At 55.3% G+C, this 68,620-nt stretch overlaps 4 protein-coding genes across 4 annotated transcripts in view; 2 read left to right on the top strand and 2 right to left on the bottom strand.

Moving 5' to 3' along the window:
- Window positions 1-1,669: 1,669 nt before the first annotated feature.
- On the top strand, window positions 1,670-26,368 carry RHBDF2 (rhomboid 5 homolog 2). Its single transcript, XM_052657565.1, has 19 exons — window positions 1,670-1,732; window positions 12,275-12,476; window positions 16,540-16,705; window positions 17,580-17,722; window positions 18,197-18,392; window positions 18,470-18,673; window positions 19,567-19,695; window positions 20,072-20,184; window positions 20,340-20,534; window positions 21,551-21,662; window positions 21,883-21,957; window positions 22,150-22,311; window positions 22,897-23,006; window positions 23,234-23,297; window positions 23,390-23,484; window positions 23,686-23,761; window positions 23,893-23,993; window positions 24,162-24,315; window positions 25,042-26,368. Exons 3-19 carry the CDS (start codon window positions 16,562-16,564, stop codon window positions 25,459-25,461), a joined length of 2,493 nt encoding a protein of 830 aa, XP_052513525.1. The 5' UTR covers window positions 1,670-1,732; window positions 12,275-12,476; window positions 16,540-16,561; the 3' UTR covers window positions 25,462-26,368.
- Window positions 26,369-27,268: 900 nt separating this feature from the next.
- On the bottom strand, window positions 27,269-28,519 carry LOC128065508 (serotonin N-acetyltransferase-like). The gene is made up of 3 exons (XM_052658684.1): window positions 28,357-28,519; window positions 27,912-28,066; window positions 27,269-27,574 (listed from the first exon to the last, which is right to left on the bottom strand). The coding sequence occupies exons 1-3, from the start codon at window positions 28,517-28,519 to the stop codon at window positions 27,269-27,271; spliced, it is 624 nt and encodes a 207-aa protein (XP_052514644.1).
- An 11,038-nt stretch (window positions 28,520-39,557) lies between these two features.
- On the bottom strand, window positions 39,558-40,810 carry LOC128065506 (serotonin N-acetyltransferase). The gene is made up of 3 exons (XM_052658682.1): window positions 40,648-40,810; window positions 40,201-40,355; window positions 39,558-39,863 (listed from the first exon to the last, which is right to left on the bottom strand). Exons 1-3 carry the CDS (start codon window positions 40,808-40,810, stop codon window positions 39,558-39,560), a joined length of 624 nt encoding a protein of 207 aa, XP_052514642.1.
- A 12,794-nt stretch (window positions 40,811-53,604) lies between these two features.
- UBE2O (ubiquitin conjugating enzyme E2 O) overlaps window positions 53,605-68,620 on the top strand; it is a 47,980-nt gene continuing 32,964 nt past the window's right edge. Inside the window, exon 1 of the mRNA XM_052657368.1 lies at window positions 53,605-54,009. Coding sequence (XP_052513328.1) covers window positions 53,605-54,009 — 405 coding nt within the window. The remainder of the gene's footprint in view (window positions 54,010-68,620) is intronic.

The raw sequence follows: 68,620 nt of genomic DNA on the forward strand, positions 1-68,620 counted from the left end.
GTCTGACGCTTTGTGACCCCATGGACTGCAGCACGCCAGGGTTCCCTGTCCATCACCAGCTCCCAGAGCTTGCTCAAATTCATGTCCATTGCATCGGTGATGCCATCCAACCATCTCATCCTCTGTCCTCCCCTTCTCCTGCCTTCAATCTTTCCCAGCATCAGGGTCTTTCCCAATGAGTCAGTTCTTTGCATCAGGTCCCCAAAGTATTGGAGCTTCAGCTTCAGCATTGGTCCTATTTTTTATCAGGCTTATTTTTACCTCCATTTTTATTTGTTTATTTATGCAGGATCTTAGTTCCCCGACCAGGGATCGAACTTAGGCTCCCAGCAGTGGAAGCGCAGAGTCCTAACCACTGGACTGCTGGGAAACTTCTTTTACTCCCATTTTTAAAATTTGTTTATTTTTAAAATGAATTATTTATTTAATTCAATTATTTGGTTGCACCAGGTCTTAGCTGTGGCGTGTGGGATCTAGTTCCCTGACCAGGGATTGAACCTGGGCCCCCTGCCTTGAGAACACAGAGTCTTCGCCCCTGGACCACCAGGGAAATCCCTTATCCCTGTTTTAAAGAGAAGGAAGCCGCAGGCTCAGGGAGGTTGAAGGAGCTGAGTGAGGTACAGTGGCAAGCCCAGGATCTGAGGCTTCTGTGGCGGTAGAGATGCCACCACCAGTGGTTTCACAGGTAAGAAGGTGGGACCAGGGTGGCTACTATGTTGAGAACAGGCTCGGACAGGATCCGCGGCCCGGAGGCTGACCCCGCAATCCAATCTCCAGACCTTGAGTGCTTTCCTCGGACCCAGGCACCCGTGAGAACCAAGGTCCTGCCCCATTAGGAAGGTTCCGTGTCATTGGGCCAGAGGCCACACGGGTTTGTGTTTGTTTTTTTTTTAACTGGGTCTCCCCTAAAGGAGATTCCTGGAACTTTACCAGAGACCCCGCCGCCACACAGGCACTCAGTGAGGGCTTCTCCCAGGAGCAAACCCTAGGTCCCCATCTGTCCTCGGCGCCAGGCCTGGACGCAGTGCCGGGGGCGAGTGGGCGGGGGAAGTTGAGTAAGACCCGGTCTCTGCCCGGCCGGGAGCCTTCGCTGCGGCAGGATGCGGGGGAGGGCGCGTTCGCGGTGGACGAGAGTCTAGAGCAGCGATGGAAATCAGAGGAGGCGTCCCGGAGGCGGCAACCGCAGCAGGACTTGCAGACGAGACTCTCCAAATGAGTTTGAAGGAACGCCTGAGGGCTAAAAGGCCCGAGGGAACAGGCTCGTTTGATCCAGGGATAAAGGCTCTGGGAGGGGGCTGTTATTGGAGAGGTTTTTCTTGGAAGTTGACGGGATGATGGCACTTCAGACCTAGATTATACGTTTTACTGGGGGAGGAGAGGACGGCGCCCGGAAGAGAGTAGCTCCGGAGGAAAATAGGGTTCTGCCCGGGCGGGGACATCACTGGAGCGACCGAGGAAGGGCAGTGCGACCCTAGAGCGGCAGAGGATGCTGGCCTAGGGGACCGAGCGAGGCCCCGCCCCCAGAGCGAGGCCCCGCCCCACCCAGAGCTCGGCCCCGCCTCCAGGACCCGGACCCGCCCAGGCGTCCGGCCCCGCTCCCGGCCCCGCCCCCGCCGACCGCGCGCAGGTAGGGAAGAGGCGGAGCGCTGGGGCCCCGCCCCCGGGAGCCACTACCCAGCGGCCGGCCGGCGCAGCTAGGAGCTGAGTCCCGGGGACTTGGGGCCGCAGGGAGGTGAGCGCGGGGCCCCGGGAGGGGTCGGTTCGCGGCGGCTGGGCACCGGGCGCCAGAGGGGCCGCGGGGTCGCGCCTGGGGCGGCGGTGAGTGACCGGCGAAGGGTCCGGCGCTGGCTCCACGTGGGCCGATACCCGAGGCCGGGGCTGGACTGGGACGGGGCCCTTGGACCAGGTCTGCTGGTCCCTAGGCTCAGCTCGGATAAGACACCTCCCGGGTCCCTGGGCCACGAGTCACCAGAGGCGGGGACAGGATGATTGGGCCGCAGTTTCAAGTCCCAGGAGGAAGAGCGGGGGGAAAGCCCCAGGGCAGGACCGCGCAGTCCCGCCTCGCCCCAGAAGCGCCCGGAATTCAGACCGTCCCCGCCCCTCCACTTTCTCCTGGGTGAGCTGCAGCGACCGGGGAGTTTGTTCGGCCTCGCCGGGGTGGAAACAGGTGCCGCAGCCAGGCCGGACCGGAGCTCAGAAGTTGGACCCAGGAGTCCTGACTTCTGGACAGAGGGGCTTGAGTACTGCGTTGGGTTAGAGAGGAGTATGTCTCTAGAGTATAAGCCCCTAACTCCAGGGCAGAGAGGAAGGAGCCCGGGGTGGAAGGTCGAGGGAGAAGGCCTGGAGTTGGAGCTGAGAAGGGAGAGTCTGAGGAGGGGAGGGCTTGCGGACTGACCCCCCACGTGGACTGGCTGCTCTTTCCCAATGGCTAGCCTTAGGACCCTGTGTGGGTGGTATTTGCTGAAATGTAATGGGCCCAGCGTCTGTGTCTTGTTATGGTCACTGTAGGTGAGGCAGAGCAGGGTGGAAAGTGAAGCTTCTTCAGAGCAGTGACCCTCAAACGGGCCTGGGGGAGTGGTTTGCCTGCCAGGGGGACATTCAGCGATGTCTGGAGAAGTTTTGGTTGTCACACCTGGCGGTGGGGTGGGGAGGGTAAGTGTTGTGGCTCCCAGCATCTAGCGTGTAGAGGTTGGGGATGATGCTAAACATCCTGAAGTGTGCAGGACAACCCCCTACCATGAAGAGTTATCCAGCGGGAAGTGTCAGAACTGCTGTGCTGAGCTTGGCGCGGTACCCGGTTCATCAGGTTACTTCTCACTGACTGCCCCTCCCTGCCTCAGTTTCACCAGGTTAGAGGAGGAAGAAACCCAAATGAGATAAGCAGTAAGAAGGCGTGAGGGCAGTCCTGTCCCAACAGCAGGCTGCCCTTGGTGCCACCAGCCTCTTTCCTACTTAAACCCCAGGCCCTGCATTAAGCAGTTCTGGGTGCCATGGGGAGGGGCTGGAAACAGAGGCTGTCTCACAGCTGGGTCCTGGAGTGCTTCACCCCCAGAGCACCTCCCACGCTGGGTGAGCCAGGGCAGCCCTGGGGGTCAGACATCCGCACAGTGTGGAGGGTGGGAAGGGGGCGAGCTCTGTGCTCAGAGACTGCCCAACCCTTGATTGCTGGGCGGGCCTGGATGCCTGACACCATGTGACCAGTTGTCATTTTCCCTTCTGAACCTACTCCTAACTCCTCAGTCACTTATACCAGGAAAATAACATCCGAGGAATAACAGGACACATTCCTTGCCGCTTCACAGTCTGCTTCCCTCCTGCAGTAAAAAGTTCCTCGGCGGCTGTGGGAACTCTGGGTGAGATGAGAGACCCAGGGTGGGCCCTGATGCTAGTGCAGCGAGGCGCCCCCTGCTCCTGGTGTTAGCAGAGCCCCAGTGAGAGATGGGGCTCACCGGAGCCACAGGCCAGGGGGTTTCCCGGTAGGGACAACTTTGAATTAATTATTTGCGTTGGGCCCCCCGCTGTGCAGGGAATTGCAGCGGGGGGGGGGGGGGCTGTCATAGAGAGGGCAGGATGGGATGAAGCAGCTGTCCACGCCCAGGAGCCCAGGCCCCCTCACTGCCCTCCCTGCCCACTTCTTGACAATCTCCATTCCTACGCCCACCCTCCATCCTGTTTACTTGCGGTTCCTGGCCTTCTCACCTGGGAACCCTGGTGGGGTCAGAGTGGCAGTTTCTGGTTTGACTTTTGCTTTGGGGGGCTTCTTTTAATCTTTTAACTTTAAAAGGCTGGAGTGAGGCTTTCACCTTTTCAGCTAAAACAAAAACAAAATCAACCTGTAATAGCGACCTCCCATCTTCTGTGTGCCTCTGAAGGCATAAAGCAGCTTTCAGACTTGCACAAAGCTGTTCAGGAAGTTATCAGCAGGGCCTCACGTTGAACCTGGGCCACCTCTTCCAAGTCCAGCCCTAAAACCCTGTGCCACCAGCTGGCGACAGAGTACCAGGTGACTTCTACCTCATTTACTCATTTCTGAGCTGCAGCAGCACCTGGTGTAACACACTTGGACACACACACACACACACAGGCAGATGCTCACTGCCCAAGGTGGGGACTCCTGGTCTTCTAAGAGGAGGAATGAATCATGCCATAAATGCACTGTGGGGGTCGCTGGGGTCCAAGCCCAGCTCCGGGTCAGTGGTGGTGGCCAGACTTCTCTGCAGGCTGTGTGACTTGCTGTGTAAACTCTTCCCTAGGCGAGGCCTCAGATGAGAGCAGGAAGTCAAGGGATGGTATGTTTGTGCCTGTGACTTGAATGAGCCATCTGGCACTTCCCTGTGGGTTGGGATGAGGGGTGGAAGGATTAGGGTGGCCCCGCCACCTGCCTTGTGCAACATCGAAGGGGATGTACACTCCAGACTGCAGGTTCCCTCGGGTCTCCGTGATGCCCACTTTGGAGCAGACCTTAGTGTTGCCCTGGCCACCCTTGGGGATTTCCAGAGTGAGCTCACGCGTCTGCTCCCAATTTCCCATCCAGCTGGGCCAGCCTGGGGAAGGAGTGGTGACCACAGTGGGGAGGCTGCGAAGCAAGGGCTGCTCTCAGGACCAGCATAAAGAGAGCATTTTCTTCTCCACATCAGAGCAGTACAGACAGCCACTGTGTCCACGTTCCCTCATTCAGTAAGTTTATCTAGGGACCCAGATGCAAGGCTTGCGGTTTCAGAGCCTTGGGAAGGCACATTCTGAACCTTCCAGGAAAGTTGTTCAGTCACTCAGTCATGTCCGACTCTTTGCGACCCCATGGACTGCAGCACGCCAGGCTTCCCTGTCCTTCACCATCTCCCAGAGCTTGCTCAAACTCATGTCCATAGAGTCGGTGATGCCATCCGACCATCCAGAAAAGTGGCTGGCACTAAGTGGGCAGCGCAGACAAGGGGGACCCATCAGGGATGCTGGCCGGCAGGGTGGGGGTGGCGGTGGGAGGGGGTGATTCTCAGCTGGGGGAGCCAAAAAGCAAGGCACAGGTTCTGGCAGGTGCCTGGGCTATGAGAGTGTGGTCAGTAGGATGGAGGGGAGGGTCCCTTAAATAGTCTGTGCCTCAGTTTCCGCAGCGGGGTCACAGTGGTCTGCCTGGGAGGATTCCAGTGGTGGTTCATGTGAAGCTTGGGCAGGTGTCTGGCTGCACGAGGAGCGTGGTGAGGGAGTAACAGAAACATCACAGTAACAGGGACATGTCCGTGTGCCCTTGGGATGGACTTGTGGTGAGGCCAGAGGTCTTACCATGGCCTGCTGGGGGGACAAGCTGAGAACAGGCTGTGGAATAGCATCGTGGCTGTGTCATCCTTTAGAAGTAGCCGGGTCTAGGGTGGGGGACCTCAGCATCACAGAGGCCACAGGAATGGAGGGTGGGTTTTGGAGGGAGAGAAGGGAGGACCAAGCTGTGAACCGCTGGCCCCCACCCTCCAGTGTGTGCGTCATGTTGCTGGGTGGGGTGGGGGGTTTTGTGGAGGCCATGACCCTCAGCCCTGCTCCCCGCTGGCCGGGCTGTCTGGAGCTGGGAGCCAGGCCAGCTTGGCTTTCTCTGCCTCCCAAGTGTGTCCCCAGAGCTTGTGCCACGAGGATCCTCTGGTGGTCGTCCCCTCTCCTGATGGCTCTCCCAAGGTTCTGCCCCCGGGTGCAGACCCCAGACGGCCTGGAAGAGAAGGGGGACCTGCGCAGGACTGGGTAGAAGCCGGCCTTGGAACTGCAGTTTTGCCCGAGCCCTGGCTCATTAGCTGATGGCTTTATCAGCCAATGACAATCGTGAGATAAGGACAAGGATGAGAGAATGTTTGTGAAAGCCCTAGATAAGCTGGGAAGTGCCACCAAGCGTTAGATGATGTCATTTCTACTTGGGGGGGCGGGGAAGGACTCATGAGTCAAAGGCCTGTGCACCCCAAACTCACTCCAGCTCCTGAGTCACCACCCCCTTCTTCTGCCACTTCGCCTCACCAGTACCCAGATGGCAGGAGGCCACAGCCCCACGGCCTAACTGTGTGACCTTGGACAGGTGCCTTTACCTCTCCGAGCCTCACTTTCCCCACCTGTCAGAGATCTGCTGCCTCTGGGCCGCTTGGCTCTGATGTAGAAACCAAGTCAGCCATGGTGGCGGAGGCCAGCCAGGAATAAAAGAAGCTACAAGTTACCCTCCACCAATGTTCCCTGGCATTGGGCATTCACCACGTCATGTCATCTCTGCTGCATCACCCCATTTCACAGCAGAGAACACTGAGGCTCAGAAGTCATAACTTGCTCAGTCTTCCAGTAGATAGGAGGCCAAGCTAGAGTGTGAGCCCTCTCAGCTCCCATTTCTCGATAAGAGGACCTCAGTGGCTCCAAAGCAAGGTGGAGAGATAGAGCTGGTAATGCATGCGGAGAGCCCCTCTGGTCTGAGGGGCCTGGCTGGCCCACGTCTACGCAGCAGGCGTCGGGACTGGGGCCAGCTTCTTCCAGGGATGGAGCAAGCCCCAGGGCAGGATTCTGGGAAGTCTAGTTTATTAGCTCCTTAATGACTGTTTACAAGCTGAAAAGTGTTTGCCTGGCATCTTCGCTCCACGCTAACGGCCGACCCCAGCCTCCAGGAGTGAGGGGCACCCGGCGCCCTGTCCTGAGCACGTTGAGGTGAGCGACCCCGGGCAGCCCAGGGCCCAACAGTGGCTGAGTGACAGCGGGCAAAGTGTTTAACCTTTCTGTGAATATCAGGCTTTGTCCCTCGGCTCCCCAGCCTCCCAGGGTGACCCCATAACACACTGAAGCTCAGAGACGCCAAGTGGCTTGCTTAATATCACACAGCGCTCAGGGCTGGGCCTCTGACCCCGTCTCCCCAAGTGGGACAGCGTTCTCATTGTCTGGAGCCAGGCCACAAGGCGTGGATGGGAACTGGGTGGCCTCCGCCCTCGCAAGCACAAGACAGAGGCCTGCTCTGTGTGCCGGGGCTGGTCGTGTCTGCAGACGCCTCAGGGTCTGGGAGACCCCAGCGGGAGGGACATGGGCTTCTCCTCCTCCCCTACCCATGTTGCACCCATCCCCCCCAACCACTGAGCATGTGCTAGGTCCTACTGGTTCCGAGGACCAGTGGAAACCCAGCTCCCAGTACCTGCAGATCCTGAGAGAGGCAAACTCCTCATGAGTGTTTGGAGCAAAGCCTGGTTCACGCCAGGTCTGGGTCAGTGTGGTGCCCAGCGATTCATGTGCCCCTTACCCCACCAGGCTCCCTCCTGTGCCCTGGTATCCAGTCTGGATGGACCAGAGCCTTCTGGCTGTGCTCCAGGAGCAGTAGAACCAGGAGGGAAAAGACCAGCTTCCCAGAGGAGGCCAGACTGCCGGGCAGAGCATCCCAGGACCCAGCCGCTCCATCCCTTCCCGCTGTTGTTCTTAAGCGGCCTTCGGCCCCCAGCCCCTGGAGGCTGCTACTTGTCTAAGGTCTGGAAGGTCTCTGCCCAGCTGCTGTCCCTGGTCTGCTTCCATCAGCAGCTCCTGGAGGCCAGAGATTCCCAGTGGGGCCTCCGGGAGGGCACCGTGGTGGACAGGGCACAGCGTTGTGGTTGGTTGGGGCCATCTGGTGGCCTTTCCCTCCCAATAATGCCTGTCCCCATAAGTTACCAGCAGCGCCCCACACCTTAGGATGGGGGGCCATGCAGCTTGGGCAGTTCCAGCTGGGTTTTGGAATTGGGGGTCCCTACAGGGGATGGGGCATTCACATCTCTGCCGGCCAGCCCCCCACTGGTGTGTGGTCCTGAGCAAACCTCCGGGTGGTATGGGGTGGGGGCTGGGAACATGGCAACCTGTCCTCCTCGCCCCTGCACGCTCTTGGCAGTGGCCTGGAGCCTGGCGCCCACGTCCCAGGTCTGTGGTTGGCCATGACTCTCAAGCCACCCCAGCCCAGTCGTGGGAAGCCCGAGCCTGGTTTCGGATGGGGAAGGTCACCAGGCCCTTGACCCTGCGCTCAGGTTCTGTATCTTCTCGAGTTTGAGCAGAAAGCAGGATCAATCCGGGCCTTCCTGGGCCAGGGCCCTCTGTGAGTGGGGCCTCTCCCTGTGGTTGGGGCGCCAACCCACAAGTGGTTTCATTTTTCCTCTCCGTTGGGGGGAACTGGGCTGAAGGGCGGCCTGTGAAATAAGTCTGCTGGCTGGCTCCCCTGGGGAAGCGGATGCTTGCCAGGAGGCAGGGGGTCCCGGGGAGGGCTCCCGCTGGCCTCTGGAGACAGATGGGCACCCCCTCCCCACTCTCCTTCCTCTAACTCTGATGGTGGGGTTTCCGGCCCCAACCTGGGGCACTTGCCTCCCTCCCTTTTCATCTGTCCATTTTTGGTCTTCCTGGTCCTGTCCGACCCTCAGCTGGCCTTCTTGGCTCTTTCCTGTCAGGCTCTCCTATCCACACTCACTCTTGCCAGGGCAGGGAGGCATTCAGGGTGAGTCACTGGCTGCTCGGGCCAGCGTGGGGCCACGGGTAGGGATCCTGGCCAGGTGGCACCTTTTACATAAGCTGCCCCTTGCCGGGCCTTGCCGCAGCCAGAGCAGCCCCCCGCTTCCCCCCGGCCCCCACCCCAGCTCAGCAGAACCAGGGCTTGCACTGGGGGATTGCACGCCGCCCGAGGGCCCGCTTCCTCCTTGCTGCTTTCTAAAACCGACCCGGTTCCTAGAACGGCTGTGGGGAGGAAAAAAGCGGGTTTCAGTTTCTGTGACAGGGAAGCAAGAGCGGGGAAAGGCCACTTCCTTGCCCCCCGCCCTCACCCCAACATCCTGTGATTCAGCAGGGGGGACAGGCAGGACCCAGCTGCCTGGCCGCCTCCCTTCCCTCCAGACTGCCCGCCTGCCACCAGCTGGGGGGAACCTCTGGGCCAGATGGTGGTTTCTTCTTCCTCTGTTCAGGGTGCCTGAGGCCCTCGCTTTGGGGGATCCCCTAACCTTCCTGACCTTATGGTTCAGAAAGCCCCTCTTGGGATGGGCTGCTCATCCCTCCTCCCAGGGCCCCCTCCCTCCCTTGTGTCCCCACATCTGGCCACACTCAGGCTGAGTCCTTGTGTCAAGTTGCCCTGCCTGCTTCTGGCTCGGGAGGTCCTCAAAGCCCCAAGGGGTGTGGAAAATCCATCCACCGTGAGCAAGACCCGGGGATGGCTTCAGAAACCTGCTGGTGTGTCGGTGCGGTGGGGGTGGGCAGATGGAGGGAGAAACAGGACACCAGAGTCAGATTCCCAGGGATGGAACCACACCTGGGGGCAGGTGGGGCGGGAACAGTGGGCCCGTGCAGCCTGGGGAGGGGACACCTGCCCTGGTAGGGCTCTGGCGGGGGACCCGCTGCGGGGAGGCCTGGCTTGCCCTGGCTGTGGCTGCCAGGACAGGGCTCAGCTGGCGGTGCCCGGCCCCGCCCTGTGGGGAAACCGGATTCCCTGGCGAAACCAGCGTGCAGTGTCTGAGTCTGCGTTTCTGCCCTGTGTGTCTGATCCTAGGCTATGCCTCTGGGCGTGGAGGCGGTGGGGTTTCAGACCCTGGGTGTACCTTGGGGTGACTTGAACTCTGTACTGCACTTGCTCTGGGTATGTACCCCCCTACTCCAGGCTGGACCCCCTTCCTCTCCCCAGGCCCCTTTGGGGTCTCCTGGGTGCCCTGGGACTGAAGGCCTTTTTCTGGGACAGGCCCCCACCAAGGCCAGAATTTTTATGGGCAGGTGGCAGTGGTCCAGCCAGGTGGGTCCGGCCCTCAAACCTCCCCACCCCCGACCCATGGGCTGGATGCTGTGGCAGGCCTGGCAGGGGGCTCTCAGAGAGCAGCGGATGTGACTGGGTCAGGAGGAAGCCTGGTCCCAGGATGTCACAATTTCCTCTGCAATGAGCAAGCACTTTTGGGGTGCAGGAGATAAGCGTTGGGCGGGGCAGGCGCTCCCAGTGCTCCAGCACTTTTTCTGCCATCTGGGCTCTTCCACGCCCTAGACTTGGGTTATGGCGGGTGCCCAGGGTCTGTCCACAACCCCTGAATCTACCCCAGGCACCTGCCACCCCCAGCTCCTCCCTCCCTGAGTCTGGAGGCAGGGGCTAGGCTTCGGGTGCCCCCACCCCCTGTGTCTGCATCAGCTGGGGGCATATCCCCTCTACAGGGGGAGAGTGACTGGGGCAAAGTGGTATTTTTATGCCCAATATGTGGGCTCAAGGATGTCACAGCGGGACATCATTTTGTCCAACCCCCCTTGCTCAACAGAGAAGGAAACTGAGGCCGTGGAGGTCACGCTGCTTACAGGCCAAGGCTCTGGGCACCACACTATGAGGATGGTTACATGGCTCCACGTGAAAGGCGCCCCTGCCCTGCCTCTGCTCTCCGGGACTGGCCACTTCTCTTTGGGACTGCTAGGATTTCCCTGGGGTGGGTCCAGTCCCCCCACCCCCAGCCTTGGATTGGGTCTGCCCTTCTTCTCATCAGGAGCTCCGAGTCAACCAGGGATCCAACTGTTTGGTGACCTTACTGAGCTCAGGGCTGGCAGCCCCAGACTCGCCCCCAGCCTCTCCCCGCTGCCTCCACTCGTCCTTGGTGTCAGTTTCCCAGTGCGGTGCCCGCCTGGTGCCCTCTCACTGCGCCCTGGTCCCAGGGGCAGCCCAGCGGGAGAAGTTTCCGTGCTGGGGCCCCAGGAGAGGCTGTTGTCTTGGAGCGGTCCCCTGAGTGGTGCCAAGTGGCGTCTGAGGCGCCTGCCAACAGCCCGTCTGCCCTGGGGTGCAGGTCAGCACTCCCCACACGTGGGAAAGAAGAAAGAATGCCCAAGTCTTGGTCAAGCCTTAAGCAGGAAGCATCCCGGGCCCCCAGCTGGGCCTCAGATAGCTCTCTGGCACCCACTCTGTGCCCAGAGCTCTCATCTGCAGTTGTAGGACTGGAGGTGAGAGGCCCTGCTCAAAGCCAGAGGACTGCTGCCGTGAGGAATCGGGGGGTCCCGGGCCCTCCCCCAGCCTCCAGCTTACCCCATGGTGGCCCCTTGGGCACCTCTGGTGACCCCAGGCCACTGAGGAGCACGGCTTGCAAAGTGCTGAGATGTTCGATCAAGTTTCTTTCCAGGCTGGACTCTGCCCTGTCTTCCTGATAGCAGGCTCTCTGGCTGCAAGTGTACTCCTGATTTAGGGAGAAGGGGCGCCTGTGGCCAAAGAGGCTTCGGGCCCTGTAGCCAGAGCAGCCTGAGTCCCAGCTGCTCCCCATCCTGGCTGTGTGAGCTTGGGCAAGTTACTCAACCCCTTTGAGCCTCCATTCTTATTCACAAAAAGGTAGTTGATAGTATCTACCTCAAAGCAAGTTTTGAGGACAGAGTAGGATAATGCAGGTAAAGGGCAGGCAAGGCCTGGCCCGCCTGGGGCCTTGACCCCGTCCTGCCCGCAGCGGCCCTCAGGGGCTCCATCAAGGGGCCCCTACTCTAACTATACCAGCATGCCCCCTGTGAGGACTTCTCAGAAACAAAGGCATGCCCTCAAGTTGTTCACTTTTTTTTTTCCTTTGGCCGCAGCACACAGCATGTGGGATCTTAGTTCCCCAGCTGGGGACCAAATTGTCACCCCCTGCAGCAGAAGCACAGTCTTAACCCCTGGACCACGAGGGAAGTCCCACGAGTTGTTCACTTTTTAATCCTTTTATGGTGTGTATGTGTGAGTCACTCAGTTGTGTCTCTTTGTGACCCCACAGACTGTAGCCCACCAGGCTCCTCTGTCCATGGAATTCTCCAGACAAAAATACTGGAATGGGTAGCCATTCCCTTCTCCACGAGATCTTCCCAACCTAGGGACTGAACCCGCGTCTCCTGCATTGCAGGCATAAGTGAAGAAGATTTCACCTAAACTAATTGTTAAAGAGCCAAAACATGTCTGAATCCTTTAAACACTGCCTTGAATATCTGCCTTTGTTTAACTGAAAAGAAATCTTGATCAGAAGATAGCCAATAATGCCTGCGTTTTTAAAAGTTCAGTGTTTCTAATGAAGCTCTTTAGAAACAAGAAAAGAAAGTAGGGAGCGTATTGATTATGGTTCCCAGCCCAGAGGCCGGGTCTTTATGTGGTTTTGTTAGGTACATGCCCAGAGGCCCCTGGCGTCCGGGCGCTCTAAAGAACCTAGCTCATCATCACAAGGGGAGAAGAGGGGTTATTTCTTAATCTCCCACCTTTGAAGCTGGTAGAATTATCCCCATTTTATAGATGAGGAGACTGAGGTCAAGAAGATGGAAAGATACACTGGTCCTGACATACCCCCTTGAGCCTGCCTTCACTTCCTTATAGGCTGTGAGCACCAAGGAAACGGCCCTGCATGACCCGGAGTCATCTGTCTGTCTTTCCATCTGTCTCTGCATCCAGCCACCTCTCCACAGAGCTGAGACTTGACCCCAGAGCATCTCTGCAGAGTGAGGAAAGGGCTAGAACATGCTCTAAAGTCCTCAGCAACAAGACCCAGGGAACCACAAGCTCAGCCCACAGCCTGAAGGTAGGTAACTGGGTGGCCGAGTAGCATGGACCCCAGGTACCAGCTGCTTTCCTTGCTTGCTTATCTGACTTTCAACAAATATGTACTGATGCTACCCGTGGGCCAGCACTCTGCTGACAGTAGGGATTCAGCTGTGAATAAGGCAGAAAGAGGGAGACGAGCAGGGTGAAGCGATGGAGAGACACATGGGGTGGGAGGGGTGCTGCCTCAGGCAGTCAGGGGGTGCTCCTTGGAGGAGGTGGCACTCAAGCTGGGACCAGAATGATGAGAAGGAGCCACCTGCTGTGCACAAGCGCTAATCTGATCTGGAGAGAGCCAGCAGGGTCCCAAGCAAAGGCCCAACATTTATGGAGCACGTAACTTTTTTTTTTAACCGTCTTTATTGAGATATAGTTCACACTCAATTTATACAGTTCATGTAAAACTCATTTACTTTAGGACATTTTCATCATCTCAGAAGGAATCCCCTGTCCTTTAGCTGTCACCCTCAGCCCTAAGCCGTGACTCATTCTTCAGTGTATAGATTTGCCTCTTCTGAACTTGCATTTGGACCCCTGGAGTATGTGTTCTGTCTGTGTCTGGCTTCTTTCATTTAGCATAACGTGCTCCAGGTTCATCTGTGTTCAGCCTGTCTCAGCGAGTCATTCCACTTTGTGGCTGAGTAATAGTGCCTTGTGTGGATTTAACATATTTTGTTTACCCATTTGTAAGTTTTTTCTTTTTTCCCCCATAGATTATAGTGCCCTTTTTTAAACTTTTATTTTGTATTGGGCTATAGTTGACGTATCATGTTGTGTTAGTTTCAAGGGTATGGCAAAGTGATTCACTTATACATGTACGTATATCTATCCTTTTTCAGACTCTTTTCCCATACTGCAGAATTTTTTTCTTTTTTTTTTAATTGCACTGGGTCTTCATTGCTGTTCACGGGCTTTCTTTGGTTGTGGCGAGAAGAGGCTCCTCTGGGTTGTGGTGTGCGGGCGTATCTTTGCGGTGGCTCTTCTCATTGTGGAGCACAGGCTCAGGCGCACGGGATTCAGTAGCTGCAGCACGTAGGCTCGCTGGCTGTGGCTCAGAGGCTCTAGAGTGCAAGCTCAGAAGTTAGGATGCACAGGCTTAGTTGCTGCGCCATATGTAGGATCTTCCAGGACCAGGGTTCAAACCCGTGTCCCCTGCATTGGCAGATGGATTCTTATCCACTGTGACAGCAGGGAAGACCCACTGCAGAATACTGAGCAGTTTCCTGTGCTGCATAGTAGGTCCTTGTTGATTGTCTGTTTTGTATATAGCAGTGAGGAGGAAGGAAGGAACGGGTGTGTGCTCAGTCATATCCGACCCTTTGTGACCCCGCGGACTGTGTAGCCCTGCCAGGCTCCTCTGTCCATGGGATTTCTCAGGCAAGAATGCTGGAGTGGGTTGCCATTCCCTTCTCCAGGGGATCATCCCAACCCAGGGATCGAACCCTCGTCCCATGCGTCTCCTGCATTGGCAGGCTCATTCTTTACCTCTGTGCCACCGGGAACCCCAGATATAGTAGTGTGTATGTGTTAATCCCAAGCTCCTAATTCATCTCTCCCTCCTCCCACTTGTATTTTGATGAGCGTTTGGCTTGTTTCCACCTTTGAGTTCCAGTGAACGTGGAGCTGTGAACGTTCCTGAACGAGTGTCCGTGGGCGCGCCACCTAAGTGCGTGTCGTGCGTGCAGTCACGTGATGCCCGGGATGTCTCTTTAGGGGAGGGGGTTATTCCCCCCCATAAGGAGAGGACCTAGGTGACCAGTGATCAGATGCAGGTCAAACCCCGGGCTACCCAGCTCCTGTCTGTGCTTTTGACCATGACCCCCCAGCACCTCCTAATAGAGCTTGGCAGGTGTAGGGCAGTGAGGGACCCTGGGTGGCCTGATTGGGGTGAGGGTGGGGACCAAGGAGGAGACGAAGTGGACGAGGGGCCCAGCAGCCCCAGTGAGAAGTTTGGACTTGGTTTTAAGTGAGAACTGGAGATCCTGGCCTAGTGTTGAAAAAGGCGAACTCTGCCACTGGGTGGAAGTGGTCCTGGGGTTGGGGCTCAAGGGGGCAGCAGGTCAGGAGGAGTCAGGAGGCTGCTGGGACCCTGCAGGTGAGAGGCGATGGTACCTCACCTGGGGGCCAGGCAGGGGTGGGGAAGCAGGCAGGCTGCAAACAAAGGTGGCCGCTGTGTTGCCCTGACATCTGGCACCCTGGCCACATGTGGCCCCACCCCGATCAGAAGATGGATATGAGGGAAGAGAAATTAGACCTGCCCCAGCAGCCTTGGGATGCAGGGAGAGGGAACAGCAAAGGATTTTAGCAAGACAAAGGTCACAGGGCAGAGTGAGAGGTGAAGTGGAGAGACTAGTCAAGTCAGAGGGTGTTCGTTCTGTTGGGTCAAAGAGGGTATGGGAGTCAGTGGCACCTGGGAGGATGGAAAAGCCCCAGATGGGGGTAAATTGCTACTTCCTCCTGGCTGGGCCATTTGGAAAGTTCCACTGAAATTCAAGACACACTTATTCTTCAGTCCAGTCATTCCCCTTCTACTGTTTGTCTGTTACAAAACTTGGAGGTGGTGCTAGTGGTCAAGAACCTGCCAGTGCAGATTCGTAAGGAGACAGGGGTTCAATCCTTGCGTCAGGAAGATCCCCTGGAGGAGGGCATGGCAGCCCTCTCTAGTGTTCTTGCCTGGAGAATCCCAATGGACAGAGGAGCCTGGTGGGCCACAGTCCATGGGGTCACACAGAATTGGACACCACTGAAGTGATGTAGCATAGCACAACACACGTGATGTAGGCAAGGGTGTTCCTTAACACTGGACACAAATCTAAGCAACCATCAGTCTGGACTTAAATAAATCTTGGTACATTCCATTCTTAGAAACATTTCCAGTCTTCAAGACAGATCAGGTAGATCTGTCTGCGTTGACAGAGAAGGATGTCCATGCCGTAGAGAAATGATAGACGTGCATGTAAAGTGTTAAGTGGCCTTCCCTGGCGTCTCAGTGATAATGAATCTGCCTGCCAGTGCAGGAGATGCAGCTTTGATCCCTGGGTCGGGAAGATCCCCTGAAGAAGGAAATGGCAACCCACTCCGATATTCTTGACTGGAAAAATCCCATGGACAGAGGAGCCTGGTGGGCTACAGTCCATGGGGTCTCAGAGTTGGGCACGACTTAGCAATTAAACAACAACAAGGAAATGTTAAGTATTGTGTCCTTTTCCAGGTGCAGAGAAGTACCTGGAGCCATGTTCCAAGCTCTTTCCTGGAACACGGGGTGACAGGCGGGCCAGCAGTTCACTTTCTTCTTTAGTCGTCTGGGTCTTTTTTTTCTTTTGCAGTGCTCATGTATCATTTTTATCATTAAGATGTAATATTCTTCCTTTGTGAAAAGAACAAAGTAACAGACAGATGGCAGTTTCACTTATCTTTGAAAGAGGAACTTGGTAGTCTGGGGGGACAGGGACTACTAGCACGGCGGCTTTCTCATGTTCCCAGGAGTTAGGTTGGACCTTCTCTTCCTCACTCGAAGCCCAGGGATTCCTTCTCTGAGAACCACCCCACTCCCTGCACAGATGCGGGTCCCTTGTTTGAGGGCTGCCTGGAGCCTTCTCCCTGTCCTCCCGAAGCCCTGCCCCAGGCAGGGCCCTTTGTCCAAGGAATCTGCCTTCCAGCTCCCTGGCCTGCTCTAGCCAGACTGATGGGCAGGCCAAGACCACATCCCTGGTCCTCACATTCCTTTCTGGGTGTGGTCCTCGCCTGAAGCAGAGAGACCAGAAACGGAATGAGGTGACCAGTTGGGGACCTCCCAGGCTCCTGCCGGCCCAGAATGCAAATGAAGGATGAAAATAGACCTTCTCGCCATACCCCACCCAGCCCGATTCAGCGCGCTGCTGTGTGGTTTAGTATCGGAGTCAGTTTTGAACCAACTGTCCACGGGTTGTTCTCAATCTAGGCTGTCCGCCGTGGCACGCCCTGACACCCTGCAGTGTCCCCGTGTCCCCCCTGTCCTGTCGCCTCTCGACGATACACCTGTGCCTCCTCCGTTTCCCTTCCAGCTGCCCTGCCCCCTTGCCCACCATGGCCTCCGATGACAAGAATGGCGAGAGGGTCTCCTCGGCGTCCAGCAGCCGCCTGCAGAGCCGGAAGCCGCCCAACCTGTCCATCACCATCCCTCCGCCTGAGACCTCGGCCACGAGCGAGCAGGCCAGCATGCTGCCCCAGGTAAAAGGGGCCCCTGCTGTGTCCCCTGGCACCTTTAGGGCAGTTTCACTTCCTGGAAGGGGGCCCTTCCGGAGCCTGTTGGAGTCCCTGCCGTAGACTTCACCCCCTCCTTCCTGGCCCCCAATGTCACTGGGAGTGACTCCTGAACTCAGGAACTCAGTCTCGTGGCCAGCCAGGGAAAATAGGAAACTCTTGTCAGTACCACCTGGGAATTGGCTGTTTCCGGCCCCAGTCCCTTCTTTTATTTATTTTTATTAGGCTATGCCAGGTCTTAGTTGCAGCACGCAGGATCTAGTTTCCTGGCCAGGGACTGAACTTGGGTCCCCTCCATTGGGAGCATGGAGTCTTAGCCACTGGACCACCAGGGAAGCCCATCGGCCCCAGCCATTCTGCGGGCGGTAGACTGTCTGTGACTCAGGGGAAGGGGCACCCCGACTCTCAGCATTCTGCTCGTGCAGGAGAACGGGGATGAATCACCGTCGCCAGCATTCCAACCAGCGCTCCATAGAGTCCATCGAGAATCTGCTGCTCACAGCGTGGGCTCCCGTGCAGCCCGGGGCCCCGGGGAGGTGATCTCGTGCCACCCACAAAGCCAAGGGCACTTTCAAACACGCAAAGCTGGGCCAGCCTACGGCTTAGCCACGGCCAGGACCTAGAGGGGGAGCCCTGTATGGGGACCTGGGGAAGTGAGTGCCAGGCTCCCGGACACACTAGCAAAGGGCCCATCTGACCCTCAGAATGAGAAACTGGCTCGGGGTCAGCTGGGGTCGAGGTTTGTCCTGTCCGAGTTTTCACATCGGAAGCCAGAGCAGAGGCAGCCGGGGAGGCTCAGAGCTCCACGGAGTCACAGCCCGTCTCCCTCTCCCGCCTCCAGGAACCCGGAGGGCAGAGGCCCAGGAACCCGGCCCTCCTGAAGAGTGTCAGCCTCCAGGAGCCGCGAGGGCGATGGCAGGAGGGTAGCCCGGAGAAGCGTCCTGGCTTCCGCCGCCAGGCCTCGCTGTCCCAGAGCATCCGCAAGTGAGCACACGTTCCGCCCCTGCCTACATGCTCCCCCATGCAGCAGACCCCCCTTCCCCACCCAATGGACTCTGACGCTCCGAGGCCCCAAGCCCCTTTGTGGGAGGCGTGGACAAGCAGCCTATGTTCTAGGCCGGGGAAACTGAGGCCTGGGTGGCTCTGTGCCTGGCAGGAAGACCCAGCAAGGAGGCTGCAGAGGGTCCAGGAGCTGGGGGTGAACCCTGCACTGCAGAGCAGCTCCCCGCACCCCCGGCTCAGCCCTCAGGCCCTGGACTTTATTCTCCCGCCTCTGCCCGTCCAGTCCCTGGACACTGAGTCGGGGGGGTCAGTCTGCCCCCCACCCCCCACTGCACCCACACATGTCCTGTCACCTCCCACTGCACACACGTGCACACACACGCGCCCTGTCGCCTCCCCACACACGTGGCCCGCCGCCACGGTGACACGCGCCCTGTGCCCTGTCCGCCCCCACAGGGGCGCGGCCCAGTGGTTCGGGGTCAGCGGAGACTGGGAGCTGAAGCGGCAGCACTGGCAGCGCCGGAGCCTTCACCACTGCAGCGTGCGCTACGGCCGGCTCAAGGCCTCATGCCAGCGGGACCTGGAGCTCCCCAGCCAAGAGGTGCCCTCCTTCCAGGACACCGAGTCCCCAAAGCCCTGCAAGATGCCCAAGGTGGGCTCCAGCCGGGGACAGGGCCATCAGGGGCCCAGCACCCAGCGGCCTCTGCTCACTGCCTCCCTCCTGTCCAGATCGTGGACCCCCTGGCCCGAGGACGGGCATTCCGCCACCCGGAAGACGTGGAACGGCCCCACGCCCCGCACCCACCGCTGACGCCCGGGGTCCTTTCCCTCACCTCCTTCACCAGCGTCCGCTCCGGCTATTCCCACCTGCCCCGCCGCAAGAGGATTTCTGTGGCCCACATGAGCTTTCAAGCTGCTGCAGCCTTGCTTAAGGTAAGGACACCTGTGCCCAGCCCGCTCCCTCTCCCCCCTCCCAGGCACCTGCGTCTGTGCCAGGGCAGTGGCTCCGGGATCCCTGGGCAGAGAAGGGGGCTACAGCCCAGCAGGCAGACTCACCCACATCCTTCTAGCCCAGCTTCTCCCTAGTACAGGCAGCTGGTTTCTGCACCGACACACACACATGAGAAGTAGGAAGTGAAATGTACAGTCACCGCTCCCTGACCCGTGTTTGTGGAGCCCCCGTTATATGCTGGGCACGGGGGCACCGCAAAGAGAATTGAGCCAGTGTCCCTGCCCTGGAAGAGCCCTCAGCTCGGGTGAGGGGAAGATGTCACCATGCGGTGTGACAGGTGCTGGGGGCCCCCCAGAGGAGAGGCTGCCCTGTCTTGCCCAGGAGAGGGGCTGATGTCAGAGAGGGCACTTGGGAGGTATAAAGAAAGTTTCGCCAGGAAGGGAACAGCATTCTCAGCAGAGGGAACGGCCTATGCAAAGGCCTGGGGGTAAGAGGCAGTAGCAGGTAGTTTTAGTGAAGGGTGGTCACAAGAGGAATCATGGGAGGTGGGATCAGAAAGGTCAGCAGGGGCCCCGTGTGCTGTGCCAGGAAGCCCGAACCTCGGGAGTAAGGGTGCAGGGTGAGTGGTGGGGTGCCAGGGGTGCCAGGTACCCAAGCCTGAAGGCAGGAGGTTGCCAGGAGAAGCTGGCAGCCAACTGCGGAGAGAGAACTGTGTGCAGGCCGGGGGAGGAGCTGGAGCCCAGTCCCAGCCTCTGCAGACACTCGTGCTCTGCGCGGGGTCCCACCTCCCCGGGCGGATGGCCTTGACACCCCTTTGGTGTTGGGGCAGGACCACCTCCCGTGGGCCTGACGCCCGTGCCTCTGCCCCACACAGGGGCGCTCGGTGCTGGAGGCCACGGGACAGCGGAGCCAGGTGGTCAAGTGCAGCTTTGCTTACCCCAGCTCCCTGGAGGAGGACGCGGTCGACGGGGCAGAGACATTCGACTCCTCGTTTTTTAGTAAGGCAAGCATGGGGTGTGTGGGCCCTCGGGGTCAGGGGGCTGGGGTGGGCGGGAGCTGGGGGAAGAGACCCGGCCTCCCATCATGCTCTGCCGGGAGCCCCTCAGATGTCCAGAAGCCTGTCTGTGGGATTGGGGTGCCGCCTCTCAGAGCTCCCGGGCCCCCCATCTTTCATTGGCAAAGCAAGGGCCTGGGGTGGGGCAGATGCCAGCGGAAGAGTCACTATCAGGGCCCACAGACACGTGTCTCCCCTTCCTCTCTCCCCGGGAGCCTGTCCGACATTGTCCTGCCCTTGAATTGAGCTGTTGGGGGGGCAGGGCGGGGGACAGTAACTCCTCACACTGTCTCTTTCTGTGTCCCCGACTCTACCCCTACCCCAGGAAGAAATGAGCTCCATGCCCGATGACGTGTTTGAGTCGCCCCCACTCTCTGCCAGCTACTTCCGGGGGATCCCACACTCAGCCTCCCCAGTCTCCCCTGATCAGATCCCCCTGTGAGTTCCGGGCAGTCTTCCCGGTGGAGCGTGGTGGCGGCCCTGGTTGTGGGGGGCAGGGTGGAGGGGTTCCCCAGATTGCAGGTCCCTCCTGGTTCTCCCCTCGTGGGAAGGAGGGGGTGAGGGTACCCGGCTGAGACCGCCATCCTCACCAGGAAGGAGTCCAGCCGAGCCCCGGTGCCCCCCACCAAACGCGGCAAGCGCATCGCCTCCAAGGTGAAGCACTTTGCCTTCGACCGGAAGAAGCGGCACTACGGCCTGGGCGTAGTGGGCAACTGGCTGAACCGCACTTACCGCCGCAGCATCAGCAGCACGGTGCAGCGGCAGCTGGAGAGCTTCGACAGCCACCGGTGAGCCGCCGGCCGGGCCTGCCCGCTTTGAGACCTGGGGGCGCTCACTGTCCCGGAGGGCTGCTCCCAGGAGAAGGCCCAGGGAGAGGGGCTGGGAGCCACCCAGGAGGGACCGAGGGGCTTCCAAATCCCCCTGGGCCCTCTCCCGGAGCATCCCTCCTTGTTCAGCGAGCCTTTGATGAGCACCTCTTACGTGTCGGGGGAGCAGGGTCAGTCCCTGGGGTCACCCTGCGAGTGTGCACGTCACCCGGGAAGAGCTGCCGGGTGTTGCTGCCTCTGCTTGCTTTCTGGGCCCACTTTCTCCCTGGGTCCCAGACAACAAGCATTCACTGAGTGCCACACCGGCCCTGGGACAGCAGAGCAGGGCAGGTGTGGTGGATCAGAGGCGTGGTTTGAAGCGTTGATCCCGAGTGAGGGGCCTGTGGAGAGGGACTGTGTACAAGACCTTGGGGAAGCCAGAGGATTGGGAACAGGCCATTCTCTGTGTACAGTTAGCAGCAACCTGATAGACATTGAACCCCAGATCACAAAAAATTAAGTGATGGCAGGTGTGAAGTGTGTCCCGGAGAAGGACAGAGAAGGAGTGAACAGAGGGTGGGGAGGTGTGTGGTCAGGAGGAGCAGCAGTCAGCTGGGTGAAGAGAGACGGGCAGAGCATCTCAGGCCAAGGAAGCATCGTGTGCAAAGGCCCTGGGGCTGCAGGGCACGGGGTGCGTTCCCAGAGCTGCAAGAGAAGGAGAGGAAGGAGGCCAGGAAGGTGGGCAGGCGCAGCAAGGCCTGGCCACCAGTGGGAGTGGGCAGCGTTAGACTTGATTCCCAGAGCAGCGAGAAGCCACAGGGAGGGTTTCAGCTGGGAGAGAAAGGCATAGAGGTGCGTGTTAAGAATTGCAGTGGTGGACGAGTCTGAGCAGAGCAGTGGAGGGTTGGGAGCAGGTAAGAGCTGTCGGCAGCTGGGTGTCACAGGCCTGAGGGGAGGGGCGTGAATCCAGCTCTGCTGACCCAAGGCCCTGCCCACAGGCCCTACTTCACCTACTGGCTGACCTTCGTCCACATCATCATCACGTTGCTGGTGATCGGCACGTATGGCATCGCTCCCGTGGGCTTCGCCCAGCACATCACCACCCAGCTGGTGCGTGGGGCTCGGGAAGGGGGTCTCCATCCTGGGAATCCTAGCCTCCCCTCCAAGAGGCATCCTTGTCTTGGGCTACCCGGTCCCTCCGAGACACAGACCTGGCCCAGGCAGGAGGGGGCTCTGGGCTCTCCTCTGCCTTGCCTCTCAGCCCCTTCCTGGAAGCCCTTCCCTGGGACCAGGAAAGCCCTGACCCTGCCTCCTTCCACCACTGCACCAGGTGCTCAGGAACAAAGGTGTGTATGAGAACGTGAAGTACATCCAGCAGGAGAACTTCTGGATCGGCCCCAGCTCGGTGAGGGGCCCAGGCGCGGAGGCGTCTCAGCAGGGAGCCACCTGCCTCTGTCACCCCCAGCTGGGCGGGGGGGGGGGGGGGGGGTTGTGTCTAACCTGGAAGCCCTGCTCAGCAGGAGCACCCTCGGGAGGAACGCACTGGCCAGGTCTGGGCCTGAGCTCACAACCCCCTCCCCGGCGGCCCCCTCCCCAGATCGACTTGATCCACCTGGGAGCCAAGTTCTCGCCTTGCATCCGGAAGGACCAACAGATCGAGCAGCTCGTGCTGCGGGAGCGAGACCTGGAGCGGGACTCGGGCTGCTGTGTCCAAAACGACCGTTCGGGCTGCATCCAGACCCAAAGGAAGGACTGCTCGGTGGGGGCCTGGGCCCTGCAGCCCCGCCCAGCCCCGCGCCGTCCGGGCGCCGGCTCCACTGGGCCCAGCCTGGGGGAGGGGCCGGCAGGGGCGGTGGGAGCACACTGCGTCCATCCTTCCGCTGGCCTCCCCGGGCTCACGCCCCCTCCCTGGCTTCACATGCCCCTCCCTGGGCTCGCGCCCCCCTCCCTGGCTTCACACCCCGCTCCCTGACTTCACACACCCCTCCCCGGGCTCGCGCCCCCCAACTCTGGGCTCAAGCCCCCCTCCCTACGCTCGCGCTCCCCTCCCTGGGCTCACAACCCCCTCCCTGGGCTCGCGCACCCCTCCCTGGCTTCACACCCCACTCCCTGGGCTCGCGCCCCCTCCCTGGCCTCACACCCAATGTAGGCAGCCTGCACAGGGAAGGTATCAACCTCCCCAGCCCCAGAGAAGTGAAAGCTAAGTCCTAGGAGTGTCAGCGAGGGGTGGGGGTCTGGGAGATGAGCCAGAGGCCTGGACAGCAGGAATGAGCCCCTGCCCTGGAGGGGCCCCTACCCATGTCCTTGTCCAGCCTGCCATGACCAGCCCCTCCCCATCCTCCAGGAGACTCTGGCCACTTTCGTCAAGTGGCAGGATGATACGGGGCCCCCCATGGACAAGTCTGATCTGGGCCAGAAGCGGACTTCTGGGGCCGTGTGCAATCAGGACCCCAGGTACCCATGGCTGAGCTCTCTGAGAAGACGAGGCTGAGTGTCATGTAGTTGGTGCCACCCATTGGGTGCTGGCCAGTGGGTGTGGTCGGCTGAGGGTGCTGGCCGGTGGGCATGGCAGGCTGGGGGTGCTGGCTGAGGGGCGTGGCAGACGGGATGCTGGCCAGGGGGTGTGGCAGGCTGGGGGAGCCAAGGCCCCACATTTTGCCTCCTCCAATCTCTACTTCCAGAACCTGCGAGGAGCCGGCCTCTAGTGGTGCCCACATCTGGCCCGACGACATCACCAAGTGGCCGGTGAGTGTGCGGGGAGGAGAGCGGTCCAAGGAGGGCAGGGAGGCATCTGGCCGCCGCACAGCCCCATCCCTGCTTCGTGCCCCTCCCGGCAGATCTGCACAGAGCAGGCCAAGAGTAACCTCTCAGGCTTCCCGCACATGGACTGCCAGATCCGAGGCCGCCCCTGCTGCATCGGCACCAAGGGCAGGTGAGCCGGCCTGGACCCCGGGCCCGAGCCCCTGTGCTCCTCCTCTGCCGCTGTCCCCGCTGCCGCTCCGTCCGTGCTGTGAGGGTCCCTGAAGAGGGGCACCCACCCTGCCAGCGATGCCTGCTGCGGCCAGGCACTGGACACCAGGCGAGGGATCGGGACTCAGTCCCCTGACGTCCTCCCTTGCCTCCCTGTCCCCAGCTGTGAGATCACCACGCGCGAATACTGTGAGTTCATGCACGGCTATTTCCACGAGAAGGCCACGCTCTGCTCCCAGGTGAGGCAGGGCCCTGGGCACGGTGAGCAGCCTTCACGCCCTCCTGCAGCGGGTGTCCAGTCCTAACCCCGCATATCAGGGCCTCCCATCCAGCCGGGTACCAGGGACTGACCACCATGCGCTCGACCCAGGTGCACTGCTTGGACAAGGTGTGTGGACTGCTGCCCTTCCTCAACCCCGAGGTCCCTGATCAGTTCTACAGGCTCTGGCTGTCTCTGTTCCTCCACGCTGGGTAAGAGGCGCCTCGCTGCCCAACCCCCAGGCCCCCATGGTGCCCGCCCACCTGGACCCCCGGAGGAAGGGCCCCTGAGCCAGGGCACAACCTGCTGGGCCCCAGTGCCCCCCAAGCGCCCGGCCGGTGGCCACGGGCGGAAGCCGATGTCCGTGTGTCCCTGCCCAGCGTGGTCCACTGCCTCGTGTCTGTGATCTTCCAAATGACCATCCTGCGTGACCTGGAGAAGCTGGCCGGCTGGCACCGCATCTCCATAATCTTCATCCTCAGCGGCATCACCGGCAACCTTGCCAGCGCCCTCTTCCTTCCGTACCGGGCAGAGGTGGGGAACTCGGGGCACTCTGGGGAGTGGGCGGGGTGGGGCTAGCCCTGCCACTTCCTTCCCTGCCCCCCCACCCCCACTACCCTACCTGGGTCAGCCAGAGGGATGCACAGCCCCCGCCGTGCCAGGCTCAACAGTCGATGGACAGCTAAGCTGGGGGTTTCCTGGCCAGTTCCTTAGTCTGTCCCTGGGCACAAGGGAGCAGCAATGCCCCCAGGTCACGTGTAGAGGTCACCTCCAGAAAGACCTTCCTGGACCGCCCCCACCCCCAGCCCCTGCTTCATTTCTCTCAGTGACCGTGACCGCCTGCCAGTGCACCCCTTAGCTATAGGCGGGGCCATGTGAAGTCGCCCTCGTGGGGCCGTTCTTGCTAAGAAAGCAGGGTTTGTTGGTCGGTTCCACCTCACGCTCCGGGCTGGTTCAGTGTCTGTCCCCGCCACGTGCGCTGCCCAGAGCAGGCTGTCTGTCCTGCTTGCTGTGCCCACTGTGCGCATAGTAGGGTGTCTGCAGAAAGGGTGGGGGGAACGAGTCCAGCTGGGTTCCGGCGGCACTGGCTGCACCTCCCCCTGCCACCTCGGCCCTCAGCTTCAGGGTCCCCACCGGAGGGGCTCACGGACAGGATGACGTGGGTCCCAGGGTTCCAGCCTGGCTGTGCCCAGGGCTCCCCGCGGGCTCCCGCCCGGCGCCTGGAGGTGACCGTGTCCGCGCCCCGCCCGCCCGCCCCAGGTGGGCCCTGCAGGGTCGCAGTTCGGCCTCCTGGCCTGCCTCTTCGTGGAGCTCTTCCAGAGCTGGCAGCTGCTGGAGCGGCCCTGGAAGGCCTTCCTGAATCTGTCGGCCATCGTGCTGTTCCTCTTCATCTGCGGCCTCCTGCCCTGGATCGACAACATCGCCCACATCTTTGGCTTCCTCAGTGGGCTGCTGCTGGCCTTCGCCTTCCTGCCCTACATCACCTTTGGCACGAGCGACAAGTACCGCAAGCGCGCCCTCATCCTGGTGTCGCTGGTGGTCTTCGCCGGCCTCTTCGCCTCGCTGGTCATCTGGCTGTACGTCTACCCCATCCACTGGCCCTGGGTCGAATACCTCACCTGCTTCCCCTTCACCAGCCGCTTCTGCGAGAAGTACGAGCTGGACCAGGTGCTACACTGACCACCTGCCCGGTGGGGCCGGCATGGCTGCTCTCACCCAGCTCGGAAGATGCGGGGACTGTGTCTGGACCGAGCTGTGCGCCTGCACAGCACCCTGCCCACACCCCAGAGACCCCATGGGGCTGGCCCTGCTCCCAGGAGCTCCCTCCCCCAAGAGAGGCCAAGTCCGAGGGGAGACGCTCCTAAAGGCGGGCTTCTTGTGGGGCCGAGGCCCCCTTCCTCAGGCCTGGGTTGGGGGACACTTGGAGCCTGTACATCTCTGCAGCTCGGGGCCCAGGCCCTGACAGACCTCCACTGCCCAGCCGTCAAGACCCCTCCTGGTCCTGGGATGCTGCTCAGCCCCTACCTCCGGCTCTGCTGGTATGGTCCCCACCCCGCCCCATTACTGTGAGCTAGCTCCTCCTAGGGACGAGGCTGGGGTTCCTGCCAGGTTCCCAGCCCTGCCTGGCCACGGCCCCCCTGCCTGTTGTCCCTCCCCTCTCTGCCCTGCGAGTCCATGCCCAGCTTCCATCAGTGGCCTGGTGAGCCTCCCCATTATGCTCCTGGACCAGACCTGGTGGGAGAGGCTTTGGCCATGGTCTGGGACAGAGAAGGAGCAAAGAGACGCAGCTGGACTGGGAAGCTGAGAGCCTGGGCTGTTACCCAACAGAAGCTAAGCCCTCCAGCCCACCCCAGGGCCTCCAGGCCCTCCCAGCCCTCCCAGCCAGCCCTTCCCCTCGAGTTAGTGTTCAGCTTCCTGGGGTTGGACTGATGCCAACCAGCTCACCACCCTCTGCCTCACTTCTGCCAAGAAAGGGGCAGGGCCACCCTGTGGACCTGCACCCAAGGGTTGCCCAAGGTCAATCAGGACTTTTTTTTTTACCAATTTATATCATGGTCGTAATTTTTTAAAGTAACGCTAACTTTGTATGGACAACGTCTGAAATGAATTAAATGATATTCTTTAAGATAGGACTAGCTTTTGACCTGGGGCCTCAATAAAATAAAAGCTGGAACTTTAGCGGTGGGGTGGGGGGGTCAGCCATGAGGAGCAGGGGTCAGGGGCGTGACCCAAAGGAACCGTGGAAGCTTGGGGGACTTTCGAGGGATTTGTTAGGGGCAGAAACCAGGTTGGGGTCACCTGGAGGGTTTCAGGAGGTGCGCTAAGATGATGCTGGTAAATCCTTGGACTCCCGCGCTGCCTCAGCCCCAGCTGCTTGTAGAGAGAGTCAGGGGTCTGGCTGGGCTGAGGGAAGGGCTGGCCTGGCAGAAGCAGTGCTGGAGGTGGGGGTGCAGCTATTGGCCATTCACTGCACATCCCCCCAGCCCTTCACTCCACACCCGACGGGGCACAAGCACGGTTACTATGGGCAGGGAACCTGGGGCGCTGGGGTGATGGAACAGCTAGGAGGTGGCCCCTGCCCTTCCCTCCCCCCAGCTACCCCCACTCCAGAGCTGAGGACAAGAAGGGGCAGCCCTGGGTCTGCGGGGATAGGGGCTCCTTTGGTGAGACGCAGAAGCAGGGCTGCAGGATGCCTCCCACTGTCCCCAGTTCACAGACCCAGCACGTGTGGGCGCAGTTTGGATGCAGGGGGTCCAGAGGCCCTGGCATGGACAGAGAGGAGCACACAGTACTTGCGCCCCAGGAGGGCACCCGGGCTGGGAGCAGCCGCCCCGCCTTCTCTTTATTTCACCCATTCTCTCCATTCCGCCATCCCCTGGGAATCACCATCTCCCTTCAGACCAAGCAGAGCAGGGGGACGGCAGGGCAGAGAAGGGGACCAGCTGGGGACAGGGTAGGAGCCCCCGACTGTGGGCTCCCTGGGGAGTCAGCGGTCACTGTTCCGGCGCAGGGCGGCGTGGCCCCGCAGGGAGCAGTGCATCTCCGTGAAGGTCAGTGAGCCCACAACGATGGCACATGGGCCCATGGGATGGAAGCCGAACCTCTGGTAAAAGGGCACCAGCGCGTCCTCGCACATGAGCACGGCCCGGCGCACGGCCGGCTGGGCGCCCACGTGGTGCAGGTAGCGCCAGAGCAGGACAGAGCCCTTGCCCTGCTGCCGGAAGCTGCAGTGCACGGCCAGCGCGTGCAGGTGGGCGCTGCGGCCCCCGGGCCTGTGCAGTGCCAGCGACTCCTGGGCCGAGGGGCGGACATGAGTCAGGGTCGCCTCTATGCACCCCAAACCACCCCCGCTGGGCCAAGAGCAGCTGCCCCGAGAGTCTCCAGTCAGCCCCCTTCTACCCAAGTGAGGAGCTGTGTCCCCAGCCCCTTTGTGGTCCCCCTCAGGAGAGCCTTGAGCCCCAAAGGACTGGGCTGTCTTGCCGGGAGAGGACGCACCATGAGCTCCCGTGTTGGATCTGGAGGAAGACATCCCAGCCTCCCGCTCCTCCCCCATCTTCTGCCTCCATAGGAAATGGTCTCCTCCTTTCTTGAGGCCTTCCCGGGGCCAGGTAGTTTACCCCCATCCTCACCTGAGTAAGTCTCTCCTCGTCCCACAAGGAGCCGATGATGAAGGCCACGAGGCGGCCCTCCACGAACCAGCCCAGGGACAGCTCGGGACATAGGGTCAGGAAGTGCGGGACCTCGTCCAGATTCAGGGGGCAGTTGCTGGAGACAGAGATGAAGGCTGCGTCAGGAAGCGCGAGTGGGTGACCCCCAGTCCACTGAGCATCTACTCGGATGCTGGGTGGGCTCCCCGGGTCCCCAAGCCTCCCCTTGGGAAAGCATGGGATTCAGGGCTGCTCTTCCCCCCACTCTCCTGAGACACGCATGTGCTCCTGCACACGCACAAAACACACCGTCAGACACTCTGGGGGCCCGTCTGCCAAGGACAGGGGACTCCAGGGACTTCTCCCCAAGGGACAGCGGCAGGGTTCAGCAGAGTCCGGGACCCTGGGGGGCCAGGGGGCTGCTCACCCTCTCGCTCAATCTCAAACACGCCGGCAGCGTCCTCTGTGGTGAGGCAGCGGAACTCGTTGGCAGGGAGTGTGTGGCGCCGCTGGCGGCCTGGGGACCCTGGCATCCCAGAGGGCAGGTGCAGAGGCGAGGGTTTCAGGCAGTGGACGCTCGGCGTGGACATCCTGGGTGTGGCTGCCACCCAGGGGGTCGCCAGCTTCAGAAGGGGCCTGTGTGACAAGGGGGGTCCCTCCACACCTGTGGGAAAGGGGCGATGGTCAGGGGGCTGGTCCTCATCTCCCAGGGGGCCATCCAGGGCGATGGCACCTCTTGCCTCTGTTTCAGGAGACCTGGAGTGGGGAGTCTGGGCGCTAGGGCGGAGCGGGCATGTAGGGCATCGATTCCTCCTGCCTTGTGCCTGCTCTGGCTCCTTGGGCCCCTTTCTGTCTGTCTCCCTGACCCCCATCTACATGCAGATCCAGCTGTGCCTCCATTACGAAGCCTGTAATCTGGGAGTTGCCCTCCCCACCCTCCTCCACCTTCTCTCCCCTTGTCTCCAAGCTTCAAGCAGGGGACTCCTGTTCCCGGGAGCCTGTGAGAGGATCCCTCTTACCAGGACCACAGGGCTAGTTACCCTAGAGGCCGTCCTTGGGCTCAGGAGCCAGGGAAACCCAGGACCTGCTTTTGTAGCAGGTGTGGCCGGGCAGCGCATGACAGTGTCCTCAGAAGTTTCTAAGGCAATGCCCCACCTGCACGTCACTGCAGGCAAGACAAAGCCAGAAGGGCTGTGCCCTGTCCCCAGCCTCTGAGGGCAAAACCTTAGGCTGGCGTGCAGGATACAGAGGGGATTACAGTAGCTGATGAGGCCCCAGGGGTTCGGGAAGAGATCACTTGGGACCACTCAAAAACAAAAGTCAACCGAGTCCATTCTTAGATCAAATTGGCTTTATTCAGGGATTCATGAGTCAGAAAACTAAGATCATAGCATCTGGTCCCATCACTTCATGGGAAATAGGTGGGAAAACAGTGGAAAGAGTGTCAGACTTTATTTTGGGGGCTCCAAAATCACTGCAGATGGTGACTGCAGCCATGAAATTAAAAGACGCTTACTCCTTGGAAGGAAAGTTATGACCAACCTAGATAGCATATTGAAAAGCAGAGACATTATTTTGCCAACAAAGGTCCATCTAGTCAAGGCTCTGGTTTTTCCAGTGGTCAGGTATGGATGTGAGAGTTGGCCTGTGAAGAAAGCTGAGCGCTGAAGAATTGATGGTTTTGAACTGTGGTGTTGGAGAAGATTCTTGAGAGTCCCTTAGACTGCAAGGAGGTCCAACCAGTCCATCCTAAAGGAGAGCAGTCCTGGGTGTTCATTGGAAGGCCTGATGCTAAAGCTGAAACTCCAATACTTTGGCCACCTCATGCAAAGAGTTGACTCATTGGAAAAGACCCTGCTGCTGGGAGGGATTGGGGGCAGGAGGAGAAGGGGACAACCGAGGATGAGATGGCTGGATGGCATCACTGACTCGATGGACATGAGTCTGAGTGAACTCCGGGAGTTGGTGATGGACAGGGAGGCCTGGCATGCTGCGATTCATGGGGTCGCAAAGAGTCGGACACGACTGAGCGCCTGACCTGAACTGAACGTGAGTCAAGCACCATCCCACCTGGCAAATAGAAAGAAGTTCCAGGGCTTCCCTGGTGGCTCAGTGGTAAAGAGTCCGCCTGCCAAGGCAGCAGACACAGGTTCAACCCCTGATCTGTGCAGATCCCACTTGCCACGGAGCAACCAAGCGCCTGCATCGCAATCGTTGAGCTTGTGCTCTAGAGCCCGGGACCGCAACCACTGAGCCCAGGCAGCCTGGAGCCCCTGCTCTGCAACGAGAGAAGCCCCCGCAACGAGAGTCTCATGCATCGCAACTAGAGAGAGCCCGCGTGCACCGACGAAGACCAAGCGCGGTCATAAAGAAGCAAATAAATATTTAGAAAGGCGTTCCAAAGAGCTGTACAAAATCGGAGACCTTCAAAGGCTGAAGGGACCAGGAACGAGGAGAGAGCTGATGAGGAATTCCTTGATGGTCTAGCGGTTGAGACTCGGCTCTTTCACTACTGGGGCCTCAGTTTCAATCCCTGGTCGAGAAAATAAGATCCAGCAAACCAAATGGTGCAGCCCCAAAATTACAAACAAAAATTTTTTTTTTTAAATGAAAGAGCAGATGAGGTCTATCAGGAAGAGTACGTCACTAATGGTGACCAGGAAATTCCAGATTGACTGGTTTAGCATTCCAGACCTGAGAGAGGCAGAAGCTGCCAAGAGGTTAGGTGTTAAAACCTCAGTTTGGTGCGGCTTAGCACTAGGGACTCCATTTTGGGCCTGTCATCTATTTCTAAACAGTGTTAAGCCTCAGGGGTCAGGCTCTAACCTCTGCTCTGGTGTTCGCTGGTTGGCTGGGGCATCACCCTCTGTCCCCTGGGGACCTGGGCACACCCTCCTCTGAGGGTCCTTCCAGCCCTGGCAGCCCAAGATTGCTGCATTTATAGCACTTGATACCCGCTGAACCCTGGATCAGAGTCTCCTTTAATCCACATGACAGCTCCGCCCAGTGAGTATGAACCCCATGTCAGAGAGAGGGAAACTGAAACTCAGAGAGGTGAGGCGACCTGTATGTTACCCCCAGGGCTGCTAGGCCCCATCGATTTTCGCAGCTGTGACCAGTTCACAGCTTCGCCTCTCTCCTCGCGGTCATCAGTGTCCTCCAGTCAGGGTCTGCCAAGCAAAGGGAGCTAGTGAGCCACCTGTCAGCTCAAATCTGGTTCTCAGATGGGCAGGTGGGACCAGTGAGCCTGGAGACACACACATGGCTGTAACTGCACTGTTCAGGCCTTGCTGTGCCCACAGGGACAAGCCTCTGAAAGGGCTCCATCACTGACTGACCCGTCCCTGAAGCCCTGTCCACATACATTACCTCCTCCATGGTGTGGATAACCAAGGTCTGGTTCTGCGTGTGCACCTCTTTCTGAGCGCTCTGGGGAAGATCTCCAAAGGCAGGGTGTGTGTGCCAAGTCACTTCAGTCGTGTCCGACTCTGTGTGACCCCGTGGACTGTAGCCCACCAGGCTCCTCTGTCCATGAGATCCTCCAGGCAAGAATACTGGAGTGGGTTGCCATGCCCTCCTCCAGGGGATCTTTCTGACCCAGGGATGGAGTCCAGGTCTCTCGGGTCTCCTGCATCGGCAGGCGTGTTCTTTTGCCACCTCGGAGGATCAGTGCCTGTCGGGGGGTGGGGCTTTTTAAAAAATCCCAGCTGTACCCCAAGCGGCATGCAGGATCTTAGTTCCCTGATCAGGGGTGGAACCTACACCCCCCCCTGCAGTGGAAGCTCAGAGTATTAACCACTGGACCACCAGGGAAGTCCCCTCAAAGGGAGCTTTGGGGGAAGTGCTGGAAATGTAACGTTACGTTCTTAAATTTAACTTGTGTGATTTTGTGCATATTTGTTCTACTTGTTTACTTAAATATCCGGAAGACTGCTTCACCTAGCAGGTCCAGTCCAGAGTACCTGGTCTCCCTTGGCCTCACCCCATGCCCAGGGCTGCCCTCTGGTCTTAGTATCTGATGTGAGCTTTCCCTCCTGAATCTGGAGTCTCAGCAAACTGCCTCCTGCTCCCCTCTCCTCTGCCACTACCCCAGCCCCTCTTCAGGCCAGCAGATGGCCCCTGGCTTCCTTTTCCACCCTCAACTCACACCCTTCCTGCAGTTCTCAGCCCCTCCCTAGCCAGCACCCAGCCCCATTGATACACACCGCCTGCCCTATCGGCCCTTAGCTTCTACTCCTGCACAGCAGAGCTGACCCCTGCCCACACACCACAGGAGCCCCTGCTCTCACCAGAATCTGGGAGGCACTCCAGTGCTGGCCCGGCCAGGTGCTGCTGGGCCCACCCGGCCCTGACGCTGGAGTGACCTCAGATCAGCCCAGGTGCCCCCACACCCTTTCACCCAGGGCCCCTCTGCTGTCTGAGGCCCAGCAGAACCCCCAGAGCTCACATGACCCCTGCTCACCCCACCTGCCACTGGGCAACTTCCTGTCTGGACGACTGGACTTTTCAGGACTGACCAGAAGACTTCCTCAGGTTTGGCCTTCACACCTGCTGGGAGGAACATGTCCAGGACCTGGGCTGGGCACCCCCACCTCCAGCCTGGGTCCCAGAAAAGGCCTCCTCTGATAAGGGCTTCCCAGGTGGCTCAGTGGCTAAAGAATCTGCCTGCCAAGCAGGAAGATGTGCGTTCCATCCCTGGGTTGGGAAGATCCCCTGGAGAAGGAAATGACAACCCACTCCAGTATTCTTGCCTGGAGAATTCCAGGGACAGAAGCCTCACGGGATACAGCCCATGGGGTTGCCGAGTCAGAAACCTCTTAGCCACTAAACAGCAAAGCTCTTCTTAGATCCTGTGGCTCCGCCTTGCCCCCTGGTGGCTGATCACAACAGCCTGGAGCCTTGAAGAAATGCAGGCTGTTGAATGCACCTCTTTTGTTTGGACACCATATGGCCTATGCTTTCTGGAAAACCCGTCTAAGCACATGGATCCTCAGAGAACAAGACCAGTAGGATACAAAACACAGCTAAAGTGGGGCATGGCACCCATGATGGGCAGGAAAGGGCAGGGAAGGGTGATCACGAGGCCTCTCTCCTGGTTGACAGGAAGAAAATGACAATACCGTATTGCAGGGAGAGGGTGATGGGAACAAAGATAAGGGTGCCCTCTGCAGTGAAATCAACATCAAGAGTAACAGCAATAAAAATCTGCTGAGGTTTTTTTTGCCCTAGCCCCAAAGCATGCGGGTTCTTAATTCCCTGACCAGGTATTGAACCCAAGTCCCCTGAAGTGGAAACGCAGAGTCTTACCCACTGAACTGCCAGGAAATTCCCTACTGAGACATTTCAGATCACTAGACTCAGTAGTCAGAGAAGGCAGTGGCACCCCACTCCAGTACTCTTGCCCGGAGAATCCCATGGATGGAGGAGCCTGGTAGGCTGCAGTCCACGGGGTCGCTAAGAGTCGGACATGGCTGAGTGACTTCGCTTTCACTTTTCACTTTCATGCATTGGAGAAGGAAATGGCAACCCACTCCAGTGTTCTTGCCTGGAGAATCCCCATGGACAGAGGAGCCTGGAGGGCTACAGTCCACAGGGTCACAAAAAGTAGGACACAACTGCAGTGAGTTAGCACGCACGCATACATGTGATATGTAGAACATTTTTATACTAAAAAAGGAGTTTATCTCAAATTTCAATTTCACCAGAGGTCTTGAATTTTGTCTGGCAACCCTGTTTGTGAGGTATGAGAAGGGAAGTGGTCAGCCTGGGCCGGTAAAGGGCCGTGAGGGAGCCAGGGAGAATCACAGGTCTGCACGGGGCATGGGGCACAGGGCACAGGGAAGCGGCTATCTGAGCCTTGGGCTGGCTGGACCCTTTGGCTACCAAACCTCATACAGTTATCGCCTTCTTTTCAAAAGTCCACATTCTGCCATTTCACTTTTATGAAAGGCTTACATTAATACCTGTTTTCACTAACCAAAAGAAATCTGACGAGGATTTTCACTATTCCATAAAAAGAGGTGAAAATCGAAAACAGCGTTGGGGGGTTGTTTGGCAGCGAACAAACTGAACGCAATAGCAAAAAGCCCGAGGGAAGACGTCCAGGAACCGGAGAAGCCCTTGACTGAGGTTTTCACTGTGATTGCCAGGGCTTCAATGATTACAGGAAAACAGGACTAATTTTGAAACAGCCTGTGGGTTTAGGGCCGCTCTGCACGTTGACTGCCTGCCGAGGGTTCTATGATAGAACAACGCGTGAGTCTAAGCAGTCAAGCTTACTGTCCTATTCCCAGCCTTCCCCACCAGCCTCACCAGCCACACCAGCGACATCAGGCACAGCAGACAGCGACCCTGACCTTTGACTTTGAGGCAAGCAGGCCTAGAAGACACAGCTGTTAGTGACCTGCCTGCCCTGATGGATTCAGACGGTGGCGAGATGTTATTAAGTGAACTGCCTCCTCTCTGTCCTGCAGCCCAGTCTCAGGTACCTTCCTCCCCGCCAGCACCAAGACTGACCCTAACCCACTGTCATTACCACCTCTCAGCCTCCCAGTGTGTGCTGTCTTCCCCATTCTGGTGAGTAAGTCTAACTGTCATACATTATTTCTATTCGATAAACGCTGTGTGATTATCTTATTATTCCTGCCTTTGCTATATGTTAGTGTCATTTTAGGTTTTATGTGCTATTTGGTATGATTTGGAAGGTTATTTGGGGGATCTGGGAACACTCAAAAGTGTTTCCATATAACTTAATGGTAATTGCTTCTTCACTTTACGCCCTTTCAGCTTACAAAAGTTTTCATGAGAACTCCCTACTTTCCGACAGTGGGGGAAACCTGAAATGTACACCCTAGTTTGATGCCCCCTGCTGTGACTGGCACCTGTTCAGCTTTCCCTGCTTCAGAACCGTGGTCCTCATGCCTGGCTGCCCATTTGAATCCCACAGGAGCTTTAAAAATATTCCAATACCTGTCTCACCCTCCGAGATTCTGATATTGAAGTCCTGTACCTTCCGCAGGGGATTCTCCTGTGCAACTTGGGCTCAAAATCAGTACTCAAAGTGCCTGTTCTCCCAACAGCCTTTCAGTCATGATTTTGCAACCTGTTTGTCTTCCTGTGGGGAAAGAATGTGGGTCACCCAACAGAGGTACCCAGCCCGCCGTGTGCACAGAGCCCGGGAGTTTCAAACCTCTGTAGCCCCAGCCATTGCTTCCAGTGGAGTCTGTGGCAGTGGGCGAGAGTATAGCCGGACCAAGAGCTGCCTGGCTGGAACTTATGGCAGTGCGCACGTGGGTTGAAAGAGAATTTCCAGACACATGTATTGCAGAAAGGAGTGAGTTTATTAAGAACAAAGAGAAGAGAAACGTGGGCACTGAGAGCACAGCAGGCCGACATCTCCTGACAGGCCAGGGAGAGCCGACCCGACAGAAGGGAGAATAGAGTTTATTACTGGGAGATGCTGTTAGAATAGCAGGTGCTCAAGGGAGGGACGACGCTTTTCGTGGGTTGCTGTTGTCGTCCAGTCACTAAGTTGTGTTCGACTGTCCGGGACCCCCTGGACTGCAGCATGCCAGGCTCCCCTGTCCTTCACTATCTCCAGGAGTTTGCTCACACTGATGTTCATTGAGTCGGTGATGCTATCTGACCATTTCCTCCTCTGTCGTCCCCTTCTTTTGCCTTCAATTATTCCCAGCATCAGTGTCTCTTATGGGTTAGTAGACAGTGTTTAAAGCCTCAAGACAAAGAAATTTCTTGCTGGAGAGCTGACTTTAGGTGATTGGTTAGAGCGCTATAGGGTGAGCACTGGCTCACTTGACTCATCTGGGGTCAGGAAGCTGGCTGGTGATGATCAGGGGGCTTTTGGCAATGGTAACAAAAGGGTTCAGTCCACTTTGGAGGTGACCGTGGTTCTGGACTCTGCTTCTGTGGCCTTGGGGCAGGACTCCACAGAACTGCTGGGAATACGTAAGGTTCCCCAGAGGACCCTGCTAGAATAGTGGGGGACATGATGAGGGCCCCCACAGAGACCCTGGAATGAGATGGAATTCCCGCAGAGGCCTAAACCCACAGTTCAGCCCCCTGGGCCCTTGGAAACCCCACCCCACACGACTTCCCTTCCTGGTCATGACATTTTTCTCTTGTGCCCACTCCACTGCCTGTGGCTGTTCAGAGGCCTTCTGGGGCTCTGCCCAGGCTGGGGGCTGAGGGGGCAAGAGAAAAACGCCATCTACCCGTGAGGCAGTCACAGGTGACACCACTGTCACTCCAGTGTAGAGACGAGAAGCCAAGGGTGGGTATGGGATGCAAAGTCAATGCCATCAGATGTGTCCGAGTGGGGACTCCGGCTCGGGGGCTGCGTCCCAGGCCCCTGGTGATGGAGTTCTACTCTCTATGCCACGGACTCCCTCCAGCACCAGCCCCCTTGAGAGGGTCCTGCAATCACGGCTCCCCCGGCTCTGACTCGGCTCACCTCTCGCTTCTTCTCCCCAGGTGCTCCCCTTTAGGGATCCCATTGTCACCTCTTCCACCAGATCTCCTCTGGGGCCCCCCAGCCTACAAGACAGGGCTACACACACCTGGGTGCCAGCTGTGGCTGCCCACCAGGTCTCTCCCACAGGCTCTGTGGTCCCAGGCAGATCCTGGGCAATGGTGGGCTCCTGCTCCAGAACATTCTGTGACAGTGGAGCCAGGTTGTCAAGGGCACGTGGAGAACCCCAGAGGACCATGGGACCTGACTGCCCACCTGCCCAGCAGAGCCTCCCTCTGACCCGGCTGAGCCCCCACCCGACTAACGCTCTGTAGCGGTGAGATGACCAGACAGACCTGGCTGTCTTCATGAAAGAGAGGACATTGGAGTCTCAGTATGGGAAGGATGTTCTGAGGGGCTGCATGTCCCCACAGGGAGAGTGGGGGCTGAGCTGCGGGATGTTCTCTCGGGGCCGAGGGTAGGCAAGATGAGCTGATAACCAGAAGAAAGGTGAGGAGACGAGCAGACCCAGAATCAGGAGCATCACAGAACCCAAGGAGTGGCCAGTAGCATCTCCTGCAGCCAGGAGTGCAGAGAAGAGCTCAGCTTCACCCTGATGGCTGCTGGGAGTCCTTCCAGGAGAGAGGGGTGGGGGCGGGTAGGGGCCAGAGGCACCAGGGTTCCTCCGGGTGACAAAGCAGAGGTAGCAACAGGGCAGAGGACATCGGTGAAAGGTATACTGACCCACCAGCGTGGCCAAGGCCTGGAGAAGTCTCCCCACCCGACCCTGCCTCAAGCACAGAGACAACGGTAGCTCAGAGGCACCGAGGAGGCCTGGCACAGGGTGGTACTGACCACCAGTCTGGGCCAGGCAAGCAAGGGCCGCGTCGGTGTCAGGGTCCCAGGGAGCTTCTCAAACGGGGCCCCACCTGCTCCCTCTCCTCTTCCATGTGACAGCTGTGAGATTCCCACTGCTGATTCCTTAATCCCCGGATGAGAGGGAACAGCCGAACCCCTGATTCATGCTCCGAGGTCACCTCCATGCTGGGACCCCGCCCTTCACTCCGCCTCTTCTCTGCTTTCTCTCCGTGACCTTGACCACCGCCTGCCAGCACATCCCACAGCTACGAGTTAGCCCAAATGAAGTCGCCCTCCTGTGACCCTTCTTGACCCTAAGAGTCAGCAGTTTGTTGATCAGTTCCTCCTCAGGCTGTGGGCTTGTTCAGTGTCTGTCTCTCCCGACGTGTGCCGCCCAGAGCAGGCTGCCTGTCCTGCTTACAGCCCTGGGCGTGCACACAGTCGGTGCTCAATGTTTGCAGGAAGTGGGGAAGGGAGGAGTCCAGCAGCTCCAGCGGCACCTGCCTGTACCCCGAGGCTCTCAGCTTTAGGGTCCCCACCCTGGGAGGGGACAACACATAGGATAACCCGGGCCCCAGAGTTCACGCCTGGATATGCCCGGTCCTCCCCGCAGGCTTCCCACTGGCACCTGGAAGTGACCCTGTGCCCTCTCCACCCACCCTGCTCATCATCTGGCTGTAGGTCTACCCCTGGCCCTCACCTGCCTACCCTTCACCAGCCGCTTCTGCAGAGAAGTACAAGCTGGACCAGGAGCTACACTGACCACCTACCCGGCGGGGCCAGCACGGCTGCTCCCACCCAGCTTGGAGGAGGCAGGGACTGTGTCTGGACTGGGTTGTCGGCCTGCACAACGCCCGCCCACCACACATCCCAGAGACCCCACGGGGCTGGCCCTGCTCCCAGGAGCTCCCTCCCCCAGGAAAGGCTGAGTCTGAGGGGAGACACTCCTGAAGGGGGGCTCCTTGGGAGACCAACGCCCCCCTTCCTCAGGCACAGGGTGGGGGACACTCAGAGCCTGTGCGTCTCTGCAGCTCGGGGCTGAGGCCTGACAGCCCCTGTGCTGCCCTACCGTTGGGAGCCCTCCTGGGGGTGGGCTGCTTTCTTCCAGGGTCCTGAGCTGCTGCTCCGCCCCCACCTCCGGCTCTGCTGGTACAGTCCTCTCCCCATTGCTGTGAGTGCGCCCCTCCTGGGGACGAGGCTGGGGTTCCGGCCACGTTCTAAGCCCTGCCTGGCCACGGCCCCCTGCCTCTTGCCCCTCCCCATAGCAGAGTCAGGGTCTGCTGGGCGGAGGGGAGGGCTGGCCGGGCCGAAGCAGTGCTGGGGTGGGGATATAGCACTCGGTCACTCACAATGCCTCCCTGCTGCAGCCTCGGGAAGCAGAGACCAGAACCCACCCCGGGACTCAAGGGTGCGGTACACGGCGCCCCCGTGATTGTCCCAGGAAGCATGCCCAGCGAACATTCTTGGGGCGGCACGTGCTCTCTGCCCCGCTTCACTGCCTACCCCAGCGTCCGATCCCACGGAAACAAACAAGATATTCCTGATCAACAGCAGAGCCTTAATTTTACTCCCTCTTTACGGTGAGCTAATCCAACTCCCCTGTATAGCTATTCCCTAATGATCTCATGTGACTTCTGCCAATAAAAGTGCGGGCTGAAAGGGGCCATTTTGTCTTCCTGCCATGGTGGGGGGAGGGGCCTGACTCCCTGCTGGCCAAATTATATGTGTCTGTCTTTTCATTTCGTGCTCAGCCCCGTTTCAGGTCTATCTCACCCGCTGTGCAGGACGCGGCACCACCACTCAGTCCTTCACCCCCCACCCGATGGGATGGAAGTTACTGTGGGCAGAGGACCCAGGGCACCTGGGGTGGTGGGGGAGCTGGGAGGTGGCCCCTGCCCTTTCCTCCCCCCAGCTACCCCCACTCCAGAGCTGAGGACAAGAAGGGGCAGCCCTGGGTCTGCGGGGATAGGGGCTCCTTTGGTGAGACGCAGAAGCAGGGCTGCAGGATGCCTCCCACTGTCCCCAGTTCACAGACCCAGCACGTGTGGGCGCAGTTTGGATGCAGGGGGTCCAGAGGCCCTGGCATGGACAGAGAGGAGCACACAGTACTTGCACCCAAGGAGGGCACCCGGGCTGGGAGCAGCCGCCCCGCCTTCTCTTTATTTCACTCATTCTCCCCGTTCCACCATCCCCTGGGAATCACCGTCTCCCTTCAGACCAAGCAGAGCAGGGGGACGGCAGGGCAGAGAAGGGGACCAGCTGGGGACAGGGTAGGAGCCCCCGACTGTGGGCTCCCTGGGGAGTCAGCGGTCACTGTTCCGGCGCAGGGCGGCATGGCCCCGCAGGGAGCAGTGCATCTCCGTGAAGGTCAGTGAGCCCACGACGATGGCACATGGGCCCACGGGATGGAAGCCGAACCTCTGGTAAAAGGGCACCAGCGCGTCCTCGCACATGAGCACGGCCCGGCGCACGGCCGGCTGGGCGCCCACGTGGTGCAGGTAGCGCCAGAGCAGGACGGAGCCCTTGCCCTGCTGCCGGAAGCTGCGGTGCACGGCCAGCGCGTGCAGGTGGGCGCTGCGGCCCCCGGGCCTGTGCAGTGCCAGCGACTCCTGGGCCAAGGGGCGGACACGAGTCAGGGTCGCCTCTGTGCACCCCAAACCACCCCCGCTGGGCCAAGAGCAGCTGCCCCGAGAGTCTCCAGTCAGCCCCCTTCTACCCAAGTGAGGAGCTGTGTCCCCAGCCCCTTTGTGGTCCCCTTCAGGAGAGCCTTGAGCCCCAAAGGACTGGGCTGTCTTGCCGGGAGAGGACGCACCATGAGCTCCCGTGTTGGATCTGGAGGAAGACATCCCAGCCTCCCGCTCCTCCCCCATCTTCTGCCTCCATAGGAAATGGTCTCCTCCTTTCTTGAGGCCTTCCCGGGGCCAGGCAGTTCACCCCCATCCTCACCTGAGTAAGTCTCTCCTCGTCCCACAGGGAGCCGATGATGAAGGCCACAAGGCGGCCCTCCACGAACCAGCCCAGGGACAGCTCGGGACATAGGGTCAGGAAGTGCCGGACCTCGTCCAGATTCAGGGGGCAGTTGCCGGAGACAGAGATGAAGGCTGCATCAGGAAGCACGAGTGGGTGACCTCCAGTCCACTGAGCATCTGCTCGGATGCTGGGTGGGCTCCCCGGGTCCCCCAGGCCTCCCCTGGGAAAGCATGGGATTCAGGGCTGCTCTTCCTCCCACTCTCCTGAAACATGCATGTGCTCCTGCACACGCACAAAGCACACCGTCAGACACTCTGGGGGCCCGTCTGCCAAGAACAGGGGACTCCAAGGTCTTCTCCCCAAGGGCAACAGCGGCAGAGTTCAGCAGAGTCCCGGACCCTGGGGGGCCAGGGGGCTGCTCACCCTCTCGCTCAATCTCAAACACACCGGCAGCGTCCTCTGTGGTGAGACAGCGGAACTCGTTGGCAGGGAGCGTGTGGCGCCGCTGGTGGCCTGGGGACCCTGGCATCCCAGAGGGCAGGTGCAGAGGCGAGGGTTTCAGGCAGTGGACGCTCGGCGTGGACATCCTGGGTGTGGCTGCCACCCAGGGGGTCGCCAGCTTCAGAAGGGGCCTGTGTGACAAGGAGGTTCCCTCCACACCTGTGGGAAAGGGGCGATGGTCAGGGGGCTGGTCCTCATCTCCCAGGGGGCCATCCAGGGCGATGGTGCCTCTTGCCTCTCTTGTAGGGGACCTGGAGCGGGGAGTCTAGGGGCTAGGGCATCGATTCCTCCTGCTCTGTGCCTTCTCACCAGCTCCCTGGGCCCCTTTCTCACTCTCTGAACCCCTGTTGATGTGCAGTTCTTAGGGGCGGCTGTCCCTCCCTTACAAAGCCCATGAGCTGCACATTCCCCTCCTGCCCTCTGCCTCCTTCTCTCCCCCATCCCCAAGCCCTAGGCAGGGGACTCCTGCTCTCAAATTCTAGGAGCCCAGGGTCCAGGGTTCCACTTACCAGGACTCCTGTGTTGCAGGAGCTCTAATGTTCCCCCCACAGAGCCACCACTCCGGGAGCTGTTCACACCCTCAGGACCAGAAAAGCCAAGACACTTGTGATGTTGATCTCAGAGATTTCTAATCCCCTGCCTGCCGCACTCCCACGTTACAGGCAGATGCAGCCAGCAGGGCTCTGCCCCCCAACCCCCGACGCTGAGCCCTGTCCCTGCTGGCTGAGGCTGAAACCTCAGATGGCACGTGGATGTGGAGGATTACAGTGGCTGGCTGAGGCCCCAGGGTTTGGGGGGATGAGCACGGGGCTAAGCCTCGTGGGTCCAGTCTAATCCGTGTCCTGGCGCCAACTGACTGGCACAGGCGTTCACGCTCTGTCCCCTGGGCAAGCCCGCCTCTGAGGGTCCTCCCAGCTCTGGCAGCCCGAGCGTGTCATCATTTAGAGGACTTGCTCAGTGGCTGATCAGAACCACAGAACCACAGAACCAGAGGCAAGAGGCCAAGGCTGGGTATGGGATGCAAAGTCAATGCCATCAGATGTGTCTGAGTGGGGACTCTGGCTCGGGGGCTGCGTCCCAGGCCCCTACTCTCTATGCCACGGACTCCCTCCAGCACCAGCCCCCTTGAGAGGGTCCTGCAATCACGGCTCCCCCGGCTCTGACTCGGCTCACCTCTCGCTTCTTCTCCCCAGGTGCTCCCCTTTAGGGATCCCATTGGGGATCTCCTCTGGGGCCCCCCAGCCTACAAGACAGGGCTACACACACCTGGGTGCCAGCTGTGGCTGCCCACCAGGTCTCTCCCACAGGCTCTGTGGTCCCAGGCAGATCCTGGGCAATGGTGGGCTCCTGCTCCAGAACATTCTATGACAGTGCAGCCAGGTTGTCAAGGGCACGTGGAGAACCCCAGAGGACCATGGGACCTGAGTCTTAATATAGAAAGGACATTCTAGGGGCTGTGTGTCCCCACAGGGATGCTGGGGCTGAGCTGGGGGATGTTCTCTCTGGATGGAGTGGGGGGCAGGATGAGCCATTAACAGGAAGAAAGGTGAGGAGACGAGCAGGCCCTGGATCAGGACACATCCCAGAACCCAAGTACTGGACAATCAGCAGCATCTCCTGCAGCCAAGCGTGGAGACAGGAGCTCAGATTCTCCTAACAAGGACACCCCTGATGGACTTTATGAGTCCTTCCAGGAGAGGGGGTGGGGGAGGGTGGGGAACAGATGCAGGGGAGCCGCTTTATGGTGACAAAGCAGAGGCGGCAGCAAGGCAGAGGGCACTGGCGAAAGGCATAATGACCCGCCGGCGAGGCCAGGGCCTGAAGCCTCCCCTCACCCCGTCCACCCCACCCCCAGCACACAGTGCACAGCAGCTCAGCTGCACCTGGAGGGCCTGGCACAGGGTGGGGCTGCACCTGATCCCCGCCACGTGTGACAGCTGCCAGGTTCCCACTGCAGGACCCCAGGGAATCCACCTGGGGGAAACTGAGAGCTGGACCCCATGAAAAACTCCAACGATGCCTCTGAGACCCCAATTTTCCCACGAGAGCAACTGAAAGGCCCAGACAGGCAAGGAAGACAGCGTTCAGCTCAGGCACTTGTGAAACTGTAAGAGTTGCGTTGTTTGGTGGTTTTGAGGGCAGCATCTTTCTCTCATTCTTCCCCTGCACTTAAGATCTGCCCTGCACAGAGTGCACAGAGCACATTTTGCCTAATCATATTTACCTTTCCAGCCTTCCCAGGTGGCGCTGTGGTGAAGAATCCGCCTGCCGATGCAGGAGAGGTGGGTTCGATTCCTGGGTCAGGAAGATCCCCTGGAAGAGGAACCGGCTACCCGCTCCAGTCTTCTTGCCTGGAGAATCCCACGAACAGAGAAGCCTGGCGGGCTACAGTCCATGGTGTTGCAAAGGGTCAGGCACTACTGAGCAACTGAGCAAAAATTGACCTTTGCAAGCTTAATCTGTCACTAGAAGATTCTCCAGGGGATGGAGACCGAGATGGAGCACTGTGTGCAGGAGGTTCACCCGGCAAGCTCCCAGCAGCTTATAAACCCCTGGAAAACAGAGATTGCATTGAATGCGTGGCAGCGAGCTAGATACATAGACTAGATTCTCTCAGCTAGGTGTTGATTCTTCTGCTGATGAGGATGACGCTTAGCTCCTCGACTGCCTGTGGATTTCTTCTGAAGCCTCCTTTGGATAGATAGCTCCTCTCAGCCGCCACCCCTGACCTCGGACGTGGGGTGGCTGCTCCTGTGCTGTCGCAGGCTGGCACTCTTGGCCGCCGCCCCTGACCTCGGACGTGGGGTAGCTCCTCTTGGCCGCCGCCCCTCAGGCATGGGGTCCTCCCGGCTTCTGCCCCATGTCCGAGGTCAGGGGCGGCAACTGGGAGGAGTTACCCCACAACCAAGGTCAGGGGCGGCGGCCGAGAGAAGCAACCCCACATCCAAGGAGCGGTGGCTGCGCGGGCACAGGAGGGCCTAGGGGAGCTACTCCACGTTCAAGGTCAGGAGGGGCAGCGGTGAGGAGATACCCCTCGTCCAAGGTCAGGAGCAGCGGGTGCGCTTTGCTGGAGCAGCCGTGAAGAGATACCCCACATCCAAGGTAAGAGAAACCCAAGTAAGACGGTAGGTGTTGCGAAAGGGCATCAGAGGGCAGACACACTGAAACCGTAATCACAGAAAACTAGCCAATCTAATCACACTAGGACCACACCCTTGTCTAACTCAATGAAACTAAGCCGTGCCCTGTGGGGCCACCCAAGACAGGTGGGTCATGGTGGAGAGGTCTGACAGAATGTGGTCCACTGGAGAAGGGAATGGCAAACCACTTCAGTATTCTTGCCTTGAGAACCCCATTAACAGTATGAAAAGGCAAAATGATAGGATACTGAAAGAGGAACTCTCCAGGTCAGTAGGTGCCCAATATGCTACTGGAGATCAGTGGAGAAATAACTCCAGAAAGAATGAAGGGATGGAGCCAAAGCAAAAACAATACCCAGTTGTGGATGTGACTGGTGATAGAAGCAAGGTCCAATGCTGTAAAGAGCAATATTGCATAGGAACCTGGAATGTCAGGTCCATGAATCAAGGCAAATTGGAAGTGGTCAAACAGGAGATGGCAAGAGTGAACATCGACATTCTAGGAATCAGTGAACTAAAATGGACTGGAATGGGTGAATTTAACTCAGATGACCATTATATCTACTACTGTGGGCAGGAATCCCTTAGAAGAAATGGAGTAGCCATCGTGGTCAAGAAAAGACTCTGAAATGCAGTACTTGGATGCAATCTCAAAAATGACAGAATGATCTCTGTTCGTTTCCAAGGCAAACCATTCAACGTCACAGTAATCCAAGTCTATGCCCCAACCAGTAATGCTGAAGAAGCTGAAGTTGAATGGTTCTATGAAGACCTACAAGACCTTTTAGAACTAACACCCAAAAAAGATGTCCTTTTAATTATAGGGGACTCGAATGCAAAAGTAGGGAGTCAAGAAACACCTGGAGTAACAGGCAAATTTGGCCTTGGAATAAGGAGTAAAGCAGGGCAAAGGCTAATAGAGTTTTGCCAAGAGAACGCACTGGTCATAGCAAATACCCTATTCCAATGACACAAGAGAAGACTCTACACATGGACATCACCAGATGGTCAACACCAAAATCAGATTGATTATATTATTTGCACCCAAAGATGGAGAAGCTCTATACAGTCAGCAAAAACAAGACCGGGAGCTGACTGTGGCTCAGATCATGAACTCCTTATTGCCAAATTCAGACTTAAATTGAAGAAAGTAGGGAAAACCGCTAGACCATTCAGGTATGACCTAAATCAAATCCCTTATGATTATACAGTGGAAGTGAGAAATAGATTTAAGGGACTAGATGTGATAGATAGAGTGCCTGATGAACTATGGACTGAGGTTCGTGACATTGTACAGGAGACAGGGATCAAGACCATCCCCATGGAAAATAAATGCAAAAAAGCAAAATGGCTGTCTGGGGAGGCCTTACAAACAGCTGTGAAAAGAGGAGAAGCGAAAAGCAAAGGAGAAAAGGAAAGATATAAGCATCTGAATGCAGAGTTCCAAAGAAGAGATAAGAAAGCCTTCCTCAGCGATCAATGCAAAGAAATAGAGGAAAAGAACAGAATGGGAAAGACTAGAGATCTCTTCAAGAGAATTAGAGATACCAAGGGAACACTTCATGCAAAGATGGGCTCGATAAAGGATAGAAATGGTATGGACCTAACAGAATCAGAAGACATTAAGAAGAGATGGCAAGAATACACAGAAGAACTGTATAAAAAAGATCTTCACGACCCAGATAATCACGATGGTGAGATCATTCACCTAGAGCCAGACATCTTGGAATGTGAAGTCAAGTGGGCCTTAGAAAGCATCATTACGAACAAAGCTAGTGGAGGTGATGGAATTCCAGTTGAGCTATTTCAAATCCTGAAAGATGATGCTGTGAAAATGCTGCACTCAATATGCCAGCAAATTTGGAAAACTCAGCAGTGGCCACAGGACTGGAAAAGGGCAGTTTTCATTCCAATCCCAAAGAAAGGCAATGCCAAAGAATGCTCAAACTATCACACAATTGCACTCATCTCACACGCTAGTAAAGTATTGCTCAAAATTCTCCAAGCCAGGCTTCAGCAATACAGGAACTGTGAACTTCCAGATGTTCAAGCTGGTGTTAGAAAAAGCAGAGGAACCAGAGATCAAATTGCCAACATCCACTGGATCGTCGAAAAAGCAAGAGAGTTCCAGAAAAACATCTATTTCTGCTTTATTGACTATGCCAAAGCCTTTGACTGTGTGGATCACAAGAAACTCTGGAAAATTCTGAAAGAGATGGGAATACCAGACCACCTGACCTGCCTCTTGAGAAACGTATATGCAGGTCAGGAAGCAACAGTTAGAACTGGACATGGAACAACAGACTGGTTCCAAATAGGAAAAGGAGTATGTCAAGGCTGTATATTGTCACCCTGCTTATTTAACTTCTATGCAGAGTACATCCTGAGAAATGCTGGGCTGAAAGAAGCACAAGCTGGAATCAAGATTGCCAGGAGAAATATCAATAACCTCAGATATGCAGATGACACCACCCTTATGGCAGAAAGTGAAGAGGAACTAAAAAGCCTCTTGATGAGAGTGAAAGAGGAGAGTGAAAATGTTGGCTTAAAGCTCAACATTCAGAAAACGAAGATCATGGCATCTGGTCCCATCTGGTCCCACTTCATGGGAAATAGGTGGGGAAACAGTGTCAGACTTTATTTTGGGGGGCTCCAAAATCACTGCAGATGGTGGTTGCAGCCATGAAATTAAAAGACGCTTATTCCTTGGAAGGAAAGTTATGACCAACCTAGATAGCATATTCAAAAGCAGAGACATTACTTTGCCGACTAAGGTCCGTCTAGTCAAGGCTATGGTATTTCCTGTGGTCATGTATGGATGTGAGAGTTGGACTGTGAAGAAAGCTGAGCGCCGAAGAATTGCTGCTTTTGAACTGTGGTGTTGGAGAAGACTCTTGAGAGTCCCTTGGACTGCAAGGAGATCCAACCAGTCCATTTAAAGGAGATCAGCCCTGGGTGTTCTTTGGAAGGAATGATGCTAAAGCTGAAACTCCAATACTTTGGCCACCTCATGCGAAGAGTTGACTCATTGGAAAAGACTCTGATGCTGGGAGGGATTGAGGGCAGGAGGAGAAGGGGACGACGGAGGATGAGATGGCTGGATGGCATCACCGACTCAACGGACGTGAGTTTGAGTGAACTCCGGGAGTTGGTGATGGACAGTGAGGCCTGGCATGCTGCATTTCATGGGGTCACAAAGAGTCGGACACAACTGAGTGACTGAAATGAACTGAACTGAACTGAACTGAACTTGGATAGATAGGCTGAATGTGGTCTTGTCCTTATTTAGGGTTTTCAGTATCTGCCATGGTACACAGTTTCTAAGGAACCTTCCAGACCTTTCTGGAACAGAGGTGTCAAAAGCAGGGAGAGATCGCCACCTCCTGGAGAAAGAAGGGACCTACAGCTCCCTAAGGATCTGGAGCCCTGCTGATTTTCCAACAGAAAAATCCTGGGAGCCCCACACATGACATTCAGTTTTCTAGTAACCACGTGAGAAGATGCCAAAAGAAACAGGTTAACTCGATTTTAATACATTGTATTTAACCCAGTAGATAAGAAGTATTGTCATTTCAACAAATAACTGATATAAAATTATTACACATATTTCATATTCTGTTTTTTTTTCCTTATACTGAGTCTGTAGCTTGGTGTAATAAAACTGTCTTGAATCATAAAAAAGAGTACATAGTACAAATTTATGGTATGGTGTGGTGCCAATTATATGTGAATCTATACTTGAGGACCCTTTTGTTTTAAAAAAAATATATCATTTCTATAGTATATAATTATATATTTATTATAGAATAAATACAAAATACAGATGAAGGATGACAAAAAAGTCGTGTGTATTTTATATTTACAGCACACGTCAGTTCAGACCAGCCACATTTTTAAACGATGCCTAAATAACTTTATTTATTTGGCTTCACCAAGCTTTAGCTGCAGCATGGGGACTCTTAGTTGTGGCATGTGGGATCTAGTTCCCTGACCAGGGACTGAACCCAGGTCTCCTGAATTGGGGGCACCGAGTCTTAGTCACTGGACCACCAGGGAAGCCCAAGATCAGCTACATTTCAAGTGCTCGAGAGCCACATGTGCTTAGGGGCTCCTGCAGAGGGCAGCCCAGATCTAGAGACTGAAGGAAGGGGCAGCACATATGTATGTGTGTGCATGTGTGTACACATGTGCATATGTATGTATGTGTGTGTAGGGTGAGTGTGCCTGAGTGGGGTGTGTGTCTAGGAAAAATGGAGAACTGCGGACTTGAGCAAAGACAGAGGTGTGCAGTGACCTGTTGGCATATATGGGGCCTTTGAGAGAGGCTGGCTTGTTTTGCACAATCATTTAACATAAATATTTTTTTTAATCGAAGTATAGTTGATTTACAATGTTGTGTCCACTTCCGCTGTATAGCAAACTGATTCAGTTATACACAGATATACCTTCTTTTTCATATTCTTTTCCATTATGGTTTATTACAGGGTATCGAATATGGTTCCCTAGGCTCTACAGTAGGACCCTGTTTTTTATCCATTCTATATGTAAGAGTTTGCATCTGCTGACCCCAAACTCCCAATCCATCCTCCCACCCCTCAGCAACCTCAAGTCTGTTCATTCTCTATGCCTGTGAGTCTGTTTCGTAACAAAACTCATTTGAGCACCTACTATGAATCAGACCTGTGCTAGATTTGGGAATACAAAGGTACAAAGAAGACACAGTACCACAGGAGAGACAGGCATGCAAACGAATGGTCCTAATAGAGTGAAATAAATGCAATCAGGCAGGTATGATTAGGTAAGTGGAGGAATTAGTGGGCACAATGGGGCTCTTGGAAGACGTCATAAGATGAAAAGGAGTTCTTTATGCAAAACCATGGGCTGAAGCAGAGGAATAAAAAAATGCCAAGCAAAAGCACAGAGGCACTGGAAAGTCAGGATCCTGGCGTGAGCACCTGAGGCTGCAGCATGGAGGGTGTGAACTGGGTGCAGAGGTGATGGGAGGCAGCTGGGAGGAATGAATGAAGGAATTCCTGAAGGGCCCTGAGTACCACTCTCTGAATGACCATGGAGAACCACGGAAAGACACTAAGCTGAGGAGTGTTTCTATGCCAGTCTTCTGGGAACAAGGTGGTGAGGGGTGGAGATGAACTAATAGCAGCAGCTAACGTTGATCAGGCTCCTATAGTGTCCAGGCACGGGCAAAGCATCTCCGATCCTTCATAACAGTTAAATTCTAACAGCCTTATCTAGTAGATATTGCTAACATTCCCAAAGGAAACCAAAGCTCAGAGAAGTAAAATAAGTTGTCCAAGGTCACCTAGTGAGTCAGCGGCAACACAAGCTTCAAACCCAAGTTCATGTAACTCCAGAACCTCAGCCGTAACCACTGCACCATCCCATCACCCCAGCCCCATGGAACCCTTACAGTGAAGCAGCCAGGGGCTATTTGCGTGTGAAAAGGGAGGGTGGAGGGACCAGGTTCTGGGCTTAGCTGACTTACAGAGCTCCATATCAAAGGCTGACCCTCAGGTGGCCAACTTGGTACCTTGGACACTTATCCAGGTAAGTGTCCCTGCCATCAACCTGGATGAAGACTCTGGGAGAAGGAAAGGGTTTTAGGGAGAAGATGCCACTTTGCTCCCATGGCTGGTCATCCAGGAAGCGCCCATGCTTTGGTGGTGGGGCAGTGGTGGTGAAGAGTGTGGCATGGTTAAGCCACAGCAGCCCTGTTCCTGTTCTGCAAGCCGGTCTGCCAGATTTGCTGTCCTTGGGCCCTGAATCCTCAGGAAGGAGGGAAGCAGGATGAGCCTGCCAATCCTGGGCTCTCACTCACAGCTCACCCTTTCCACTGTCACCCCCAGCACAAAGGGTTTCACCCTGTGGACTGCAACCCATCCTCATGGTCAGGAGTGAGTGGCCAGCCAAAGACCAGCTGCTCCAGGTCTTCATTCTGATTGTACTGCAGGGTGACCTTGGGCGTGTCCCGCGTTAGTTCACCCAGGGCATCAAAGCAAGGAGGAGTGAGGCTCCAGGAACAAAAAAAGCCTTTAAAAATTTTTTTTAATGATGGTACTGATGAACCTCTGGAGGAGGAAATGGCAACCCACTCCAATGTTCTTGCCCGGAGAATTCCATGGACAGAGGAGCCTGATGGGCTACAGAGTCGGACACGACTGAGTGACTAACACACACACACACACACTGACGAGCCTGTTTGCAGGGCAGCAGTGGAGACGCAGACATAGACGACAGACTTGTGGACACAGCAGGGGAAGGAGAGGGTGGGACAGATGGAGAGAGTAACAGGAAACATTAACACTACCAAATGCAAAATAGATAGCCAGTGGGAATTTGCTGTACAACGCAGGGAACTCAAATGGGTTTGGTGACAACCTAGAGGGGTGGGATGGGGTGGGAGGTGGGAAGGAGACTCAAGAGGGAGGGCACATATGAATACTTATGGCTGATGCATGTTGATGCATGGCAGAAACCAATATGGTATTGCAAAGCAATTATCCTTCAATTAAAAATAAATTAAAAAAATTTTTTTGACTGAGCTGGATCTTTGTTGCAGCATGAAAGCTTAGTTGCCCTGCAGCATGTGGGATCTTAGTTCCCCAAACAGGGATTGAACCCATGTCCCTTGCATTGGAAGGCAAATTCTTAACCACTGGGCCACCAGGGAAATCCTAAGAGCCCATGATTCTAGAGCAAGCCGCTGGTGGACCTCAAAGGCATTTCTCCAGCCAGCCACTGAGGGTGTGGGACGGCTCCTCAGGGCCACACCCTTCCTGTCCCCCTTTCCCAACCAAAGACCCCAGTGCTGCAGGCAGCCTAGAGCTCCCAAACACTCATTGCAAGGTGGAAGGGACATCTCTGGGCCCATCTGGATTTCCTCCTACTCAGAGGTTTGGAGAGGCCAAGCAGGGTAGGGTTCCAGTAGGGGGCAGCGTGGGGCTCACGATCACTTGAAGGTTCTGGAGAGGCAGCTGTGGCCAGTTAAGGCAGGGAAAGACACAGCCTGCTTCACGGGGATCTGTTCACTTGGCTGCCAGTGACTTAGCAGCAGCAGCAGCAGTGCTTACTAGGCACCAGGTTACACATATTAGTGCGAGGATCCACCAGCTTGAAACAGGTTGAGCAAGGGAGGGATCAGCATTTGAAATCAAGGGCTCTTGCCTACAACCTAGCATGTTCCTGGTAGTGGTGGGGGAGTGGGGACAGCCCAGTCTGGGGCGGTGCTTCACAAAGTGGGGCTGATACTTCCCCACTCACAGGTTAAATCTATGTGAAGATGGGTAATCTATGTAAAACACTTATCATAGTACCTGGCATTAAGTTACAGCTCAATACATGGTAGCTATTATTAGCCATTATTATAAGAAGCTGCAGAATAAACATGGCACGTCTTCCTGGAGTGCTAATTTTACTCAACGATTAGGGAGGAAAGGACATTCTTATTATATTAAAACAAACACTGGCATAAGCTGGAGAAGAATGCAAAACTCACTTAGAGTTTTGACATCAAACAAAGATCTGCCCTGCCCCTTCTAAGATCTTGCTCACCCCCCATCCCTTGATGGATACAGAGACTCTGAAGGAACTCCCTGGCAGTCCAGCAGTTAGGACTCTGAGCTTTCACTGCCAAGGGCCAATGTTCAATCTCTGGCTGGGGAACTAACATTCCGTAAGCCTGGAGGCCTGGCCAAAAAAAAGACAAGACCCTTAACTTGAGTCAGGAAAGCTGGGTTCCAACCTGACTCTACCAGTTGCCCTTAAGGCACTGAATTCCTTGGGCCCTGCTTCTCACTGGTAAAATAGAGTCAATTACACCTGTATTTAGAATTGTGATAACAAATAAGATCATGTGAATGTGTCTGCCACAGTGCGGGTCAATAATAAGTTATCAATAAATGTTAAGTGATCAGGGGCCAAGGAGACAGAGCTAAAGGGACATGGTAGATGGAACAGAAGCTACTGTCACTGCTACTAAGCCTCCCAAGTCTTTATGGGGAAAGGAGTAGAGAAGTGTGTCTTTACAGCAATAATTCCAGATGGATATTCTGCACTGTGGTCTGGGATAGGAAGGCCATGACTTGGGAATCAAGCTTTGTCTCGCCATCATATCCTCATTTCCCCTTAAGTCTTTTTTTCCTGTACCTTAGGATGTGAATTTTCCAAGATACATGTTCACTGACAAGCACTCCACGCTCAGTAATATATCAATACTCTGTAAGTACTTAACTCAGGGCATCTCAAGTACTCAGGTTGCCATCTGCACTTCATGTGTGCTTTTTTAATTAAAAAAAAAGTGTTTTCCCTTTCATGAAAGCTCATAACTTTTCCATGAGTATAGTTCTATATCCTCGGTAGCCTATAAACTACCCAGTGCCTTTTCTGAAGAACCTAAATACTGAAATATTGACTTATCTTGCTAATTTACCACTTGTGGTCTTGCAGAAAATTGTGGGAAAAAAAATGATTTAAACTGAGAAAGGTGAGGAGGGCCATATCTTGAGTATTCCTAATTTCCTTTCAACAACCCAGCATAAATCTGTCCTCTGAGAATGTATCTAAATCTTTTGAAAGTTACTTAGGAGAGACACATCAGTATAATTACTTCTGTTTTATAATTACTTTTAATATTTTAAAATGGCAATCTGGAGCAGACTGTAAGTCTAAGAATTCTGCCAGTCTAGAATGTTAGTCTAGGCAGGGGGTTTGAAATATTATAATAATGTAATATATAAAAAATTCCTTTATTGGGGAACTATATGCCAGGCACTGTTCTATTTCACTTAATCCTCTCAATTGCCAGATCACAGAGGTACTGCTATTACCTCTCCAATTTTACAGATGAGAAAATTAAGCTGAAAAGAAGTTTATCAGCTTGCCAACTTTATAAGGTTAGTGTCTATGCCCAAAATTGGAATCGACAGCTTACACTCTGAATTACCCCTCTCTTCTCCTTCTTGCAACACATAAGCCTCAAGGAGCTTTGAAGTCATCTAGATGAGTTTAAAGCCAAACCATAGGGGCCACTAACACTTGCTTACGTTTCCAATCTTTCTCTGGGACTTCTTCACCAATTCCTTGACCAGTCCCTAAGGGGTCATGACCTTCCAGGCTTTGCAAAGAATTCCCTAATGCAGTACACTCTAGATACACTCTGTATTTAGCCTTGCTTACAAGCTGCATTGGAGTTGCCTTTAAGCTATTTAATGTGTGTATGTTTCGTCTTCCCAACTAGATTGTAAACACCTAGAGGACAGAGGCTGTATCTTGTTCCTTCTGTATCCCTCCCAGTGCCTAGAAGTAGACTGGAGACGTCTAGGGAGCTCATTAAGTGTTGCGGACGGTCTCCGGACCATCCTCCGTCCTGCCTCGACCCCTCCCCTCTTCCTCGGTGAGCACTCCACTTCCCACTCCTGGGTCCCCACCCCTGTCTCCTCTCTCTGTCCTTTTACTCCCTCTGGCCCCGCCCCGCCCTCGTGCAGTGCATCCCTTCACACCCCGCCCCTCGCCCGCGGCAGAATCTCCAGCGTCCCCTAGCGACCAGACAGTAGCCCCTAGCAACCGCATCTCGGTTCCCTGACGACGGCGGCACGCAGCCACGTCAGCGCGCCGTGGCCCCGCCCCCCGGCGCCGGCAAGCCCCGCCTCCCCGTGCCTTTTTCGCCGCCGCTGCTGCCGCCGTCGCCGCCGCCGCCGCCGCCCGAGATTCGCGCAGCGCAGTTATGGCGGATCCCGCAGCGTCCGCGCCCGCAGCCCCGGCTCCCGCCCAGGTCACGGACGCGTCCCCGAGCCCGGACGCAGCCCCCGCCCCGGCCCCGGCGCCCGCCGCGGACTCGGGCTCCGGGCCATCCTCGGACTCCGGCCCCGAAGCCGGCTCGCAGCGGCTGCTCTTCTCCCACGACCTGGTGTCGGGCCGTTACCGCGGCTCGGTGCACTTCGGGCTGGTGCGCCTCATCCACGGCGAGGACTCGGACTCGGAGGGCGAGGAGGAGGGCCGTGGGAGCTCGGGCTGCTCGGAGGCGGGGGGCGCGGGCCACGAGGAGGGCCGGGCCAGCCCGCTGCGCCGCGGCTACGTGCGCGTCCAGTGGTACCCGGAGGGCGTCAAGCAGCACGTGAAGGAGACCAAGGTGCGGCGGGCCGGCGGGCGGGGGCCGGGCCGGGGGCCCGGCGGGGGACCGAGTCGGCCGCTCGAGCCCTGGGCCGAGAGGGGAGGCGTGCAGGGCGCTGCCCGGTAGTGGTGCCACACTGCAGTGGGGCCGAGATGGGAGGACAAGCCTCCGCGGCAGGGACGCTCCGGTGCAAAGTCATTGCACCAGCCCTGGGCCACCGGGCCCCGGGCTTCCCCCACGCGAAAGACTGGCAAGCCCGTGCCAGGCTGCTGCGGTGTCGGCCTCAAGATCCTGTATGTGAACCCAGTCCGGTGGGGGAACTCCTGGGGCAGGCACGCTCTCGGCTTTACACCAGTGCGGCGTTCTTGTGACCCCCAGAGCAGCTACCTACTGCATTGTGCATCCAGAAAGGAAGGCCGTGCCGGTCCGTGCAGGGAGGGGTTGTGGGCATTCCAAAACAAAAGATAGAAGTGAAAATCTCGGCCGACCTGAAACCCCAGGAAGTTCACTGGATTGCAGAATGCGTTATTATGGGTGAAGAAAACCAGCCCCTTTGTGTTTTAGCTTGTTGCCTGGTTTTAACTGCTACAGGGAACTTTGAGTAAAATCATTAACAATCGGAGCCCTGATATTAATAGCCCTGGTGGTGCAGGGAGGGATGTGGCAGCTACTGACTGGAATTGATGACTCTCTTAAGTATAGTTGGACTTTCTTGGGGAAAAAAAAAAAATACTATAGAACCCTGGATGGAGAGGAGCCACCCATTTGGAAACCTGAAGGATTTGTCTTACCTGAGGCCATTAAGCAAATAGCAGACTCCCGCGTTCATCATCAATAAAATTTAAACCGTGAACCAGGGTTGGTTTGGTGGCTTTTCACATCTTGTTTTCCCCGAGTGTTGAACTCCTATCAGTAATTCACAGACACACACGCCTCTTGTATCTTTCACCCCTTTTTCATCTCCTCCTCCTCCTCTCCTTCAAGAAAACATTTCTTGGCAAAAATCAGGCCTGGACTGTTTTAGCTGCCCGGGATGTTGAGTGGTCTGATTTCAGGGGAGGGCACTTTAGAAGTTAATCAGGGTTTCTGACCCAATGGGAGACGAAGGCGACCTGCACAAGGGTTCTGTGATGACCGGTCTGGCTGGGAAGAAGTCCCCACTCTCTGGAAGAGCCTGTGATCTATTTCCTAGTGGCAGAAGTCACCACTGATACCAGCAGGGTCTTTTTCCCAGCCAGTACATGCGCATCCACGGGCACAGAAATGCGTGCACAGGACCTCTGGCTTCCCCTCAGAAAAATACGGATCAGGCAGTAGCTTCTCTGAGTCGGAGAGAAAATGATAAGTTCACGCAGAAGTATGTGGAATAGATGACCTTTGCTGCAGAATGCCGGTTAAAAATCACTACCAGTATTGTTGGGGAGATAAGACTTTTTGCTCTATACACCGCGTTTGTGTGTGGTCACACTAGCGAAGGTTGTCACACTGGTGAAGGGTTGCCACCATCTTTCCATTGGTTCTTAAAAAACGTTTTCCCTAACCATCTCCTCTGGAGGTTTGTGACTTTTGGGATGGAGCCCGCTGGACTCTGTCAGGGCCTCCTGCCCTGGGACTCACGGCGGCAGGCCCGGCTCACCGCTGGGAGCTGCAGTGTTTATCCGTTGTTGTCCCTGTTCATCTTGACTTTGGTGGTTAACTTTGTTTACAGTTATGGTCAGTCTGTCTCCTCCCCCAGTGTGTAATTATATGAAGTTTGACTTAAAATAATCTATTTTGGAATTAAATAGAAAATAAGTTTAAGGCCCCAGATTGGGTATATCTTGAAGCTGCCCTCTTGCGACTTGCTTTGAATTCGGTGAAGTCCATCGTGGCCCCAGTGGGGATGTTTTCTTTGCTCTTGTAGTTTCTGCCACTTCTGAGCTTGGCGGAGCCTCAGGGATGTGGGGATTTTAGGATGGGGTGACACGTAGTGCCCATTCTTCTGTCTGGAAAATAGGTTTATTGGTGGGGAAGAGGGGAGTTTATACCTGGTAGGTAGCTCTCTATTGCTGTGAACCATAGGCACAGATGGCCCTGACCAGTTCTGCTTCTGAGGTTTTGCTCCTGAGCACCCATTGGGTGGTGGGGTGGGGCCTGGGACCGTGTGACATTATGGTTTAGGAAGATTTTCCCTCTCACTTCCCACTGCTCATATACCCATTGAAGTGACAGTGTGCTGTAAAGACCATTAGACCAAGAGTGAGCTTTCAGGTTCTGATTCCTACTCCATCACTAATCTGGTTATGAGACTTGAGAACCCAGTTATTGATAGGATGAAGCAGTGACAGTCTTGGGAAACTTCTTTTTAAAGCTGCCAGCCATTGCCATTTTATAAATAGTGTCCTTTTAATGTGAATTGTTTGGTAGGCTGTGGAGTGTTTTTTGTAGTTTTTGTTAATATGGCAGACAGTGAGTACTCTTAGTTTCTTAATTTCTTTTAAGTTTTTAATGAGCAAATTGAGAAAGAGAGATGAAGAGGACAGTCAACAAGTCCTGTCGCCTCCTGGCCACTACCGTGAAAGTTATCAACAGAAAAATAAGTCGTTCTTCCTGGAAACTGCAGGATTTCTGGTCTGACTCCTGAGGCTTCAAGCAGCCAAAGTTATAAGCTTCTTTAGGACTTAAAAAGAGGCACGCAATCTGTGCCCCTTCCTTTCCTTGCGCTCCCGACCCCTTCAGTGTGATAGCTGATTTATCCACTTGAGACTTGTCCCATTGGGCCAGGGATGTCCTGTGTGGAGACTTCGGCCTTCCCATCAATGGTCATCCTTTGAGTAGATTTTTGGAATGAAGCCGAGTGCTGACAGCCTCTTGCCCTTCATGTGCGTTGGCTAAACATGGTGGGTCATTCTGATCTCCACCTGTCATGGTTGGACAGAGCAGCCACTGTACAGAAGAGCGCCAACTGCTGTTTGTCTGAGCAGGTTTCGGGCCTTCCTGTTTACCCTCCTTTGCTTTCCTGTCTCTTGTGCGTCGTCTGTTGCTCTTCGCTGCCACAGTTTTCACGGTCTATCTTTCATGATCACCCTCCTTTTGTGAGGTGGTGTATGTTTTTGTGTGTGGCATTCCTGGTGACAGGTCCCTCTGGAATTGGCTGTTGGGTTTATTTTTGGCTCCTACTCAGGCCAGCATTTCCACGGGGAAAGCTATTTAGTGTAGCATCATAGCGTGTGAGGTTTGCTTGCCTCACTGGTCCAGTGCTGGACCCATTAAAAGCAATTGTTCTCAGTGATGTAATAGGAAGAAGTTATGTAAGGTTAACCAAGGTGCAGGACTGAGTGCATCTAGTTGCATTTTATTCAGGTAGGATCACAGTGCTGTGGCATCTCACCACTATGCTGTGATTTTAACCTTTGTCCCTTGGCTTCTGGTTTCCAACTCCTAGGCCCCAGTGTCTTCCTGGCTTCTCTGGCCCACTGCCTAACTCAAGGGCACTTTCACCCGATGAGGGACATGTGTTTGCGTCCTGTGATTGGAAGTAAAAACCTTTGGGTACTTTTGCTGGCTGTCGCCTACTGTGAATGACCTTGGCCTCGTCACTGCCTCCTTTTCTCTGTCTAAAATAAAATACAAGGTCTGTCTTTCTCGCCACTGAACTGAGCCTGCACAGGTAGAATAACCAGAAGCTTAGCTGGGTGGTGCCCAGAGCAGCCTCTTTGCTGTTGGCAGACACTATCCTGATGTCCATCAGACAGGGCCAGCCCTGTCCCTTCAGGAGATCACATCCATGCGTCACAGGGTGATGCCCCGCCACAGAGAAGCCAGAAGGTGCAGTTTGTTTCAGTGATGTAGGAATTCCTGTTTGATGATGTTGCAGTTTACAACCTGGTGGATTACACCTTTGACTTCTTTAAGCCTCTTCTGTAAATACTCATGATCTTCACTCCTGTTACTTTACAAGAAAACAGTAATGGACATTTAAAGTAACACCTGGCAAAGTCTGCCAGCCTCCAGGAGGGGGATGGGATGAATGTGTGTATGTAGGTATATGTATCTTCTAGAATCCAGGGGCATCTTTTGAAATTCCCCAAAGACAGGAAATGAGATTGTGAATTAACAAGGATGGCAGAGTATTGCTTTTATATTTAAAGATTACATAATGCTGGTTCTTCTTACTGTGTTACTATGTGCTGGGCACGCGATAAGTGCTTTACGCGTTTTGCTCACTTAAGTGTACAACACCCCTGGGAATTAGGTACTATTATTATTGTTTAGAGGAGGAACCCGAGGAACAGAGTAGTTGTGTAACTTATCTGGTCACACTGATAATAGTGGAGGAACCCAAATACAAGTGGAAGTAAATACAGATTGCCGTCACCTGAGGTTTCATAGGTCGTTAACTAGAATTGAGTACCCCCATCAAACATGAGTCACTGCCCTGTGGTTGGCATTAATCATCCAGTCTTTTCACACTTGGATGTCCCAGTGGACTGGGAGGGAGCCACAGGCGAGGAGAAAGGGCAGGGTGTTGGGATGGGTGGAAGGTGGGCCAGTGGCCAGAAGGGAGGCCATCTTGGTCAAGAGCAGAAGTGTGGGGGAAACACCCTGTTTGCGCTGCAGGCTGCTTCCCGCCTACTTTTGTCATTCATTCCCTAGCCCCTTGGTCGTTATCCAAACAGCCGTCAGAAGACACTTTATTTCTAGAGAACCTGTGAATACCCCTAGATGTTGAGTGAAAGAAACCTGTGCAAGTCTGATTCCCTGCCCGCAGGTAACCGGCCTTCCTGTGTTGTCTTAGACGAGGGCACTGTCAGGAAATCCATCGTGACCTCCTGGCCCGTCTTGCTGCCATCGTCACCCTCCCGCTGGGAATGCTGAGTCACGAGCCAGGTTCAGGTGGACTCCTTCAGTCCCCTCTCCCGGGCCAGCCCCACCCCCGTCAGGCTGACTCCGCTCCACACCTGTTTTTGCTTTAGGCCACTGAGGTCCTCTGGTGCTTTCCCCATCCCCGTGTCCCTGGTAGTCCTGCCTTTCTGTTTGTCACTTTCCTGTTCTACCGAGAGGAACTTTTTCTTTTACAACTTTACCCATGGGCCTCGTGGACTCCAGTGGAGCATCCATGGGGCCAGCGCTTTACAAAAGGGCTGCGGGTGTAGTGGGTGATGTGCGTTGCCATCGCAACAACGCCGGATCCGTGAGCAGTGCAGCCGACCCTGTGGTCCCCTCGGAGTTGAATTTACGGTGATTTTGAGCAGTGCAGCCGACCCTGCGGTCCCCTCGGAGTTGAATTTACGGTGATTTTGGTGATGAGCGGGTTCTCTCTTCAAGAGTCTTAACCCTTGGAAGACACAGTCTGTGCTCCTGTTCTGATTGAAAGAAGCTTTTCGGAGTTTGCTGCCCAGATCAGAGTGGGAAGATGCTCAAGGGGAGAAATGGCCAGCAGGACCGTTTCCAGAGTGCTTTTCGCTTTACATAATGCTGTCACTCACATCGACTAGCAGTTTGGTGTTTTTAACCGTAGCTCCTCCCTGAGGCTCCAGCGGCCCAGCGGCTGGATGCCAAGCCCTGAGAAGGACGAGGTTTTCATGCTCTTGAGCCCACAGTGGCAACTCTGACTGAGCTGGAACACACATTCAGAGTTGCTTCTCTCACTGACATTTCTGCCAGCCTCAGGGGGCTCTATTAGGAGCCACCTGACACGTGTGGTTACCAACAGCGAAGAGCGAAACACTTACTGGAATTTTTTGTAGTTCAGAATAGAACTGAATCATGTTAGTGGATGACCCTCTGAATGTATCTACTCCAAGGTTATTTGCCCGTGTTTTGCTCGTCAGCTACACCCTGCGGTTGAGGGTTTCATGTCCTTCGACCCAGGCTGACTGATTTGAATGGATCTCTTGGTCCATTGGGTCCGCAGGTCCACTGTGTTCTTCTGAAGCAGGATTGTGAAAAAGGTCTTAGGATTTAAACACTGAGGCAAATGATAGCTGTTCAGAGGGGTTCAGCTCAGCAGTAAGTCCTGGGATGCGTGTCTTTTGGGGGTTAAATCTAGTTGACTGGTTGAGGGGTTTTTGGTGTGTTTGCATATTTTGAAAGACTGAAACATCTTATTTTCTGCAGCAAGATGAAAGGAACTAGACACCAGATCACTTATGGTTTAGGTTGATAGCATAGCTATATCTGGTAAAAATTCATTCTGACTGTGACAATCTGAGCAATTTAAAAAATTCAAAATACTGAGTAGTGCTTTACAAAAACAAAAAAAAAAAACAAACTGCAGTCAATCCTATTCAACAATAAAATGAAAACCCCCAGCTCCTGGAGAGATTTCCTGCATTCTGAAGAGCGTTCTTCATTTGCATCCTGCAAGTGAGAGCTGGTCCTTCACACTCAGCAGCTCTGATGAGGTTCTTCCTCCTAGCTTTAATTTTAATCCTTTTTTGTGGGAGATGCTGCTGTGATGAGGGCTGGCGGAGCTGCCTTGACAGGCATGTCCACGGGACTATACTTACTGGCCCCCTAAGTGCAGGTGGGAAGAAAGACAGACACACACATCTGTGTCTCTTGTGTGGCTTCCGGGAGCATCAGGACCTGACATACTCCGGGCTGAAAGCAGCTCTGACTGTTTAATAACTTGAGGGAATTTGAGGGCCCTGAAGGCTGATGATGTCATCTTCAGGACAAGGGAGAAAAAGCAGCTCACCCTCCCCCAGAGTGCTTTGGGGGCACCCATCACCCCCGGGTGAGAAGGGGTGTCTGCCTCCATTTCCCTGTGACCGGAGCATCCCAAAGCCTTTCTCTTTCTGGCCTCCCACCGAAGCGTGTGAACAGCTCTCCCGAAGGTCACAAAGGCCTAGGGAATTCCTGGTCACGGTACTTACAACTTTTTCTCAGTCCCTGCCCTGCTGACCCTCCAGCCTTGTCAGTATGGTCCATCAATCACCCTCTTAATGGAAACTCTTTTCCATTGAGTTCCACTCTTCTGGCTGTAGTGAAGCAGGTAAAACTGCTTTCCTCTTAGGAAATTTTGGAGAGTCCCCGCTCCTCTGCGCTTTTCTTCAGCGCTCTCATCAGCCTGCCCTGCTGTGTGCTGTGCTTAGTTGCTCTGTCGTGTTCGACTCTGGTACCCCTTGGACTGTAGCCCACCAGGCTCTTCTGTCCATGGGGATTCTCCAGGCAAGAATACTGGAGTGGGTTGCCATGCCCTTCTCCAGGGGATCTTCCCAACCCAGGGATCAAACCCAGGTCTCCCACATTGCAGGCGGATTCTTTACTGTCTGAGCCAGCAGGGAAGGGCTGCTGGCACCTGCATGTCCGTCCTTACTCGCTCATTCCCAGCTGCTTCCTTGATGTCTCTATCCTGTCATCTAGAACCTCCGACTTTGCAAGTGTTACCTGCCCTCTCCACCCGCAAGTCTGTCGAATTTTAAACATTTCTTTCCCCAACTTTTTATTATGAGACAGTTTTAAACATACAGAGAAGTTGAACGACTAGGCCAATGATTACTAATTACCAGCCACCATGAGTCAGCAGTTAACCTCATGCCAAGTTTGCTTTATCTGTGTCTGTAAGAGTATGTAAATACGCTTCCTCCAGAGCCCCTGGTGAGTCAGGAGCAGCCGCCGTGACGCTCACCTCCAAGTACTCAAGTGTGCATCTTCCAAACATCAGAACACTTGGGATCATTTAAAATTCTCCTTTTTGGGCTTCCATTCTGACCCTTTTTCCCTGTTATAAATAATGCTGCTAGGAAAATGGATGTACAGATATCTCTTTGAGATCCTGTTTTTCAGTTCTTTTGGTATATACCCAGAAGTGGGATTGCTGGATCATATGGTAATTCTATTTTTACTTTCTTGAGGAGCTGCCGAACTGTTTATCCATTGCGGCGATACCATTTTACATTCCCACCTGTTGGGCGCAAGGGTTCCAATTTGTCCACACCCTACATTTGTAATTTTTGTTGATTTATTTATTTTTTGATAGTAGCCATCGTGCTGAGTGTGAGGTGATACCTCATTGTAGTTGTGATTTGCATTTCCCTAACGATTGGATGAGCGGTGTTGGGCATCTTTTCATGTGCTTATTGATCACTTGTGTGTCTTTTTTGAAGAAACATTCATTCAGGTCATCTGCCCGTCTTTGACTTGAATTGTTTTCTGTTGCTGCTGAGTTTTAGGGGTTCTCTCTATATTCCCTGGTAGCTCAGTCAGTGAAGAATCTGCCTGCAGTTTGGAAGACCTGGGTTCGATCCCTGGATCAGGAAGATCCCCTGGAGAAGGGAATGGCAACCCACTCCAGTGTTCTTGCCTGGGAAATCCCATGGACAGAGGAGCCTGGTGGGCTGCAGTCCACGAAGTCTCAAAGAATCGGACACGACTTAGCGACTAAACCACCACTCTATATTCTGGACGTTAATCCTTCGTCAGATACCTGATTGCAGGTGTTTTCTGTCTTCGTGGGTGTTGCATGTTACTCTCTTGGCAGTCTCTGGATGCATAAAGCTTGTTTTAATTTTCCTGAAGCCCAAGTTGTCTGTTTAGTTTGCTTTGGTCGCCTGTGCCTCTGGTGCCAGGCCCCGTTCTCGTCTGTCGTCAGATCTTTGTTGGAAATGCCCCTTGCGTGCCCCGCAGGTCCTCTCTCCTGCACTGGTTCTGCGCTCTGACTGCCCCAGCCCGGACGCGCCTCCTGGCCTCTGGACCGCTTTTCAGCCCAGCATGTAGGCTGAGCTCCCGGGTGAGCTCTCCACCCCCAGCCTCCTGTCCTGCCTTCGCGTGGCTTCAGGGCTCCTCACCTACTCTCAACGGTCTTCTGCTCCTTCATTTGAACCCCAGGTCACCTGTGCTGTTCCCTGGGGTTATACTGATCATACAGCTGAACACCCCGCCTTCTCTCCCCGGGTGGGGTGCTTCTTGAGGAACGGGGCTTTCTGTGAAAGCTTACTTTCCGAATGACTCACATGGAGGAGTAACTCCTTCAATTAAAAATGGATGTAACCACCCTGTTTACCTGTGGGGCTGGGGGGAGTAGGGAGAGCATGGTAAATGATCCCCAGTCACACCTGCGAAAGCCGATGGCGTGGAATCAGCTCGCTCTTGTTAACGCAGGTTCTTCTGACACTCAGACTGGGTTGGGCGGGCCCGAGGACCTGGAGGGGAATGTCCTCCCTGTGATGCAGAGTCTGCTGGTTGGAACTAGCTACCCTTTGAGTTGGACTGATGTATAGGTGCTTAAAAACCCTGTTGTAGTAGAATCAGTGTTTTAATCTACCCCACACCCCAAGTTTTAAGTATATATATATCTGATTTGGGGTCTTGTCTCCCCTCTGCTTAGTCTTCTAGTAACAGTGTTAATGCCAGAGATTGCAAAAGATGGGCCACAGGAGGGAAGGGACATTGAGTTGCCCTCGATAAGCAGGCAGTGCTTTCAGGTCCTCGTAGCAGAAAAACCTGTTTTCTTCCCCTCTACCCTTTCCCCTGGGCTTCCCTGGTAGCTCAGATGGTAAAGAATCCGCCAGCCAAGGCAGAAGACCTGAGTTTGATCCCTGCATTTGAGATCCCCTGGAGAAGGGAATGGCAACCCACTCCAGTATTCTTGCCTGGAGAATTCCACGGACAGAGGAGCCTGGCGGGCTGCAGTCCCTGGGTCCCAGTCAGACCCGACTGGGTGACTAAGCACACACACACTCCCTTTTGCCTACTGATCGGTATTTATACGCAGCTGTCTCTAAGACGTGTCGTTGGATTTAATTTCTTTTAGGGGTGAAACTGTATGACAGTTGTTATGAGTAGAATGCAGCCAGTCTGAGAGGAGAAGGGCTGGAATTGCTATCTTGTGTCTAGCCCGTATCCGTGGATTGCCAGCTCTGTGCCAGGCAGCATCATGGTTGCTTTGAGTGTGTCATCTTTCTCTTTCCCTAAAGTGTCAGAGACCCGGGTTTCCCAAGGGCTCAAGCAGGTGACGCCCCTCCCGTAACAGCACCAGGGACAGAGTCTTGGTTGAGCTGTGTCTTGGGTGCCTAGAAGCAGCCACGTGAAGAGAGATACCCGCTGTGGAAATGCGTATTCAGTCTGTCCCCCATCTTTCTTTTGTTCTTATCATTGTCCTATTGCATGTCTGCATTATAAACTCTCTTGAGGTTTATAGGAAAGTTGTAAGGACCATGGTATACCCTTCTCCCAGCTTCCCCCAAGGTTGACATCTTATGTAATATGGTACAATTGTCAAAAGCAAGAAGTTAGTCCTGGTTCCACACCATTAACTGAAATACGCACTTCTGTTTGGATCAGTTTTCCACTCCTGTCCTCCTTTTGTTCCGGGATCCAAATCTATGACTCCACATTGCACTTAGCATAATTGCCTTTTGAATGTTGGAAAAACCATTCTAATTGCTCTTGCTCTTTATCTAATCCACACTCCATCCTTTGCCCTGAGTCATTGTACTGAAGAATTTTGCTCAACAGCTTTTGATGCCGGAGAGAAGGGGTCAAGCTCTCTAGAAAGAAACAGTTGGAAGCCACAGGAACCGTGGACGGTGCTGGAGGAGAGCAGAGGGCAGCCGCGGGTGGACAGGTGAATGCAAGGGCGTGGAAGTGTAGCATCCAGGTCAGGTGTGCGGGGAAAGTGCAGGCTCAGTGGCCTCTTGTCAGTCTCTGTGATCATCACTGAAGAAAAATCGGTAGGGTTATTCTCTTATTTGTCTTAGATGACAGTCTGTTTTGTTTTGCTTTTTTTTCTGATTGCTCAAGTTATTTTGAGTTACTTATACATACTTAGTACACAGTTACAAGAACATACAAAAACTGGTTTAAAAAAGTCACCTATAATTCCACCACTCAGGTATAACTGCTACTTATCATCGCAGTGGGTGGTTATTCTAGTCTGTTATGAGCGTATCCATATTTGTTTAGAAAAGTGCTTACGGTGCTCAATCCTGGCCCCACGCCACTTAACAGACTTAAAATGGACCATGTAAATGGACCGTTCGCACGTGTCCAGGGGAGTTCAAGTTTGCAGTACTTGTGTATTTCCACAGAACAGGGGAAGCTTTAAAGCCAGAGAATCGTCTTCTCTTTGCTGGTCTGTGTTCCGGAACACAGCATTCCCACGACAGGCAGTGCCGTCTGCGTGGAAGCCCGCTCACGTTTGTTGCTGGGCAGGCGACCCCACCTGCTTTGTTTGATGTACACTGATTCTCTTGGGCTCGAACCTAAAGACTTACTCCTAGGTTGTATTTTATGAAGTAAATTTAAAAAATGTATTTGGTTATTTTATTTTTTGCTGCCCTGGGTCTTTTCGCTTTACGTGGCTTTTCTCTAGTTGTAGCCGGGCGGGGGGCTACTCGCTGGTGGCTGTGCAGGGCTTCTTGCTGCAGAGCATGGGGCTCAAGGTGCATGAACTCGGAACTTGTGGCTCATGGGCTTAGTTGCCTCACGGCACGTGGGATCTTCCTGCATCAGAGGCCAAACCCATGTCCCCAGCATTGGCAGGCTGGATTCCTATCCACTGAGCCACCAAGACAGTCCCCAGATTGTATTTTAGAAACAACACCAGTGACGGATACTTTGGCCGCTTCTACCTTGCTTCAGCCTCGGGGTCTCAGTTCCGAACCTTCTGCGGAGCCCACGGTGGCGCTGGTGTGCTGTGGGCGCCTCACAGGCTTGTTCAGCCCTTCAGGGTCCTGTCCTCTGTGGACCGTCTCATCCCATAAACTACGTTCAGATGCAGTTCCCCCTGCAGTTTCTGCATTCTCTTTATTAGAATTGTCGCCCATACCTCAGGGCCTTCATATTCTCCCAGGTTGGGTGTTCAGAGGCAGATATGTTTCTTTTTGGTAACATTTTCATTTCACAAAGAATTTTTGATACCGTGATTCTTAATGTCCATAATTCCATCCGATGGATGAAGCTGTTTCCTTGATCCGTCTCTTTCAACCAGCTAAATTGTTGTCAGGTTTTCAGTTTTAAATGATGGGACTAACATCTTGTACTTTTTCTCTATCTTTGTCTAGCTCTGTAAGTTTCTTAGGTTAGATTCGTAAATGAAATCACTGGTCAACGGGTAGGAGTACATTTTTAAGACTTGATTCACTCTACTACACTGCCCTCCCCCTAAGTGGTCTCCACTTAAACTTCCAGCTTAGAACGCCTGTTTCCCAGCATGATGCTGAAGCCTTTTGTAACTTAGGCAGGAGCACCCAGCTAGTTGGCAGTATTTAGAGGACTAGAGCGCAAGTCAGCTGACTGTGCCCCGGTTGCCAAGAAATAAGCCCTTCTTGTGCCAGGGGTTGGCCCTGAGCTCTGCGGGCCGGGCGGGCCAGTCTGTCGTGCCTTCAGCTCACGGCGAGCATTTTCCGCAGGCAGAGGGCTGGACGAGGGGGCAGTGGGTAAAGCTGGGGTGCAGGAAGTGCTCCCTGGGGCTTGGAGTCGTCATGGAGACCTGTGATGGCTCCATGTCCACAGCTCGCCCCGTAGACAGAATCTTGGACAGTTTCTGGGACTGGACGAGATCACCCTGAGCACCACTCAGCATCGCACTGGCTAGCAGCTGCCGCTGCCGGGGAGTTGTTTAGCTCTGCTTCAGTTTCCTGGTCATGTTTGGGAGCCCGCACGGTAAATATGATTGCAGTTCCGAGGGGGGATATTGCTAATTAGCTTGCCTGCCCTTTAAATTGAAATCTTAATGCTCTTGTGTGTGTGTTTAAATAGATAATATATGCAGATGGAACAACATTCAAAAGGCTTAAAGAGGATGTCATGAAATATTTCCTTCCTAACATTTCTTCTCCCCAGAGACCATCACTATGACCAGACATAGTCTGTTCTAAGCATATATATTTAACAAGACTAGGCATATATTAACACCCCGCTGAGAATGTCTGTATGATGGTTCTGCAGCAAGACTGAATTAATTAGATTTTTTTTTTCTTTTTTCAATATTTATTTATTTGGCTGTGTGGGGTGTTAGTGGGGTCTTAGTTGCGGCATGTGGGATAAAAATGTTCCCTGACCAGGGACTGAACCCAGGCCCCCTACATTGGGAGCGTTGAGTCTTAGCCACTGGACCCCCAGGGAGGTCCCTAATTAGATTTTTAAAACTATTTGCTACTTCTTTCTCCCTGCTCCTGCGTTTTATTGAGATGCGATTGATGTGCAGCTTTGTATAAGTTGAAGGTATACAGCATAACGGTTTGACTTAAATATATCATGACATGATGACCAGATTAAGTTTAGTGAATATCCATAGTCTCATAGATACAAAATAAAACAAGAGGATTCTTTTCCTTGTGGTGAGAACCCTTAGGATTCACTCTCAACTCTCATAGATAACATACAGCATGTTAGCCACATTTGCCACGGTGAACATTGCGTCCGTAGTACTTACTTACCTTATAACTGACAGTTTGTACCTTTGACCACCTTCGTCCAGGTCCCCCTCCGGATTGCCCCTGGTAACCACAAATCTGATCTGTTTTTCTCAGTTTGTTCTTGAAGTGTATTCGACCTACAGTGCTGTTAGTTCCTGGTGCACAACATCCTGCTTCAGTATTTTTGTACATTTCAAAATGGTCTCTGCTATTCTCTGCTTGTTCTGACATGTATGTATATATATTTTCCTCCACACCCCCCCCCCCCTTTTTTTTTTTTAAATACGATGGCTTTTTGGACAGCTGTCTGCACTTGCCAGGTCATACTCCAGGCCGGCCTGGGTGGGGTTCACCCTCTCTGTTAGCTTTGCAATGTTGAGTGATGGACTTAAGAGTGTCCCGTCCCTGGCCTGTCCTTCCCCACTTTCTCCTCTCTGCACAGGCATGGTGCCATGTTGAGTTGGGTACCACATAGGGAGAGACCACTGTGCTGTTGAGGGCAGCAGGACCAGCGTTTATTTTCTCTTGGCACCTGCCCCCAAGCCCTCTGTCTAGGGTCTTCTCAGTAGCCAGAGGTGCCACTGATGTGAGTGGGGGCTATTGGCGGTCCTTGAATCAGAAGACCCTTGGTGGAGCCCAGGATGGGCGGGGTGCAGAGGAGGGGAGGGGAATGACAGTTGTGGTTTGGTTTGTTTGTTTGTTTTCAAGTTTAAACGAAAAAGCATTCCCGGAAACTTCCTAGTGCCTTTTGTGTCCACTCTTGGCATTTTGCTCACGAGGCTTGAAGGTTCAGGCTGGGGTCACCCCAGAAATACTTCCAGAAGCCAAGGCTAAATAAACTCTTGCGAGGACCCTCCACAGCCCCAGAGCAGACCGTGCCACAGGCAGTGGGCTGTTGCTGTCTCCAGGGCAGGCGTGATCCTAGCGCCCAGGCTCTCTTCCCTGTGGCTCTAGTGAGACGTTGCCCAGGTGGCGCAGCGCACAGAAGCACTGTGTCCTTGGCAGTAGTTCCCAAGGTCGGCGTGTGTTTCCTCCATAGAGGGGCTTCCAGCTTCCCCGCCTCCCATGGACGCTTACTCCTTAGGTTCCCCTCTTCTGTGCTGGTGACCCTGGACCATAAGGGCGTGATCAGTGCAGGTGGGTCTTCGGCTGAGGCCCGGGGACGGCTGCTGTTGGCTGCATCCCGGGTTTTAGGGTGTCGAGGTCCGTGGCAGCAGGGAAGGGACTGGAGGGGTGATCAGATTTGGTTTGACTCCTTAATTTTGTAATCAAGGCACTAAGAC

This window comes from Budorcas taxicolor, chromosome 19 (assembly GCF_023091745.1).
Source record: "Budorcas taxicolor isolate Tak-1 chromosome 19, Takin1.1, whole genome shotgun sequence".
NCBI classification, from domain to species: Eukaryota; Metazoa; Chordata; class Mammalia; order Artiodactyla; family Bovidae; genus Budorcas; species Budorcas taxicolor.

Bases quoted from the DNA above. Each gene is read 5' to 3' on its own strand.
- RHBDF2 (XM_052657565.1), top strand. From the start codon at position 16,562: ATGGCCTCCGATGACAAGAATGGCGAGAGGGTCTCCTCGGCGTCCAGC. The intron at 23,298-23,389 runs GTGAGTGTGCGG...CCCTCCCGGCAG, and splicing joins ACGACATCACCAAGTGGCCG to ATCTGCACAGAGCAGGCCAA. The intron at 23,994-24,161 runs GTAAGAGGCGCC...GTCCCTGCCCAG, and splicing joins TCTCTGTTCCTCCACGCTGG to CGTGGTCCACTGCCTCGTGT.
- LOC128065508 (XM_052658684.1), bottom strand. From the start codon at position 28,519: ATGTCCACGCCGAGCGTCCACTGCCTGAAACCCTCGCCTCTGCACCTG. The intron at 28,067-28,356 runs GTGAGCAGCCCC...TTCCTGACGCAG, and splicing joins GTTTGAGATTGAGCGAGAGG to CCTTCATCTCTGTCTCCAGC. The intron at 27,575-27,911 runs GTGAGGATGGGG...CCCTCGGCCCAG, and splicing joins ACGAGGAGAGACTTACTCAG to GAGTCGCTGGCACTGCACAG.
- LOC128065506 (XM_052658682.1), bottom strand. From the start codon at position 40,810: ATGTCCACGCCGAGCGTCCACTGCCTGAAACCCTCGCCTCTGCACCTG. The intron at 40,356-40,647 runs GTGAGCAGCCCC...TTCCTGATGCAG, and splicing joins GTTTGAGATTGAGCGAGAGG to CCTTCATCTCTGTCTCCGGC. The intron at 39,864-40,200 runs GTGAGGATGGGG...CCCTTGGCCCAG, and splicing joins ACGAGGAGAGACTTACTCAG to GAGTCGCTGGCACTGCACAG.